Source organism: Amblyomma mixtum, chromosome 9 (genome assembly GCF_055824585.1).
Source record: "Amblyomma mixtum isolate Tamu chromosome 9, ASM5582458v1, whole genome shotgun sequence".
Lineage (NCBI taxonomy): Eukaryota > Metazoa > Arthropoda > Arachnida > Ixodida > Ixodidae > Amblyomma > Amblyomma mixtum.
This window is the reverse complement of record NC_143020.1, coordinates 51653322-51725410: the sequence shown is the minus strand read 5'-3', so window position 1 is coordinate 51725410 and position 72089 is coordinate 51653322. Positions and strand designations below refer to the sequence as shown.

Here is a 72089-nt window from a genome sequence, read left to right as displayed (position 1 = left end):
GCTCTTTATTTGGGCTGACTTGCGCCCGCAAAAGAACTGAATAAGTCGGCGGCGGCGTAAGCAACAATATCAAAAGTGATTTCTTCACAGCCGATTGATGAATATATAATCAGGTCACCATGAAATCGAAAAACGTAACAGGATTTAATTAACGACATTTCGGCTGGTGGACCCGACTTTTTCTAGTGTAGAAAAGTATTCTAAACACGCAGCCTTTAAATCACGCGCGAGGTACAGGAATAGCTTGACGAACAAATGCAAATAATAAGAAGGGCTGGGGGGAGGAGGAAAAAGGCGAGAAAGAAAAACGAAAATCAGTGACAACTTGAAAAGGGCGATGCTTTAACGTGGAAACAGCTGGTCGTAAGGAGGGAACGATAGATAATAAAAAGAGGGAGGGGAAGAAAAAATTTTTCCCCACAACCTCTTGGCTTTCTTAGGAAGAAAGGGGAGTGACTCTCGAGGTGTCGCTCCCCTTTCTTCCTTTTAAAGTTATGACTGAGCACTATCGTTCCGCACGCCGGCGCTACCCGGTTCTTATGAAGAGACTGGGAAAAGCTGGCGAACGAACTCTCCCGAGGCTCTTTACAAACACCCTGCTGTGCCCGGTGGTCCTCAAGCACTTTAATCCTTCTTTTGATGGCCGCTGCTCATTCTGTGGGGAGGTGGCCGACACCTTCCACATGGTTTGGGCATGCTGGAAAAACCCTTCTCTCCCCCCCCCATAACCCTCTCCCCTACCTGAGAGGACTGGGAGGCGGCCCTGCTCAGCTGCCAGGAACTATCGGCCCAACAGGACCTGGCTTGGAGGACCTGCGCAGCGGTCATGACCAATGGGATGCCGGAATGAGGGACTCCGCCTTGTAATGTAAGGGCGAGACCCACTAGGGGCCTGTCCTCGAGCACTTCTCTGCAAATGTACCAAATGAGTGCCTTTTACCACCACCGCCACTAAGAAATGCACTCTCGGCCTCTACTTCGACGCTGTGCGCTAGCTCCATAAGGCTGTCGCTGCGTCATCTTCGTCATTACAATTTATTTAAATAGGAGGGAGGTGGCTCTGGAGCTGCTGAAGATATTGTGTACTGTTTTTGCATATGGCTGCTCTGCTACCTGGTTCCGCAATGTCTGTGTCACTACTTTGGTTTTGATTCAGTCAAATCCTTTATCCTTTTTTTATTTTATGAGGGCTATGTAAGGTTTTATGATATTTTGACATTTCTCCAATACCAGATTTACAGTGTTTGGTGTTGGTTTATGGGGTTTAACGTCCGAAAGTGACTGAGGCTATCAGGGATGCCATAGCGGAGGGCTCCGGATAATTTCACTACCTGGGGTTCTTCAACGTGCACCCTCATCGCTCAGTATTCGGGCCTCTAGCATCCACCTCGACTGACCTGGATCTCAACCGAGATCGATCCCTCCTCCTTTGGGTCAGTAGCCGAGCGCCATAAACACTGAGCCACCGCGGCAGATTGATATTTAAGGTGTAAATGTGATCTGGTTTTGAGTACAGGTTAGGAAAGCCTGCCCGATCTTTGGCTGATTTAATTCGAGGTTTCGCGAATATTATTAAAAAATCTGCTTCCAAATACCCTGTCGGAAGCAGACATTAAGAAGATCTGTCTGTGATTTTCCAAGCTCTTGAAGAAAGAGCTGCAGACACACAGATTTGGCTGCTTTCTGTTCATCAAAGCTTGAATTATACTCGCGGCGATTTATGATTATTTGTTATCATTAACAACTAATAATATTGCTGTTGTCTCCAAGGAATAAATGGCCTGTAACGAATGGAGGAATGGGTCGAGACACAGGCAGTGACTGGCAGATGGTGAAAAAAAAAAGTTGGAAAAGTGCTTATTGCCTTTTTAAAATTAATGAAATTTAGGTTCCAGTGATATCGGCTACTGAAAATGGGAGGAGGGCTGTTAAAGAAGAGTTTTAGTAGGTTTAATTACGGCTGAAAATTGTTCACGAGCAGAGAATGCTATTACTGTAGCGCTGAGCGCTCTTGCTTTTTCCTCCTTCGCAAAGGCGACAATCTATGCTGCTCAAGTGACCGACTGCAAAGACTGCGAAAAAAAAAAGGAAACTTGCGTGCTAAGCAGTAGAGACACCATAGTGGCTTTCAAGAATCTTTATATCTACACGCGAAAGATGGTTCAGTCGTTTAAGATTAAAACGCTGGAATTAAATACGTGCGCATCCCTAGCATTGCACCGATCCACGACTTGTTGGTTTTAGAGGAAGCAAAATCATTGTCTAGTTCGTTTCCCGAGAACAAATTTTTCTTTTTGATGTAGAAAGTTTTATAGCGCGAACAAAGACACGGACAAGAGAGACAAAAACACACAAAAGCACTTTTGTGTGTGTTTCGTTTCTCTTGCCGGTGTCTTTGTTTGCCCTATACACCCTTCTACGTCAAGATGAACTACCAACTCACTCACCAGGACGTTTTCATGAAATTTTTCTTGTGTGAGTGCAAAAACGTATTAAAAAGTGATTGATATATTAACACTTGATGTCATGAAATTACAACAAGCTCTTTGAGCGCTCTCTGTATTGCCTGCTGTTTTCTTTTTCATTTTATATATCTCCGCTTGCGCTGTATGCTTCGTGATGATTATTTATCAGCAAATGGAAGGAGCGGTAACTGTACCACATCTCGGTTGGCACCTCAACTGCGTCGAGAGCGAAGGGAGGAAGGTGGGTTTGAAACAATAAAGAGAGAAAGAGGCACCTTAGTGGAGAGCTCCGAAATGATTTAGACCGCCTTAGGATCGTTAACCTGCAATGACATTGCACAGCACATGGACCTGTTTTCAGCTTCTCCTCCATCAAAATGCAGCCTTGCGCCCGGGCTCAAAACCGGGTTTTTAGGCTCAGTAACCGAGTGCTCTGATCACTGATGCGGGTCTACACCGTAGGGCTCTGCACTTGATGCTGAAGCATGGGGACAGAGGAGAAAGCAGATATGGTCACAGGGGGTGCTGTTTTCATCTTCTCACTCCTTGCTTTCCAGTACTGACTTGTATGCATGTATAATTCGTAGGCGAGCAGTGTGCCAGATAATGTGCAATACAGTTTCTGTACAGAATATTTCCGTCTTATGGTTGTGTACATAGAAGACAGGTTGACTTACAGATGAAACAAAACTCAGAAATGAAAACTACCACTTCGAAACGGTTTTCTTTCAGGTGCAAGAAATTGCTGCTATAATAAAAGAGACGTTGATTATGAGGATTCATAACAGCATGTGGATAGACAACAGCACCAAGCATTTACTTATAAATGCGGTAAGAAAAAGAGAGCGGTTAGTTTCTTTTGAAGAACATTTTCTTTCATTCAGTTATTTACTACTCTTCCCTTTCACCTAACCGCATGTCAATTCTGATTGCATGGCTGCATGTACACTTCCGTTTCGCCTAATTGCGCCTGACTGCAATTAATTACTCACGATTGTAAGTTTCCTTTCAATTTGCTTGAGTGTTTCAGTGGTTACGTCTTGTTATATCTGCAGTCAATGCACTTCTAGTAAAAAAGCATTTCAGGTTTTTACCAAAAGATTTGTTAAAGTTTTGAACAGTCGTCTATGAAGCGCGTAAACTAGCTAACGGTGGAAGTAGTGGTTAGGGGTGACTTTTGGCAGAATATTTGCCAGGATATTGGCGCATGCCTGTTTCTGGCTTTTGTCAGATTATTGGCCTGGCTATTGGCACCTGCCTGTTTGTGTAGTATGCTCTTGAAATACGTCGTTATATGTGCTAAGCGGTTTGGCCTTTCTCAAGCTACAACCTCCCGCATTTTTCAGTTGGCATGTTTGTGACATATAATACCACGAAATTTTTACCTGAAATTATCGACATTATTGACATGATGAGACAAATACTGCCCGGAGACCACTGTGAATCTTACGCCGAACCTGATGCTGAGCGCGAGGACTAACATAAATCCTAACTTATAGCCGAACGTTTTCGAGGAAATCAGATATCTTGCGTCCTAATGTAATCTATTAGAGAAATGAAATGAATGTGGCCTCAGAGAAGCTTCATTTTTGAAACAGCACAACAAAGACGGGACGTGGAAATGGAGGGGTAAAGACAAACAGGCGCTGACTAACAACTGGGTTTATTGAAAAAAACACAAATATATAGACAGAGTTTAGGAAAGATTAATCGTCACCATAGTCAACTCATGCCACATGTGAAGCCAGATACCCAATCTCCCCTTCGGAAAGGGCGACCGATGGGCAACTAATGCACGTTGCGCCCTTCTCACGTAAAGAAAAGCTTCAATAACTTCTCGCGTCATCTTATCACAATGGCGGAACACGATATTGGTGTTCTTATAGTCGGGGGTACATTTGCATTTCTTGCAACGGAATGCACTTTTAGCGAGAGGGTCTCCTTCTGATTTTCTTTTTTCGTAATCTTTTTCGTGTTGACGTTTGCACTTTCTGCAGTGGACCGCCACGTGTGACAGGGGGTCTTTTTCTCTGGTGTTCTCATGTTCAACGAGTCGCTTGTTGATGCATCTTCCTGTTTGGCCACACGAGAAGGGAATTTGGTATACTACCCCTACCTCGCAAGGTACATAAGGGGAAACATGGCGCACCTGACAAGCCCTTTTGTTTCCCTCCTGCCTCTGCCTTACCTGTTTGCACATCCTGCCTAATTTCTTCGGGGCAGAAAACACGACGTCAACGCCATATCTGCTATATTGTTAGTCAGCGCCTGTTTGTCTTTACCCCTCAGTTTCCACGTCCCGTCTTTGTTGCGCTGTTTCAAAAATGAATACATACCAACTTGCCCTAATTTCTGCTTTACTCAGAGAAGCTCCCTTTTCATGTCCATTAGACAACTAGGTCCCCACTGACTTCATTTCTCGTCGGTTTTCAGCAAAATGACACTTTCAAAATGTATGGTGGTACTTGTTACATTGCGCGTGCGGAATGCGATAGCATTACATTTTTTGTTTGCAACTTCTCCTTGAGCCTCCGGACAAAGGGCTCGAGGGAAGAAAAGAAGGGGAGGAATATGACGTTTGTCAAGTCATGAGACCTAATGAGGGCAGAAAAGTATCCACCAATCACCGACTTTTAAGTCATAACGCAACGCCGGCTGGAACACGCAGCGAATTTGATGGCAGACCATAACGCGAATTTTTAGTGACGAGACTTCTAATGCTATTGCATAAATTTATTAAAACGGCCGAGGCTGGAAGATGCGTAAGCGTATAAATAGAGCCATCGGAAAGCAATCAGTTTTCGAAGAACATCGATTCATCCAAGTAGCTCACTTCACGCTCTCATCGTGCTTTTGACTATCGCCGAGTGTTTCAGCTTATTCTTCTTATTGTTTTTTACAAACGTGAAGACGACGACTCGAGAAGCTAGGAGGAGGGAAACGAGGAATAATTAGCACATGATGGTTTTTCGTAGGGTAGCGTCTTCCAGCTGGCAGCTGCCTCTCTGTGTGTGCATTTGTGTAAAGCTATAACCTACGGGCGTTGCAGCATTCCATCCCTTCATTAAGCAGTTTCAAATGTTCATAGACATTAATGCTGTGCCGTGAGCATGCAACAAGTGAGATGAGGGAAGCGACAAAATTCGGAGGCTTCATCTCACCTGCTACTAAGTTGGGAGGGCCAGCTAGGTGAACGAACGGCGAGCTAACATCGAAAAAGTGCAAGGAAATGTTATGACACTAGAAGAAGGTAGAGGCACTTATGGCGCTACTGAGCGCTCCAAAACATATTTGTCTGATGCATTGGGTCGTAAAGCACTGCGGAGAAGTGAAGAAGAGAGAGAGATTTTAGTGAATACGGGATGAGGAGCCGCGGGTGGTGCAGTTATTGTAAACTCGGCTTGCTTATGGACACGGCGCCGTGAATATGGAATGCCGGAGTGAAACTATTTATAACCGTAAACTACCGGTTTCGGTCTGTGCGATGTCATGACATCCAAACAGGGAGTTTCCGCCTTTGGTATAAATGTTGATGACACCATACCTAAAACAACGAAACACATCGGACGCCGCGGAAGGTTTCGGCTCTCCATTAGATACGATAGATTACGCTTGGCCGTTTTGCAGCACTGCTATCCAAGATACTTTCATAATAGAAGAATGTATACGTATAGTAAAGCCCAGAGGCTACACCTGCCTCAAGGTGATTTGAAATGCAACTCTAATAAAGGCGTTTTTTCTGTTTTCTAGGTAAGGGAGGTGGACGCAAGAATCGGCTACTCGGACAGCTTGTTCAACATGACGGTTCTTCAAAGTAGCTACGATTTTGTGAGTGAGCTTACTGTTACTTTGCCGGCGCATCATTTGCGGGATGAACGCATTTGATATATCACTACCGTCCAGCGACACGCTTGGCAGTCTTGAATGCATAGGAGACATCGCATATTTTCTTTAAATGCGTCCACCCATTGTTTTGGTAATGATGGCTCTAAACGCGCTGTTTTAACGCCAGAGTGCTAAGGAGGCCTGTGTCACCCAAAAGCCGGCGTCATCAATGGCATCCCCTCCCGGTATTGGCGTCCGTTTTCGGCGCCGGCATCGCTAACCATGAGCGAAAAACCGACGAAGAATGCGCAGAAAAGAAGCGTAGGTGGCCAATTTTGTCACATGGCCTCTGGCGTCATGTCAACCTGCCCAACAGAGTGTGCGTAAGCTGCCCATCGACGCAGGTGGCAGTTAAAGTAACGATTCTTCGCGAGGGGTCGCTTGGCAGGGGCGACCTAGGTCGCACAAGCCATAGCGGAGGTCGCACCTGCCATCGCATGGCAGTGGCACATCGCTAAACTACTGCACCACTGCGCCGTGACTGGTATGGGAACTCCCAGGGATGTAGAATGTAAAGCAGAGAATGACTAGCTTCGCATGTATGGGCGCTAACCAGTTAACGCTGTCGCGTCATATCTTAGGGCGGATCTTAAGTGACCCCTCTAATTTTTCATGAACTTTTTGTTGGGATGGTAGTAAAACCCAGTGAACCAACTTGTATATCTCAAGCTGTTGAGGCAACCTGAGGTGTGTCTCTAAGCGAACGCAGCAGCCTGAAGCCGATGACTCCCCGGAACACAGTTACGAACGGCGATGTCGTCGTGGGCTCAAGCGTTTTAAGAAACGAGTGACTGCTTGCAGAGAGCCATGCATGTTTTTCCTGGCAACAGGGCTCAACTTGCACAGAAACTTCGGGACCAGTATCTATGTGATGCCCAAGACCCCCGTGGACCTGGATACTCTTATGCAGGCAAAGAGAACACGGAGCTGGATCAACCTTTCAAGCTCCATAATCTGCGGCCGGCACTTGCCAAAATGAAACGGGGCACTGCGCCAAGAAGGGATAAGGTCACCGTGAAGCTTTTAATGAACCTTCCCGAATTGGCATACCAGTCGCTCCTCGACGACATCAATGGAATTGGGCGAAGGGACACCCCCCTGCCAATCGACTGGAAAACGGCTGTGGTCACTTTTATTCCTAAAGCAGGCAAACCAGTTGACAGAGGTAACCTCCGCCCCATCTCTCGCACCTTTTGTGTGGGCAAACTAATGGAGACGATGGTGCGGAATCGGTTATCTGCATATCTTGAACACAAATATGTCTTTGCTAGCACCATGTTCGGATTCCGCCCACACAGATCCGCACAGGATGTCCTCCTGCAATTAAATTGGGAAGTCCTTGACCCCCTCGAATGCAGCCAAAACGACCGGGTAGCACTCGCCTTGGATCTTGAAGGGGAATTTGACAATGTAACACATGAGATCATACATTTCGAGACATATGCCAATTTCTAATAGATCGTCAATGTTACATCCGCATCCAAGATGGAGAGCATGGTCCCTACCTACTCGGCACGCGGGGAAACCCCCAAGGCGCGATACTTTCCCCGCTGCTCTTCAATCTGGCTATAATGGACCGGCCGGCCCAGCTGAGTGGTGTCGCCGGCCTGCAGCACGCCCTGTACGCCGATGACATCACTCGGTGGGCCACGCAAGGCAGCACAGGAGACATTGAAACCAGCCTGCAAACAGCGGCGACGATAGTAGACCGCTACGCCCGCTGCTGCGGTCTGCAATGTTCCCCTCAAAAATAGGAATTGGTGCACCTCCGCCCCTCACAAAAGTGCACAACTAAAATATCTCTTTCTCTTGAGAGTGGTCCCAACTGCGAAAGTAATGAGATACGGGTACTCGGACTCTACATCCACAAACACAGGCGGTCAGACACTACATTGGCCAAACTCCGTAAGGTGGGGGACCAGGTGGGCCGCATGGTCCGCCGGGTTCCCAACAAACACGGTAGGTTACAAAGCAAGGATGCCTTGCAGCTGGCAAACGCCTTCGTAACGAGTAGAATTCTCTGCTAGACTCCTTATCTCCACCTACGGAAACAAGAGGAGGATGCCCTTGAGGTCATCCTTCGCAAAATTGTTAAACATGCACTTGACCTCCGCATCACTACTTTAAACAGCCGGCTTATGGCTCTAGGGGCGGGGAATACTTTCCGGGAGCTCCCGGAGGCGCACCTTACAAACCAGTACACGCGCTTGTCGCTAACGGAGTCGGGTCACCGCCTTCTTGCTTGACTCTATATCTAACACACCACTCCCATGGAAGACAGGTTTGAAATCCCAGAACTGTGGAGACGTGCCCTCCACGTGCTGCCTCTTCGAGCCAACATGTCACACGAATACCATAATGGTCGGCACTTGGCACGAGCGGAAGCCCTAGCCCGACATTATGGCAACACAACAGGTGTATACTACGTGGACGCCTCCGGCCCTCACCATGGAGGATGGAACATGGCCGCGGTAGTACACAACAGCAACACAGTTAACGGCCTCACGTTGAGAGCCCGCAGTGCACCACAAGCAGAAGAGGTCGCGATTGCTCTCGCGGCCTCACTTTCCGATTCAAAATACATAATCACCGACTCGCGAGGGGCCTGTCGGAACGTCGAACAAGGCTGCACTCCCTTCCTAGTTTATCGAATCTACCAAAATTGCATACGGGATACGGACCCCGCACACCGTTTCCTTATATGGGCCCCTGCTCATCAGGGGTCGGCAGGAAAGGAGGCAGCAGACGCAGCCGCCCGCGCGCTCTCTCACCGGGCTGTTTTCTCTTCCCCACCCGATCAGGAACCTCATTTTAATCCGGTCTATATGTTCAAATAATTACAACTTATTATCAAGATAGTCATTGCATTTACCCTTGCCCATGTAAAAGCCTCAAGAAGGGGGATGAGCGGCTCCTTCTCCGCCTTCTCACCAATACATTGCTGCTCCTGGCCGCACTAAAACATTTTGGCCTCTCCTTTAGCGGCAGCTGCCCGCGATGTAGTGCGGTGTCTTCGGACACCTATCACATGGTGTGGGCCTGCCCCTCCAACTCGGCCATTCCCCCCATCCCTAACCCAACCCGGGAGGACTGGGAGGCGACCCTGCTCGGCTTACAGTCCCAACAAGCCTTAGTCGGGCGCGCCCGGGCGGCGGCCACCGCCACTTGGGTCCCAAACTAGGGACCTTCACCTAGTGTTTGTAAAGATCGGTCCCTTACGGGTTGATCCATACATACCTCCTGTCCCTTCTAAATAAATATTTTCACCACCACCACCCCCATTCAGCCTTTACACTTCACTAAGAGCGACAATTTTCTTCGTGATTTTGGCGGCGTGCAGCACATGCATAAAATGGGCGCATTTTCAACTTCGGGTTTTCAGTTGTATTCCTGAGAAACTTCTTAAGAACATTGTCTGATGCATATCAGGCCGCTGTTGCTGATGGTTTCGAGGATCTTCGTCGGTTTGAAATTGTTTAGCCTTAATTACTTTTTAAATAATCCCTAGCACCACATGCCACGAAACTATAATCTACTAGCAGATGGGCTAAAGTGATGATCTTAGCTGCCCTTCCGGTTTCAGTTCATGGTCGGCCGCTGCCGTATACATGAGTGCAGACCTCTGAATTCTCCTTGAAAGGGCGCACAGCTGCCACGTGGTACATTTTGGAAGTTAATAATAATAATAATAATAATAATAATAATAATAATAATAATAATAATAATAATAATAATAATAATAATGATAATAATAATAATAATAATAATAATAATAATAGGTCAACAGGAGCAGGCAACACTGTTAATCTTGGAGGTGCCCGCACAGCATGGCGCGCAATAAATTTTATGCAAACGCGAAACAAAGTTGCTCGTGCACACGTTAACAAAGCAGTCCACATACGACCGCGGGCCCTGGTCGAGTGTATATGTTTCTTTTTTTTGCAGAGAAAATGATCTTCAAGGCTGCACAAAGCATTGTTAGAAAAGTGAAAAACAATTTCGCCTTAAAAGTGTCGCGTTATTGCGGTTCCAATTCGTCACGAGACCGGAGAGGTTAACCATCTGCGCTCTCAATTTAGAGAAATGTCAGAATTTGATAGTTATGTTTGCAAGAATGTTTAGAACCTCTTGACTCTTAAGGTGTACCGGGAATATAAGTTATTGTCATTTTTGCTCCGTGGCAGATTCCTGACCTTCCACTCAAGTCATCTTTTCTGCAAGTGTATGAGACTTTCCGAGCTAACAAAGAGAAACAGCGTTGGAAGAAATTCTGGGGAGAAACGGAGGATGATACTCCGTGAGTAGGAAAACGTTTTTTTTTTAATGAGTGTGGATTATCACGTATGCCCTCTTATATTAGGCCACTGGCATAGGTCAACTTCCTACTCCCATTGAGCTGGAGTGGCTTGCTGCCCGGCATGCGTTTTGATTTCTATGACGACGCAATGTTCTGGTATTGCATAATATATAAAGTTTAACGTCCTGAGTGAGTCATGGGCTCAAGAGACGTCGTAACAGAGGGCTTTGGAATAACTATTGTAGCGGCCTTTATTAGCACGAGATGACTGGTTGTTAAGGCCGGCTAGAGCGGGCAAGGGCAGGTCCGGTCCCAGAACAGTTGGTGCTTTTGCCGCGCGTCGGTTCTGGTTAGTTGGTTGGTTGGCCTCAAGGGTTCTGCTGCTTCAGCTGCCGATCGTCTTCTTTTCGCCTCGCGCCGCGCATCGGTTCCGTTGCTCCGACTGCTAAGCGTCTTCCTCTTTACATTTGCCCCCCGAGGAAGAAAATAGCCATCCTGGCGATTTAGGGGGTCAACAAGACGCAGGGGTCGTAATATGGCTTCAAACGCGAAACGTGAACGGTCTCGCGCCCACGTCGTCGGATATCGGGTGATGGCGTCACGGGCTCAACGATGTAAGTGACGGGAATAGTGCGCTCAAGGACACGGTAGGGTCCGTGGTAGTTTGGCAGCAACTTGGTAGAGAGACCTTGTGCAGCAGAAGGAACACGGAGCCAAACAAGGGATTGCTGCTGAAAAGTGTCTGTGCCATGGGAGTGGTCGAAGCGGTATTTCTGGCGCCCTTGGTCGTCAGACGTGAATGACCGGGCGAGCTGGCGGCACTCTTCAGCGTGTCTGGAGGCTTCAGATACGGTTGTGGATTCCGACGAATCAGGATGGTACGGAAGAATAGTGTCGAGCGGCGAGGATGGTTCACGGCCGTATAGAAGGAAGAATGGTGAGAAACCAGTAGTGCTCTGCGTAGCGGTGTTGTAGGCATATGTGACGAAGGGGAGGACGACGTCCCAGTTAGAATGGTCTGCCGCCATGTACATTGACAACATGTCACGTAATGTTCAATTGAAACGTTCTGTCAAGCCGTTCGTCTGGGGATGATAGGCAGTAGTGGTGTGGCGAGTAATGTTGCATTGCTGCAGAAGAGGTGAAACTACGTCCGACAGAAACACCCGCCCACGGTCGCTCAACAGTTCACGCGGGGCTCCGTGGCGGAGTATGAAATGGTGCAAGAGGAAGGCTGCAACATCCCGGGCCGTAGCAGCTGGGAGGGCGGCTGTTTCGGCGTAGCGTGTCAGGTGGTCTACAGCCACGATGACCCAGCGGTTTCCTGCAGCAGTGTAGGGAAGTGGTCCATACAGGTCAATTCCAACTCGGTCAAATGGCCTGGATGGGCAAGGCAAAGGCTGGATAGGGCCAGTCGAATGGTGATGACCGAGCTTGCGGCGCTGGAAATCGGGGCAGGAACGGACGAATTTTCGTACGTAGTTATACATGCCACGCCAGTAATAGCGGAGGCGAAGCCGGTTCTAGGTCTTAAAAGCACCGCCGTGACGAGCTTGCGGGTCGCTATGAAAGGCTGCGCATATTTCTGAGCGTAAATGTCCAGGGATCACTAGGAGCCATTTGCAGCCATCAGAGAGATAATTTCGGCGGTACAAAATCCCATCATGAATAGTGAAGTGGGCAGCCTGACGGCGGATTGTGCGCGGTACCGGCACGACAGAACGGTCTGAAAGATAGCGTACAAGAGAAGTGATCCAAGGGTCCTTGGACTGCTCGTTGGGCATATCGTCCAATGACAAGGAGGCGCAGTCGATGGCGGGAGGAGAGGCACTTTCATTGGCTAGGGGTGAACGAGACAAAGCGTCGGCGTCGTTATGCATCCTGCCAGAGCGATAGATCACACGAATATCGTACTCTTGAAGGCGTAAGGCCCATCGGGCGAGGCGCCCATTTGGGTCTTTTAGGGAGGACAGCCAACATAGAGAATGGTGGTCCGTGACGACCGCGAAAGTCCGGCCGTACACGTAAGGCCGAAATTTCCCGATTGCCCAAACGATCGCCAAACACTCTTCTTCAATGACTGAGTAGTTTTGCTCTGGCTTCGTCAGGGTGCGACTCGCGTATGCAACAACATACTCCGCATACCCCGGTTTGCGTTGAGCAAGAACAGCACCGATACCAGCGCCACTGGCATCTGTCTGGATTTCAGTTGGAGCAGCAGGGTCAAAGTGGCGCAGTAAGAGCGGAGAGGTAAATAGACGACGCAACGTGATGAACGCTTCGTCACAGGCAGGACTCCAGCTTGATGGGTCGCTACTGCCACGAAGAAGGGCAGTCAGAGGTGCGATGATAGAAGCGAAATTTCAGATAAAGCGTCGGAATTAAGAACATGAGCCGATGAAGCTGCGAAGTTCCTTCATCGTAGAGGGCTTCGGAAACTCAGAGACAGCACGAAGCTTTGCTGGGTCAGGAAGGACACCTTGTTTCGACACGACGTGGCCCAAAATCGTCAACTGACGAGCAGCGAAGCGACATTTCTTTAAATTGAGTTGAAGCCCGGCTGCCGCGAGGCATCGCAGAACTTGCTCCAGGCGAACGAGGTGCGTCTGGAAATCTGGGGAGAAAACAACGATATCGTCCAAGTAACATAAGCATGTTTTCCATTTCAGGCAGCGCAGTATCGTGTCCATCATCCGCTCAAAAGTGGCAGGGGCATTGCATAGTCCGAAGGGCATGACGTTGAATTCATACAGCCCGTCAGGCGTCACAAAGGCTGTCTTGGAGCGGTCAGCGTCGGCCATCGGGACTTGCCAATAACCCGAGCGTAGATCTAAAGAAGAAAAGAATTCAGCTCCCTGCAAGCAGTCAAGTGCGTCATCAATGCGGGGCAGCGGATAGACGTCTTTGCGGGTGATTTTGTTCAGGCGCCGGTAGTCAACGAAAACGCGGATAGAGCCATCTTTTTCGGTGACAAGGACGACGGGGGAATCCCAAGAACTGTGCGATGGTTGTATGACGCCCCTCTGTAGCATGTCATTTACCTGGGCGTCGATACCTGGCGTTCGGTGGCCGAGACGCGAAATGGGCGTTGGCGCAGCGGCGAATGGGCGCCAGTGTCGATCCGATGGGTAACAGCTGAGGTGCGGCCCAAACGGTGGTGGGAGAAGTCAAACGCTGACCGAAACTTATTTAGCAGGGCCGCAAGCTGGGTCTTCTGCGGTGGCGAAAGATTCGCGTCGATTGGGCGCGCGAAGACGACTTCGGTAGCGGGATCGGGAGACGGTGGGGAAGAAGTAAGTGAAGACACTTGCACGCGGCAGGGGTCATCCTCATAAGGGTTCCAGGCGACGATGGAGGCGAAAGGCTGGACATGTCCCAGGCATTCACCGCGAAGAGTAGAGGGGCACAGGAATGGATTCGACAGGGGCAAGGCGCTGCAGCCGGCTGAGACGGTAAGTACGGCGAATGGCAGGGGTAGACAGTGGCGAGAAGCGAAGGAGTCGGACGGGATGAAGATGACAGGGCCGTTGGATGCAGAGTCGAAATGAACAGAGATGAGCACAGCAGAGCACGGCGGGATCATGACGTCATCAGCCACAGTCAACTTGGAGCACGGGTTAGTGGAGGCGTCCACCGAGGCGTCGCCGAAGGGAAGAAGGGCGACTTCGGAACGACTGCAGTCGATGACAGCTTCATGTTGGGAGAGAAAGTCCCAGCCTAAGATGACGTCGTGTGACGGCGATGCGAAGACGATGAATTCAACAACGTACAGAACGTCCTGAATAGTAACTCGAGCAGTATAGGCCCCCAAAGGCGCGATAATTTGTGAATTAGCGGCGCGAAGCATGAAACCAGATAGCGGAGTCATGACTTTTCGTAACTGGCGGCACAATTTTGCACTGAGTACAGATACAGCAGCACCGGCGTCAACAAGCGCGAAAGCATCGGTGCCCTCCACAGAAACGGTGATCAGATCTGCGGGAGAAAGTCAAGATCTTGAGCCTGGCGACGAGGACGCAGGTCTTTCCTCCGGAACAGCGGGCACTAGTTTTCCGAAGGGGAAGAGGGACGACGGCGCATCGGGGAAACCGAGTGGCGACGCGGAGATGGAGAACGGCGGCGAATAGAGAGGCTGTAATCGGAGGAAGCAGTGGTCTCAGAAGGTGAAGTGCGGTGAAAAGTCTGGGGAGGGGCGTAGGCGTAACCTCGAGGGTCGGTATCCGCAGCAGGGGACAAAACGTAGCGGCGGCAGTGACGCATCACGTGGCCAGGAATGCCGCAGGCATAACAAATGGGTAGGTTGTCCGGTGTCTGCCATGGACGGAAACGTGGCGGTGGTGGCCGGGCAGGACGAAATGGGGTCGACTGCGGTGGATGTTAGTACGAAACGAACGTGTCTGGGCGGGGGCGCCTCACTGCTTCGGCGTAGGTTAGTGGCGCAGCGACGGGAGGCTGGGAGGAAACCAGTGTCAGGGCCTCAGACACTGGCTCCCGGATCACATGCTGAAGTGTCGGAGTTAGGGTAGATGGACCCGAAATAGTAGGAAGAAGCGAAAGCTGCCGCGCAAACTCCTCACGGACAAACTGCTTGATCTGGAGCAGTAGCGAGCTGTCCTCTGTCGTCATGCTGAGGCTAGTAACTGTGTCTGTCTGTGCAGAGGGCTGCCGAGTGAAAACGCGCTGTCGGCGGAGCTCGTCGTAGCTTTGGCAGTGGTCGAATATATCGGAGACAGATGTGACGTTTTTGCGCCCACAAGCATATTGAAAGCGTCGTCTTCGATTCCTTTCAGGGCGTGTTTAACTTTACCGGCCTCCGCCATGGACGCATTGACGCGCTTGCAGAGATTGACGACATCTTCTATGTAGCTGGTGTATGATTCACCACTCTGCTGGGCGCGAACGCGAAGACGCTGCTCGGTGCGAAGTTTGCGTACTGCCGGACGGCCGAAGATGTCGGTGAAGCTGGTTTTAAATTCGGTCCAGGTGGTGAAGTCCGATTCGTGGTTTTGGAACCAAAGGTGGGCGACGCCGGTTAGGTAGAAGATGACGTTGGTGAGTTTCATAGTGTCGTCCCAACGGTTATGAACGCTCACCCTGTCGTAAGAGGACAACCAATCCTCCACGTCGTGATCGTCCGTGCCGCTGAAGACGGCAGGGTCGCGCTGGCGGAGCGCACCATGGCAAGCAAGGGTGCCGGCGAAGAGCTGGCTGGCTGGTTGGTGTTGGCAGGCATGGGGGTAGTGATGGTACAGTTACGTAGCTCCAGGACGGAATCCCGCAGCCTCCACGAAGATGTAGCGGCCTTTATTGGCAAGGGATGACTGGTTGTTAAGGCCGGTTAGAGCGGGCAAGGGCAGGTCCGGTCCTAGAACAGTTGGTGCTTTTGCCGCGCGTCGATTCTGCTGCTTCAGCTGCCGATCGTCTTCTTTTCGCCTCGCGCCGCGCCGCGTCAGGCACCACACGGGTGCCTGGCGTTTCCCGTCAGTCGAAACATGACTCTGCCTTTTGTGGCTTAATGCGCGTCACGGCTCTGAGCAGCGAAGTGCCCCAAGTACGGAGCCAGCGTCGCTGGTTCCTCAATGGGTAATATTTTCAGCTCACAATGAAGATTATGTTACAACACATATCGGGGCCAATGTATTTACACATCAGAAAAATTTTCACAACCCACTCCAAGCAGCCACGTGTTGGAGAGATATTGCTGGCCTTTCACTGTGATTCAGATTGTCGACTGAACTACGAAACTTATTGAGCTAGAAGCGCTAGAAGCTTAGGTTTGCTTTTTGACCATTGAAGTAAACAGCCCACCAGAAAAAAAACCGGCGAGAAAAGCAAAATGCACCATCAATATTGAATTAGGATTGTGGACTGTAATGGCTCAATAAGAAGTCTAGATACCACGTCACACACATGACCATAAAACTGACCAAAGTGTGCACGTGAGCCCGATGTGTAACATCTATGATTTCAAAAATGCAGTGAAATGTTACGCCAGTTCACGACACAACTCTGGCGCCAGTGATCTGGTAGCAGAAACTCAGGATAGCACATTACTGGCTACATACCGACTTCTTGTTCGAACAATTTTTTCGTGCGTCTGTCCATACAATGTCGAAAGTTGCAAACATACACTGAGAAAATGCATCGCCACAACAGAGACAGAATCTACGATTCATTAGTGTGCAACTGGAAGCGTGATTGGCCGACCACTGTTCCGTGTTTCGTTAGTGTCAATGCGGTGGCATCAGTAGCTTCGTCACCATAAAATGCGTCGTCGGTCGCACAATTCACAGCCTCGATCTTTCAGCAGACCGAATGCGACAGTTATCTGTTTCGATGTATCTTCAACGCTTCCGTGTCCCCAATGGTACACTACTGAAGTAATTCATCTGATAACTAGCTAGATCACCCCAGCTTAAATGTGCTTGTGTGTATACAGAATCGTGGGTGTCCGCAAAAACACGAATGAGAGAATGACAAAACTTGATATAAAGACATAAACAGCTTCATATAGTCGCGCAGTGGTGACTGCAGTCCGGCGAGCAGGAAAATAGAGAGAATGGCTTGTAAACAAAACTTTATTGGGGTTGACTTGCGGCGCCGTAGCAACAGGAGATGAAGTTTAGCAGAGTGGTTTGTTGGGCGAGTTGGTTTGCCATATTGAAATATACCTGCGCTTAAAAGACACGGACTGAAAGATAGAGACACACACACATAGAGACACACACACACACAGAGTGTAAGTCCAGCGCTATGTGTGTGTGTCTCTATCTTTCAGTCCGTGTCTTTTAAGCGCAGGTATATTTCAATACAACAGGAGAGTTTGGCGATCTTCGAACAGAACCCTGCCGCTCTCGGCGGTGCTTAATATAAAGCTGATAGCGAAGTGCGAGAAAAGTGTGCAAGGTTGCTAGAACATTCTGGAACAACGCAGAATCTTGGATCACGAACAAAATGGGCGCGCCGGCAGCTCCGAAGAATGAACAAACAGTACAAAGATTTGCAGCATTGCATCCCTCTCAAAGAAGCATCGACCCGGTGCTTTAAGACAGAAGGCGACTACAAAGAAATAAAAGAGATTGTGCAAAAATAAACACCAAGTGTGGAAACAGCGTCCCTTAGAGAGCATAATAGGGCTTTAGACAGAAGACATGGGCAACTTTTGGTCGTTCGCGGCGTCGCAGGGATGCAGTCATTTCGTCAGGGACTACTCATAGTCCAGTTCACCTAACCGACGAACTTTGTACGGGCCGAAATAGCGGCGCAAAAGCTTTTCACTCAATCTGCGGCGGCGAATGGGCGTTCAAATCCAGGCTTGGTCTCCTGGCTAGTATTTTCTGTTGCGTCTTCATAAGTTGTAGCGTTTGGCGTCGGTCCGCTGCTGGACATAGATCCGTAATCGGGCAAGTCTTCGAGCTTCTTCTGCGCATTGAAGGTAGGCGGCGACATCGACTTTATCTTCTGCGGTCACGTTGGGCAGCATGGCGTCTAGCCTGGTCGTGGCCTTCCTGCCATGGACGGGTCTAAGAGTCGTCATCTGGTTGGTCTCCTGCACTGTGGTGTTGAAGGCGAAGACGATGTAAGGCAGAATCATATCTCAGGTCTTGTGTTCTGTATCGTCATACATTGCGAGCATATAGGCGATGATTTAGTTCAGGCTCTCGGACAGTCTGTGGGACTGCGGATGGTATGCAGTTGTCCTCCGGTGGCTGGTTTGGCTGTAACGCAGGATGGCTTGCGTCAGTTCCGCCGTGATGCTGTTCCTCTGTCCGTGATGAGCTCATCGGTGGCGCCGTATCGCAAAAGAATGCACTCCATGAGAAGTTTCTTGCCTTCTGCTGCTGTTCCGCTCGTGGGGCCTTTTCCTCGGCGTAGCAGGTCCGGTAGCCGGTCGCTATGATGATCAACTTATTTCCAGACGTTGACATCGGGAAGGGGTGAAGAAAGTTCATATAGATCTGCTGAAACAGCTTGAGGGGTGTGTAAGGGATCGGTAGCGTTCGCGGGGGTCATTGGAACGCGGCTGTGGGCACTCAAAGCGGAGCGTCTCCTTTCTTGGAACGCGGCCGCTCGCGAACGCGCCGGGAAGTACGGGTGTCCACCCGCCCCGCGGAACCGATTCGCGCACGTTCTGGCACGAATGTGTATTTGTGTTTGTTTTTATTTTTATTTTGTGGTGGAGAGAACGTTCTACTCCGCACATGCTGGCACGACCGTGCATTTGTTTTTCTGGAAAGGGTGTACCCTACGGTAGTTGGAGGGCTGACCATGCTCTCGATTAGCCAATGATATGAAGAATGTAGAATGATTAGGTGCTACGAAATGTGGGCCGGGCCTTTAGGGCTTTAAAACCGGGCCCCGGAGTGGGAAGCGGGGTTCTGCGCTAAGGTGAGATGCTACGCATCTTCGGCAACGCCGAGTAGGGGCCTCCCCTAGTATTAGCCAGATCCACCTTTTGGTTGTTTGTCCTTTGCTGTTCTAATTTGTCTCTAGTGCCTTAACTTGTATCTATTGTAAATATTGTACATAAAATTTGAAGTGTTCGCCTTACCCCTGCGTCTCAACTGAACACAAGACCGTCTCTGACTGGCACCCCTGGTGTGAAGAGCTTCAGTCTTCGAGTTGAAACCAACCCGTCTCTGGCGGTGCACCTGTGGTGCAAGAAGAGGAAGAAGAACCTGAAATTTACTGGCGCAGTCGACAGGATCCTGCGGCCATCAGAAGACGGCGCAGGAAGAAGATTGAACGCAGGGAGAAAGGCGACGGTCAGGCAAGAGCAGCGTTCGAGAAAGGACCTGCGGAGAGACAGCGGCAAGGACGCAAGGGCCACGGCAGTAGTCGAGCGACGCGAGACTGCGTCCGATCAAGGAAGCAGCGCGTCGAGAACTCGACGGTCACCGGCGGGTCGCAGCAAGTGACGACAGCGGGCACAGGCCCAGCGGCGTGCGGCAGCTCATCACAGCGTGCGGTGAAAGTGGCGGTGGACTCCGACACCACGAAGCTGGCAATGCGGATCGACGCATCGAAACCGTGAGTTTCCTTGGTCGCATTGTTCACGTCCCTGTGTTCGAGCCGGTAGGACAGTTGAGGAGTACAGACGGCGGTATGGAGGGCTCTCCATGCCGGCCCTCACTCGATGTGAGGTACCAGGTTGAGTTAGCGAAGGCGCGCTTAGCGTACTTTCAGGCTGAACTTGCGAAAGTGAATGGAGGAAAGGCGCCGCTGTGCGAGGAGAAACCTCAGGATGTTAAGTGCGTCTTGGAGGAATTAGAAGCAAAGCGCCAGCAGCTAGCGCTGGAGCTCGCTGAGCTCAAGGAGTCTAGGAAAGCTAGAGGACTAGCGAGGGACAACTACTCCGATTCCCGAGGGGAGAGGCCACCTGTGCTGGAAGGTAAAGCCTTATGCTTGTGAAGCACAGGTCAAGAAAACAGCCAAGCAGAAGTAAAAAGTGAGCCCGATTTCTGCGAAGCTGGAGTCGCAGTTCAAGAAAGCAGCCTGATGGAACGCAGCGTCGCGGTGTTAGAGGCGGTGAACGCGCACCCCGACGATCCAACTGCACAGGTTAGCTCTACCCCAAATGACACCAGGGACGCGGACGCGAGCTCGGGAATAAACACTCAGTCTCAAGCGGGCTGCGAAAAAGAGCAGTCGGTTCAGCGTGAAACGACCAGCGACGACAGACGTCAGACTGGCGAGCTAGGGATAGGAGGAGGTCAAACGTTGCCGCAACGGCACACTGTGCCAGGCATGTGGCATGAAGCGCCTCGTAGCACTATTGATGGCAAAGTCCTTTCATTTGAGGACAGGGAAATTCGTGGCGACTTGCCACAAGGCAAATTAGGATTAAGTGGCTGCGAAAGAGCGCAGGTAGCCTCAGAGTTATATGATGCCACGAAATCGGCAAGCGCCTATAATACAGGGAGCGTAAATTTCATTGCATGCCCGTGCAGGAACGGGGCAAATGGCTCCAAGCGAGGCGAAGCAACAGGAGGCAGGGGCGTGGCTTTCAAATTGAAAGTCGGTTCGAGGAACAGTACGCTCCGGGCTGCGGTATGTCAAATTAGATGTAGCAAAGCCGGCCGCACTGTTATAGTTAGACTGGACAAGGCTAATGTTCCTTACGCAGTACGCTGTTCGTACTGGTGCGCCGGAGAGAGCGTTCCCTTAGGGGCGTCGCATGGTCAAAGATTTGGACTTATCGAGGATCAGGACGTTGTTTTCGATCCTGGAGGGCAGCATTTTTGAATTCTTGCCCCGTTGTGGCACCAGCCTAATGAGCCGAGTGGCAGTTAGGCGTTGTGTTGAGACGCGTAGTGGCTCGAACGCACACAAGAACGCTCGGTGCGACTAAGGAGGCTCATGTGGCCACTTACGGACGTCGTGCGAGTGCTACTGAACGCTCTAGTTGCGAGTGTCGGTGTGTGTGTCGAGCAGGACGCGGGTGTGCATGCTGGTGAACTGGGTGCAACGCACCAACTTGGACGCTGTGTTACGGCGCACGGCAGGCATGCCACTGTATGTATTTAAGTGTGCATTTTGCGTGATGTTGTGTTGGTGCCCGTGTGCATTTTGTTGTTTTTGGTTTTGTTGGTGCAACTGGTCGCAGCGCGACAGCTTGGACTTCGGTGAATGCGCTGGTTTTACATATGTGAAACGCGCATTTGAATGTGTACGTTTTGTTTGTTATGTCACCCGAAGGGTAGTTTCGTGTCAGACACCGATCCCTTTTGGTTTGTAATTCTAAAAGTGCCATTTGAGCCCTTTGTAGAATCTTGGGAAGGGCGTGTAAGGGATCGGTAGCGTTCGCGGGGGTCATTGGAACGCGGCTGGGGGCACTCAAAGCGGAGCGTCTCCTTTCTTGGAACGCGGCCGCTCGCGAACGCGCCGGGAAGTACGGGTGTCCACCCGCCCCGCGGAACCGATTCGCGCACGTTCTGGCACGAATGTGTATTTGTGTTTGTTTTTATTTTTATTTTGTGGTGGAGAGAACGTTCTACTCCGCACATGCTGGCACGACCGTGCATTTGTTTTTCTGGAAAGGGTGTACCCTACGGTAGTTGGAGGGCTGACCATGCTCTCGATTAGCCAATGATATGAAGAATGTAGAATGATTAGGTGCTACGAAATGTGGGCCGGGCCTTTAGGGCTTTAAAACCGGGCCCCGGAGTGGGAAGCGGGGTTCTGCGCTAAGGTGAGATGCTACGCATCTTCGGCAACGCCGAGTAGGGGCCTCCCCTAGTATTAGCCAGATCCACCTTTTGGTTGTTTGTCCATTGCTGTTTTAATTTGTCTCTAGTGCCTTAACTTGTATCTATTGTAAATATTGTACATAAAATTTGAAGTGTTCGCCTTACCCTTGCGTCTCAACTGAACACAAGACCGTCTCTGACGGGCACCCCTGGTGTGAAGAGCTTCAGTCTTCGAGTTGAAACCAACCCGTCTCTGGCGGTGCACCTGTGGTGCAAGAAGAGGAAGAAGAGCCTGAAATTTACTGGGTGTTTAAGCAGTTCAGAAATCCTGCTGGTCGGGTGGGAGGGGTCTTGCGTCACTGACGATCTCGCCAGGTTTTCACATAATGTGCGACCTCGGCAGACACTCGGGGCATGTAATACTTGGATTGAATGCGGCGGAGGCTGCGAGAAAACCTGAGATGTCAAGCTGTCGGCTCGTCATGTGAAGCCTGAAGAACTTCTCCCCACAAATTTGCAGGTACAACAGGGAGGTAAGCTGTTTTGTTCACTGCAAAGTTCTTCACGAGGATATCATTCTGTACACAGAACGAAGACAATCTTCGCTTGAAGGAACAAAACCTTGCCTTCCAAGTACTCGATGAGGCATTTAAGGTCGAGGTCCGAGTGCTGCTGCTGTGCAAAAGAGCTGGAGCTGATGGGTTTCGGGAAGGCGTCCTCATTGTCGTCCAGCGGCGGTGCATCTACAGGGGCTCGTGACAGGCATTCGGCATCAGAGTGCTTGCGTCTCTACTTGCAAACGACGGGGACGTCAAACTCCTGGAGGCGCAGGCTTCATCGAGCGAGACGGCCGGAGGGGTCCTTCAAACTGGCAAGCCATCACAGTGCGTGGTCATCGCTGACCATCTTGAAGGGTCGTCCGTACAGATAGGGGCGGAATTTCGACGTAGCCCAGATAATGCCAAGGCACTCCTTCTCAGTTGTCGAATAATTATCCTCGGCTTTGGACAGGGAACGGCTAGCGTATGCCGTTCTCCAGTACCATATACCTACTCCAGTACGTCAGTTTCTTGGAAGAGGACAGCACCTAGACCCACGCTCCTTGAGACGGTATGAATTTCAGTCTCAGCGCTTTCATCAAATTGCACGAGGATCGTTGGGGGACTGTAAACAACGCTGAAGTTCCTTGAAGGCGTGGACTTGCGGCGTTTGTAATTTAAATGGCACGTCTGCCTTTGTCAGGTGCATCAGAGGTTCGGCGATGCGCGAAAAGTTCTTGACAAATTGTAGGTAATACTCACACAGATCCAGGAATCTGCGCACAGCTTTCTTATCGGCAGGCGGTGGAAATAGCGTTATAGCAGCTGTTTTCTGCGGGTCTGGGCGTACCCCCTCAATGCTTACGATGTGGCCTAGAAACAGTAGGTCTTCATAAGCAGAGTGGCACTTCTCTGCTCTCAAGTTTAGGCCGGACCACTTGATTGCGTCTGGTACTGTTCGAAGCCTTTTTAGGTGCTCATCAAAGTTAGAGTCGAGGACAACGATGACATCTAAATATACCAGATAAATTTGCCACTTCAGATTTACTAGCACTGTATCCATTACCTCTGAAACGTCGCTGAAGCAGAACAGACCAAATGGTATCACCTTGAACTCGAAGAGGTCATCCGGAGTGATGAATGCGGTCTTCTCGTGATTTCTTTCATCTTTCATTGACCCCAATAGGCCAGTAGTCGGTTTTGAGGTCCACCGCTGAGAAATACTTGACGTTGCAGAGGCGATCCAGTCTGCCATTGATGCGGGGAAGGAGGTAGACGTCCTTTTTTGTTATGTTGTTCAAGCGGCGCTAAACAACGCAGAATCGGAGTGCGCCGTCCTTCTTTCTCATTAGAACAACCGGTTCCTTCCAGGGGCTTTTTGAAGACTCTATGACGTCGTCGCGAAGCATTTTTTCGACTTGGTCCCGGATGGCTTGTCGTTCTCGCGGGGGCAGATGGTAGGGGCTTTGGCGGAGAGGTCGGGCATGCTGGTCGGGTATAATGCGATGCTTGGCAATCGGCGTTTGTCGGACCTTGGCGATGATGAGAAACACTTGCTGTACCTTCGAAGGAGACTGCGGATCTGGTCTTGTCTATTCCGGGGCATGGCTTGGTTGATGTCGAAAGTGGGCGTGTTCTCTTGGTCAGGCGAATCTTTGGTGGAAGGGTCGGAGAGGGCGAAGTCTAGTAGATCAGATGTTTCGTCGAAGAAAGCAATGGTCGTTCCTCTGTTAACGTGCCAGTATTCTCCGCTGAAGTTAGACAGCAGTACTTCGGCTTGGCCTTTGTAGAAATGTGCGATGGCTCTTGCGATGCCGATTCCTCTGTAGAAAGCAATTGCATGTTCCCCGCGATGACGAATTCAGTTTTATTCACTTCCGTGGTGTCTATGGTGATGATGACGCTTGAGCGGGGTGGGACGCTCACTTGTTCCTCTAGGACACTAAGCGCGACTTGATGTTCCGGAGTCCTGATCGAAGGCATGGTCTCGTCCGTCGAAAGCGTGATCAGCTTAGCTCGCAGGTCCATGATCGCGTGATGCTCATTAAGGAAATACATACCCAAGATCACTCCATGGGAAAATTTCCGTAGCACAACGAACGTCACGGGATAGGTATGTCCCTTCACATTCACTCGCGCTGTGCATCGTCTTGATGGCTTAATGAGGTGGCTCCTGCGGTGCGAATTTTTGGGCTGTTCCAAGCGATCGTTACGTTCTTCAGCTGCGCAGCGAATTTTCCATTCATCACCGATTAATCGGTTTCTGCGTCGACCAGAGCGGCAACTTTCCGCCCGTCGATAACTACTTCTAAATCGATGTCCTGGCTCTTTCGTTGCACGTCGTCCCCGTCGTCGGGTCACGTCTTTGTTGTGTGCGTGAATCGTGGGTAGAGCGTGTCGTCGAAGCTTTTCTGGGTGGCTGTGTAGTTTTGAAGCCGGTTCGCGTCGTGGTAGAGGTTATGGCATGCGGAGTCGGTGTCTCGGCGTCGTTGTATCTGCGAGTCGGCGTGTCGGCGTCGGCGCGTCGGCGGCGGCGTGTCGGCGGCTTCGTCTTCATGCGGTGTGGTTGTTGGAGGACCTTCGGCGTTTCGCTCGTGAGCAACCTCAGCTCCAGAGGTTGGTGTCTTTAGTTTCGCCTGCCGACGCTGGGAGACCTTCCTCTTACTGAGGCTCTGTAGCTGCGGCGTGGCGACGGGAAATGCAGGCTGACGGCGACGGTAAGCGCGAAAGGCGGTACTCGTCGCAGGTACTCGTCGATTTTTTCCTGACGTTGGCCGGAGCGTGGTCATGGTGTGTCAACGGCAAAGCCAGGAAGAACAACACAGCGGAACGGGCAGTGACGACGAATATGGCCGGCTTCACCGCAATAGAAGCACAGTGGGCAGTTGTCTGAAGTCCTCCAGGAGTCGCATTTCCTTAGCCTTCGGCGTCGTTCGTAAGCTGGGCGGCCGAAGGCAGGGGGGTGGCATTGGGGAACACCTGGTTAATATCGAAGAGGTGGCCTTAGGGTGCGTCTCTGCGGCTGAGGAATGCGTACTGCTGCAGCGTAGTTCAAGGCTTGAGCTTCAGCTGGAAACGATGATGACGGGGAGCTAAGCGCATGCGGCACTGCTTCGAGCACTATTTCTTCAAGGGTCGGTGCTTGAGGCTGGTTGGAAGATAGTAACAAGCGACGCAGCTCTTCCTGTATAATTTCACGGATGAGATCCCGCAGGTTGCCTCCAAATGCTGTGCCTTCCGAGAGGGTAGTCGAAGTCACTGGGAGCTGTCGAGGGAAATGGCGGGCAACGCGTTTCCAAGGTTTTTTCAATGGCGGCTGCTTCGCTTCAGCGATCACTTTCGGTGGATTGCCGGTCACACCACCGAATGATGCCTCTTCAGCGCCAGGCATCAAAATCGCCACCTTCTTGTGCTCCGTCCTGTCAGGATCGCCACGTCGAAAAGGCGCTTCATGTCTTCTATGTACGCGGTCATTGTTTCATTGGGGTGCGGAAATCATGATTGTAGAAGCAGCTGAGCTCTTTTCTGAGGACGCCAGTGAATGCCCTCAGGAACTCCCACTTGAATGATTCGCACGTCGCCAGAGAAGCTTGTGGCTTTCGAACCAAATTCTGGCTGGCCCTTCCAGAGCGAAGAAAACATGGCTTACTTTAATACGGTCATTCCAACTGTTGAAGGCGGCGACGCGGCCAAACTGTCTCACCCATTCTTCGGAATCCTCGGCAAGTGAACTGTTGAACGTGGGTGGCGGTCGGGGCTGGTGCAAAATAATGGGGGCTGGTGCCGTAGCCATGGAAGACGTCTGAATCGAAGACTCCTTCTTTGCTCGCTTACGGTCCGGCAGTAGTCCGTATTCAAGTGTACGCCTCTGGAGACGACGGCTGCTTCACACTCCGTCCTCGGTTGGGACGACTTCAGCGGCTTTTTCGTGATCTTCTTGGAGACGGCTCGGGGCGCTTTGGCGGCTTCCAGGGGGTGAGGGCGGCAGGGATATCTGTTAGCACCTCCACTAGATGTCACGTAGTGGTGATAGCCGTTCGGCGAGCAGGAAAACAGCGAGAATGACTTCTCAATAAAGCTTTTTACTTGGGTGGACTTGCGGCCGGAAAGAACTGAATGACTCGGCGATGGCGAAGCTACAGACGAGCTCGGCTGTCGTCGAACAGAATCCCGCCGCTCTAAGCAGGACTGAATTTAGAGGTGACAGCGAACTTTCGAGATACAGCGTGAAAAGTTATTAGAACCGTCGGGAACAACGTAGAAGCCGCTCTGCCTGGATGCGATCAATTGAGATAAGTCTGGTCGCTTCTTGGATCACGAACAAAAGATAAAGTGGCGCGCCGGTAGCTCTGAAGAATGAAGAAACAAAGACTACAATGATTTGCAGCAATATGCTATAGCACTGCCCATGCATTATGTAATTGAAGTCGCTGTGAAATAAAATGCTTATTTTTCAATCCACAGAAAAAAAACAAGTCATGCAAAACACAGTTCTCCACAAGGCGGGACTAAATTCCCTGCGGAACGAAGCGTTAAAACATTGTAAAGAATTTAGGACCTCAACTGATGAAGTGCTCTTAGTTGGCAGTTTTTTATTGTATGAAATTTTCGCCGTTATTAACAGAGTCTTATATGCGCTAACTCACAGGAACAGTATTGATTAACGTATAAAGGTCATTCTGTTGGGACGCAGTGTAAAACGGAAGGCGCATTTTCATATCTGTATACTTTTGATTTGCACTGAAAGCAACATTGTCAAATAATTGTTGATTGTAAAGTTCTCTTGAAATTTACGTTAAAGAAAATCTCAGAAAAGCAACACAACTTCAAAAAACAAGCAAAATTTACTTATTTGTTTCTGGCTTCCTGCAAGGGCGTCAGTTTGTTTCAAATAGTACAAAGATATCATTATCATGGGTCCAGCCGTTTATTTCTAAATAGTTTTTTACCTGTCTAAAAGCTTTCGATCAGACCCTGTCCAGATACTTTGACATGTTCGAACACGTTCTGGTCTACGCTGCCACATCCTACAGACATGTACATAGTTTTGGCAGGACAACATTGCACAGATTTATATATACTTATTTATCAAGTTATCCATAGTATAATCATAGGAGAAGTTGGTTGCTAAAATATGACAGAATAAGCTGAAATCTAAAAAGTCGCAGTTCTAAATGTTCTAAAAAGTACCTAAAGATTTCGCGCGTAAACAATTCTGGCAATGTAGTTGACATAATTATGTGAGAGTAAGGTACAACCGTCACCCACCGGCGTGTTTCGCACCGTTATTCTGAAGTGAAGAATTAATGTCATGGTTTTCTGATCAGGAGTTGAAATGGTATCATCATCAGCAGCAACAGCTGCAGCAGCTTACTGCAGCCACTGAAGAACAGATATCGACCATATTTATTCAGCAGATCCGATCCTGTGCCAGTTGCTCGCACCTTATCCCCACGAACTTCCTAATCTCATCCGCCACAATAACTTACTTCCACCCCCTGCTGCGATTACCTTCTTTTGGTATCTAGTTCGTTACCCCTAACGACCACCGCCGGCTATCTTTCCTTCGCATTACATGCCCTTGCAAAGGTCGTTTTTTCTTCTTGATTTCGACTAGGATGTAATAAACAAGGGTTTGTTCCCTAACCCTGTCCCCTTAAGGTCGTTTCACGTTACAATCTTTATTTTCTCTTCAATATCCCGATACGCTGTCTTCAATTTATGCGGAACGCTTTATATTAGCCTCCACCTTCCTGCCCATAGGCGAGTGCAAGTAAGACTAAGCAGTTTTATACATTTCTCTTGAGAGTTATTCGCAAACTATTGCTCCCGATCTGAGAGAACCTGCCAACAGCGCTCCACCATGTTCTTATTCTTCCAGTTTTTTCAGTCTCATCATCCCGTATCCCGTTCAGTGATCACTACCTGCCTGAGTATACGTGTTTTGTTACCACTTCCACGGCTCGCTACCAATGAAAAAGCGCTGTTCCCTTCCAATGGTCTTGAACATAATTTTGGTCTTTTGTATATTAATTTATTAACCACAACTTTGCTCTGCGTGTCAAAATCCTTTATCAAAGTTTGCAATTCATCCTCTGAGTGACTTAGCAACACACTCTCATGAGTGAATCAGAAATTACTGGACCAGTCTCCATTAACTCTTATCCCATGCTGTTCTCAACCCAGGCCTCTGATTACTTCTTGTAAACAGGCCATGAACAGCATGGCCGAGGTCATTTCTCCCTGGCTGACACTCTTCCTTATTGGAATTATAATGCTTTATTTATAAATTATTGCGGTGGTTGTGCAGATGCTATTGACATCTTGCAGAATTTTAACAGATGGCTCATCTACGCTTTCATTCCGTAATGCCAGCACGACTGCTGGCGTTTTGACTGAGAGAAATGCTTTCTCGTAACCTATGAAGACTATATATAGTGGTTCGTTATAATTATAGCATTTATCGATCCCCTGATCAATAGTGCATAGAGTGCTTAATGTGAATAGTGCATATTGTCCAGTAGCTTTCACGAAAGCCTGCCTCCTCAAGTCTATAGTTGTCCTGGCTCATCTAGCGATTACCTTGGTTTATACATACCTGGTAATAGACTGTAAGCTGATCGGTCTGTAATTTCTCCAATTCTCTGACGTTATCTTTCTTCCCGAGTAAGACGATTTGAGCGTTCTTCCAAGCTTCCGGTATATTCGAGGTCATCAGGTATTGCACATAGAAGGTGGCTAATTTTTCTAGAACAATTTCTCCTTCGTCCTTCAACCTTTCTGCTATTACCTTTTCACTATCAGCTGATTTCCTCTCTTTACATTACTACAAATGTTTTCTTCAGTTTCGCTTTGGTTACTGGCGGAATGACTCATTGAAATGCGCTTCTGCCTGGCTCACCAACGTCTTAAATACATTGACTACTGTATAGATCTGTGTAGAACACTGGGTACCTTAATCATCTTATCCATATTGCTGATTGCCGTCTTTGTTTCTTAACACACATCCGATTTTCTCTCTATGCCTAGTTTCCTCTTCACTGGTTTCAGGCTACCTCCATTCTTTTGAGCACGTTCGATTCTGTTCATATTATACTTCCTTCTCTCGGTTACCTTGCTCTTTTTGATTACCTTTGATAGCCTTGCCAGTTCTATTCTCTCTGTGGGGCTACAAGCTTTGAGGGTTCGGCGTTTCTTAATCAGGGCTTTCTTCACCTGACAAATATTGCCGGTTACCTATAACCATCTCAGCTCCTATATTCGGGCTAACTTTATGGAGCGTTCTTCCAAGCTCCCGGTATATTCGAGGTCATCAGGCATTGCACATAGAAGGTGGCTAGTTTTTCTAGAACAATTTCTCCTTCGTCCTTCAACCTTTCTGCTATTACCTTTTCACTATCAGCTGATTTCCTCTCTTTACATTAATACAAATGTTTTCTTCTGTTTCGCTTTGGTTACTGGCGGAATGACTCATTGAAATGCGCTTCTGCCTGGCTCACCAACGTCTTAAATACATTGACTACTGTATAGATCTGTGTAGAACACTGGGTACCTTAATCATCTTATCCATATTGCTGATCACACTGCCGTCTTTGTTTCTTAACACATATCCGATTTTCTCTCTATGCCTAGTTTCCTCTTCGCTGGTTTCAGGCTACCTCCATTCTTTTGAGCACGTTCGATTCTGTCCATATTATACTTCCTTCTCTCGGTTACCTTGTTCTTTTTGATTACCTTTGATAGCCTTGCCAGTTCTATTCTCTCTGTGGGGCTACAAGCTTTGAGGGTTCGGCGTTTCTTAATCAGGGCTTTCTTCACCTGACAAATATTGCCGGTTACCTGTAACCATCTCAGCTCCTACATTCGGCCTAACTTTATGGAGTGCGCAGCACCCCAAATTATCGCTGTTAGGTTATCTTTTGTTGCTTGAACTTTATGGTCGTCATCGTCCGCTCAAGCAGAGTATCCACTTTGCAATGATATTCTGAATTCCTCAACTTTTCCTCTTACTGCTAACTCGCTAATGGACTTCCACCTCACAAAATTTTTCCGTTCCTTCTTCAAGTATAGGCTAACTCAATACCTTATCCTCCTGTGTTCGCTACAATTCACCTCCTCAAGGACGTCCACATCTTGCACGATGCCAGGCTGTTCGCACAGTATGAATTTTGTTTCATTTTTAGACTCACCTTTGCGGATTTTACACCTCCGCTTCCCGTTATCACTATTCCGAAATAAGGTTATCAAGATCAGTGAATTATTGCTTTCAGCGGATTGTACTTTGAAATCTCCCTTGCTATTCCAAGAGGCTATGCCATTTTCGTCCACTGCCTGGTCTCCAGTCTGCTTCTTGCCTACCTTGTCATTGAAGTCGTCCATCAGTAGTGGAAAACCAACTCGCCCACTCCATTTCATTATGCCATTATTCAGTAGTGTGCTCTGTTATTACTTTACTCAGTGCTGATTCCACGTTTTCAGAGAAGATTTCGGCCAACTAGTCATCATGGCTGAATATAGGCGCTTAAGCTCTTACCACCTTCAGTTTGTACCTATTATTAGGCTAATTACGATACCTGCCACCCTTTCATTAATACTATCAAATTCCTCTATGGAGCCAGCTATGACCTGATGAATGAGAAATTGCACACCTTGTTCTCGTCTGTGCTCTAATCCACGGGAGCACTGTTCGTACGTGGCCGCCTCAACATTTCCTCCTAACATCACCAAGCCCTATGACACCCCATTCTATAACTGCTAGCTCCTCGAACAGCGCTGCTAGACTAGCCTGACTCGATAAGATTGCAGCGTTAAACGTTGCCATGTTGTGCTTTTAGCGGCCGCCTGTCAGGAGCCAGATTGTTAGCACTTTCTGCCGCGTCACAGGTTTAAACGCAACCTTGGTCAGTTGCTCCCCAGCTGTTGGGGACTCAGGGCCTAGGGTAAATTGGCGCACTCATATAAGAGTTTGTGGCCAAGTACTAAACCAGAGTGGCCAAATACTGTTTTGATGAGGGAGTGTGTTGTCCTTTCTTGTCACCGAGAGCAGGCCGCACCCCATGTCTGGTTATGCACTTTCACCGACAAGCGGATCTTCATCATCACCATCATCATCAGCCTGACTACGCCCACTGAAGGGCAAAGGCCTCTCCCATGTCTCTCCAATTAGCCCTGTCCTGTGCCATTTGCGGCCCCCCTATCGCCGCCAACGTCTTACTCTCATCCGCCCACCTAACTTTTTGCCGCCCCTTCTACGCTTGCCTTCTCTTGGAATCCACTCCATTACCTTTGAGGACTAGCGGTTATCCTGCCTTCGCATTACATGCCCTTCCCAAGCCCTTTTCTTCCCAGTGATTTTGACTAGGCTCACCTACTTTGCCCGCCTGCGATCTCTTAACGTTACACCTAACATTTTTAATTCCATAGCTCGCTGCGTTGTCCGTAATTCAAGCTGAACGCTGTTCGTTAGCCTCCGCGTTTCTGCCCCATAGGTGAGTACCGTTAAGATGCAGCTGTTCTATGCTTTTCTCTTGAGGGATATTGGTAAACTGCCATTCGTGGTCTGAGAGAACCTTCAACATGCGCTGTACCCCATCCTTATTCTTCTAGTTATTTTCCTGTCATGATCGGGATCAGCGGTCACTACCTGCCCTAAGTAGGCATAATCTCTTACTACTTATAGGACCTCGTTACCAAATGCGAACTGTTCTTTCTTTGCTAGGCTGTTGAACGTTACTTTGGTTTCCTGCATGTTAATTTTCAGACGCACCGTTCTGTTCTGCATGTCTAACTCATTGATTATGCTTTGCCGTTCATGTCCTGCAAATTGCGCGGCACCCGGATTCGAAACCAGGCGCCATGCGAGGCGGGTGCTGTCCCTTTGCACCATCACTGCATGCAGTGAATATTAGTAGATACGGTGTCAGTAAAATGTAGTAGTCATATCAGGTACCAGTGAATAACTTTTTTTTTTAAGTGAGTTGAAAATTTTTCGTGGTTTAAGTGCACTACTTGATTCCGCTCTCTACTGGTCGAGCGACACTTATGAATCACGACGACGTTGCTAAAAGAGGACGCCGCTCCGTGCGAAACTCGCTGTGAATCTTGTGACTTGAGATGAATTGTGCCTCGTGCAAAATCACTCCTCGATGTAGCGATCTGTCGCTTTCCGCCTCGTCTACGCAAATATCCTCTGAGCGCTGCATTACTGCGACTAAAAACGTTTTCCTAACGCTCAATCTTACTCACCGCTTCTCATTTATCAGCTATTTTCTCTGATCACCAAGATAACAGTCACGTAACATGACTTTTAATTTTTTAGCTGAAGATAGTGACAATAATGCTTTAAGGTACCAGTGAACTACCGAAACAACGCAACTAACAAAACAGTACCATGTACTTTTTTCCGCCATGCACTAACTCAGAAGGCGGCCACAAAGTGGTATTAAATTAACCACCACAATACCCGCAAGGGACTGCACCCTTGGCACGGACACTAATTTTTGAAGGGCGCGGTTTTGTCAACTGCGCGAAATGAGGACTCCTCCTAAAAATGAACTTGCGTTGCTGTCCCTTCCTTGTATTACACTGCGACTGTTTTATACAACTTGCAGCATCATGGAGAAAGCATTGTATATTCGGCTGAAGTGCTGGTGAGAGAGCCTAATCTGTTAGTTATGAGTCAATGCTCTGTCTAACTCAATGTTCATGCTTTGCAGTTCATCTCCCCGAATGACTTAGCAACGCGATGTGATCATTACTGAGGAATTTTCCATTAACTCTTATCCCCAACTTTTCCCATTCTAGACCCCAGGTTGTCTCCTGTAAACATGCGATGAACAGCACTGGCGAGATCGTGTCTCTCTGCCTGGCATCCTAACTTATTGAAATTTTATTGCTTACTTTATGAAGAAGTATGGTAGCTGTGCGGTTCTTATAGATATGATGCGGAACTTTCACATTACATTCTACACCCTGATTCCGCAATGCCTGCGCCGTGCAGATAGGCGCAGGGGAGAACCCGAGAATGAGGTCGGTCCTTTTATTCCCGGAGTCAGGTCTAACCCGAGCATGCCTCTCAATATGTATGTATCAGCAGCGCGAACACAACACAGGAAGAAGAAGGAGAATATAGTACTCCTTCTTCTTCCTGTGTTGTGTTCGCGCTGCTGATACATACGGATCGCAACCAACTAGCCCGGCAGATGGTGTTATTCAATGCCTCTCAAGCCAACCGCCGTTTAGTCGTTTCGAATAAGCGCCGATGCCGTGCGGTGCTAGGCACTACCAATATTATATTAGCGTTCTCCCAAAGTTCTGGTGCCCGCAAAGTCATAAGAGATTGCATATATATGGTGGACAGTTTTTCTAGCACAATCTCCCCTCGGCTACTCAACAAATCTTCTGTTACCTGATCCTCACCAGCTGCTTTCCCCTTCTTCATTGCTCCTAAGGATTTTACTTCCTCTTCCGTTACTGCCGGCATGTCCCATAGCTGTGCGCTACTGTCTCTCTCATTAGCGTTCTAATCACACTGACGACTGTATAGATTTGTGTAGAGCTGCTCGGCTCCTATAACTATCTTATTCATATTGTTAATGTCATTGCCCTGTTTGTCTCTTAGCGCACACATCTGGTTTTTAGCGATGCCTAGTTACTTCATCGCTTTTGGGCTATCCGTTCTTTAGAGTATGCTGGATTCTCTCCGGATAAAACTTCCTTATGCCTGCTACCTTGCAGTTATTTATGACACAAAACACAACACATAAACACTGCCCGAACTTTTCCCCTTCCTTTACTACTCCAGGCTTCTTTGGAAACTCTTTTAAGTGGTAGGTAAGGAAGCTGCGGAATATTGAAAGTTGCTGTCCAAAATATACTAAAAGGGTTGATCAAGCCTTAACTAGCGTGGAGAAATCTTGTATTTAAAGCTTGTGCTCCGCTCGCATCGAGTAGTTAGGACTCCCCGAGGAACTCAATGGGGTGCTTTTAGAATGAAAATTTTCATGGAGCTGTGAAATACTGAAAACACTCATAATGACGTACTAAATTCAAGTGTCCAGTGTTGTGCGATGATGTGCTTGCAGACACAGCACATCAAAGCCTCTTTGATTATTCGCGCAGCTTCAACAGTCATTGCAGGCTTTAGCTCTCCGAATTTGTTTACTGTCGTGAACCAGTCGTTATTGTGAATCATGTTTTCAATGTGACCCCAAACGTCTTGACATCACATATTTTTCCATAAAATTTGGTGACATAATTTTGACAGCCTCACCCTTGCAGGGCGGGGATGATGCGCCTGCATCGCTGTGTTTTTAAGGTTCTTGTTTTGGCAGCCTGAATATAAGATGCATTGAATATTATTCTGCGTAACTTTCCTCACTCGCACTATCGACTAGACATAGGCCTTTGTTTCGTTCAGTTTTGTCGGCGAAATGGCAGTACTGGCAGTTTACTGTGGGGCTGCACATGCTGGAGTCAATATGCCAAGAATGTGGCGTAAGCCTAAAGCCGGAAGCCTCATCTATTCGCTTGTGTCACCTTTTATCAATTCACGGTGGCATTGAACTGAGGTTTCGAAGACCAAGCTGACGTTTTCATCAGACGCAATCGGCGTCGTTGCCAGGTAGCTCTGTACGACGCCATTTAAATGAGAGAAGCTCGTATGAGTATGCAAGAGACGTTTCTATTATTGTAATTTACGTGAGAACATTGAGGGCCGAAATGGCGCTTCGTAGTTTTGGTTTCAAATGTGGCATGGCTTGCCTTTCGGCTTGGAGCTGTCTGATTTCGCTTTTGGAATAATGTATGCCTCTGTCCAAACCGAGCACAGCGAAATAATGTATAAATTATGCACAGTGGCAGCGGTTAGAATACTGTTAGAAAAATTTCTTGTAATAACTGTAATTTGATTTTAAGAAATGCTGGCCTGCGTCCGAGTGAGTGCCACAGCGTTGTAATATCCCCCGAACAATTTCCTGGTGCTAATGTGAGCTGAAATTAAGAAGGGTATCCTCTCGCGCCATTTTCGCAACTCAAGAAAGACGAGCACTCAAGACAATCGTTCCTCTCAGTTAGTTTAATGCTATTATCAGAGTAGATCTGCATAAAATAACTGCTTACGTAAGGCAAGTTTCGTAGAAGTGCACCCAGCTAAGCAAGCAACATATGTGCAAAGTGGAAGGCGTAATGAAAACGCAGCCCACGAATCGAGTTTGAACACAGTGGGACCAGCTCTTTATATATGGTTCGGAGCGTAACGATTCCCTTCAAACAAGGAACTAGAGGAACAAAGGCACTTGGTGTAGTAATAAAACAATATTGAAGTGATAGTTGGATTTTCGGTTTTGTTCTGTTTGTTACAGGTGGGTCATCAAATGGGATAAGGACCCAAAAGCTTTCTTTAAATCCTACAAACAACTTGGTAAGTTATATTCGCGTTCCTGAAGAATTGTCTGCTGCATGCGTGTAGTTTTTATAGTTTGTGCCAACCTAAGCACCTAAATAGCCTGGCAGCAGTGGCCATAAGTCTGTCTGTACCGGGCTATATATGTACCGTCTTTGCCAAATGTAACCGAGAAGCCATTCCGGCGGCCGGAGTGGGCTGGAAGCCGAGTGGAGGCGCTGCGGTGTAAACTGCGAGTGTACACAGCCTGACGTAAGCCTGCACCCTCGCCCAGTATGACAGCGCTCCGAAGGGGCGAAATTGCCCACTACACATGCTACCAGCTTACTTCTTGTCATCCAGCGAAAGAGCGTGGCAGCAGGCTTACGTTAGCCAGTTGACACGCGCAGCCGGGCCACACAGGTCAACTCGGTGTAAAGCACTGCCGTGAGGCCACTGCCTGTGCCGTCACAGGTGGTCGATTACTTTTGGCAAAGACGGCAAAAATAAAAACGTAAGTGGTGTGCGCAACATTGGAGAATGGCGCATGCTCTAGCAGTGACGGTGCAGTCGAGGATTCTCGCTTAATTTCAACGGCCAGGAGTTGTCTAACGCATTTACATCGCGCGAAGCTCTGGCGCATTTTGGTAATTCTCCCCCGTCAAAATAAGGCTGTTGCAGCCGGAATCGACCACATGGTGTCCATGAGATCAAGAAACGAATACAAAAGCCAGTGTGCCACCGATGCGCTGGCGGTGTTTTTCATCTTGCAAGCTCTCCTTATTTAATAGCAAGTAATACGTTTAGTTCGAATGCGTAGTGAGAAGAAAATACATATTTGGCATTAATAGTCGCTTAACGCGGTCATCGTAATGAGCATGCACCCCATATTTGTTTTAGACTTATACCGTAGCATTAAAACATTTTCGTATTTCTTTTTAACTTTTGAATTTAGTGCGCTGTGTTGGCGCCTATCATTTGCAGATTTTCCTGCCCAGTTGTTCCAAGCACCGCTCTATTCTTTTGGAGTTCCGCCGTAAGTGACTCTCGCACCTTACGCGCTTTCTTCAAAGGAGCATTTAAGAATAATCTGAACAGAACAATTACACTTTTTCGAATATCATTCAAGTGCAGTAGAAATTGCGCCATCTAGCATCATCATTTTGCCTAATATGAGACACAGTAAACACGAAGGGGTCTGGGCCAGGAACAACGAAAATAGCATTATTCTCATAAACATCTAGGTCTGCGAAATGGTTTGTTCTTTTTTTGTGTGACGGTTGGACACACATTTCTAAATAGCCATTGACAATAGAATTCTAGTTTGCCAAATTAACGTCCCGAAGTGACCGCCTGGCTTTAAAGCCACCGTAGTGGAGGATCGCGGATTAATTTAAACCACTTGGTGTTCATTCGCGTGTAATAATATCGCACAGCACATGAGCGCATTTTTGCGCTTCGATTCAGTTGAAACGCAGCTGCCGATACCGGCACTGAAGTCGAGTCATCCGGCTTAGTAGCAGAACGAACAAAGGAACTGAGCCACCACGATGAGTCGAAACCAGTTTTCAGACCGTTCAAATTGAACGCGAGGCTTGTACAGCAGTGCGTACGAAATCACTTAAATGCCTTTAAAAGAGGCACGATTATAGATGAATGCTGTAATAATTTTTGGGGTACCTTTAAATGTGCGCAGCAGTAAACGCTGAGCACAATCCTAACGAAGAGATTTCCAGATAGGCATAAAATCACTCATCTGGCGCATGCGCAAATTTTACATTGCACCCATCTACACCCTGATCCCGCAATGCATGCATGACTGCCGAAGTTTCCACTGGTTCCAATTGTTTCTCGTAATGAATTGAGGCTGTATGCAGGTGTTCGTTACATTCGGCGCATTTCTATAACACCGTATCGATGGTGCGAGTATGGTCTATTATCCACTATTGCTTACAAAAGCTGCCGCATTATTTGGCTGATTGAATTCTAAGGTTGTCCGGACTGTACTAGCTGTTACCTTTGTAAATACGTTGTAGTCAACTGATCGGTCTGCAATCAGTCAAATCCTTGACGTTACCTTTTTTATTGATAAGCATCATGTTAGCGTTTTTCCAAGCTTATAGTAGGCTTGAGGTCATAAGACATTGCATATTACAGGGTGGCTAGTTTTTCTGGCACAATCTCTCCTCCGTCCTACAACATATAGGCTGTTACTTGATTCTGATCAGCTGCTTTACCCCGTTGCATTGCTCCCATGGCTTTCTTTACTTCCTCTTTCGTTACTGCAGGATGTGCTATTGCTGTGCGCTACTGCCCCTCTCAGTACCGTTCTGATTAGATTGGCTGCTCTATAGATTTTTGTAGTACATTTAGGCTGCGTTATCGGTCGTATCTATATTGCTGACAACACTGCCCTCTTATACATGAAATTTTTGCAATGCCTAGTTTCCTCGTCACCGCTTTTAGGCTACCTGCATTTTTAAATCATGCCTGGTTATGTGCATAAAAAGTTTCTTATGTCTTATACCTTGAGCTCTTTATTAACTTTGATAGCTCTGCCGTTTATATTCAGTCTGTGAGGTTATACGCTTTCATGCTTTTTTAGTTCTAGGCACTAAACATGCAAACGAACTCTTGCTGAACCTGAAGAACTTGTGGAGGAAAAGAATGAAATGGATAGCAAATCCTGGACCTCACGCCTCATGTGAAAAAGTACGAAAATTGTGAGGACTAAAGATGCCTTAGATGGGGACAATATTCAGGGACAGCCAAGAAACGCTACTATTCAAGAAATTGGAATGGAGCAATGCTAGCAGGTCGTTAAAAGCGCTATTCGCATATGCCAAAAAGTTCACGTTCCATGAAAGAAAACAATGAACTGTAGATAATTAAATTTTGTGTCAACAAAATGCTCTCCTAAAAAACACGGGAGACCTGTTTATCAACCACATCTCTTGATTTCATGTGCGGATTGAAACCTCGATTTATAAGTTATAATTAACACGGAAGCATAATAAACTGCTTGCTGCTGCCGCCATTCGTCCTGTGAAAAACGGTATCTATTATAGCCCTTCTTTCTTTACACAAGGTGGGTAAAAGATCCATTTTCCGAACATATCGCTGCAGAGAAGCGGAGCTTCAAGCCAGAAGAATTTTGTACTAATTATATCACTAGTGGGTACGTGGCTCCACTGGTGATGAAATCCCGGACATCCCGTATGCTAGGCGGATGCTCGAATGACAGCATTGCAGTTTTGAATTCCTAAGGGCACTGTTGAGACTTATGGTAAGCGGCTTACTCACGTATGAAAAATTATATTAAACACAGGCCAGTTTTCTCAGGGACACTGAGGAGAAATTGAAGTTGAAGAAATTGAAGAATACCAGCTCCTGATTACAAAAACGCCACTCATACTGACAACTAAGCTCTTGTAACGTAGAAAAGAGCAAGAACCAAAATACAGGTATCGCCGCCAAAGGCCAAACTCGCAAGTACAAGCGTGATGACGTCATAGGACAAAACACTTTTACTTGATTTTAGCAACGCTAGGACACTAGAAGCCACGAATCACTCAATCGCAGCCAATGCATGCGGAAATCTCCTTGACGTCGCCAGATGGCGCCACGCAGCCGGCAGCTAGGCGCGCGCATGCAGTATCGGGACCAATCGCCGCCTGCTCCCCGGCTATAGGCGGGCTCCCGGTATTCCGCTAGCGGTAACAAGGTACACGGTATCGTTGACGACTTCGAGAATGGGATCCATTGTAACGCTGGCAAAACGCCGCTGCAAACGTAAACAAAGCGACGGTAGCGACGGCCGCAATGGCCGATAGATGCCTTCAACGGGCGGCCGGCGGTACCTTTCTTTTCGGCTGCTGCTAGGCCGCACTGCTGGCCGCCAGAAATCACGGAGTCTGCGTTACGTCATCTGCACGTCATGTTTCACGTCACTTAGTCCTGTGTCGTCATAAGAGGATCCCAAGTTTGAATCAGAGCGGCGGGAAAAACTTTTTAAACTTCGAATCCAAATTTCTTAAAAATAAATGCATCTTTCGCTGTCGCTGCCGGCCAAGCGACGACAAAACCATGAAATGCCGAACTATCGGATCTTGCTTTTAAAAAAATATTAATAGAGCTCTCCTCACAGTCCCTTTAAGCACTTTTTACCAACGGGGCCGTTTAAGATGAAAATGTCCCGCGAATTCCGTACTTACAATTAGTGTAATTTTGTGACATACATTTCAAAGTTCTTGGACTTAATGTCATCGAAATGCGTATATTATCCTGCAGGAATGTGGATATAAAAAAGCTCTCTCTGAACCGGAACTGCTTCGCATATAAAAAATGATAACATAAAAATCAAGTTATTAATGGCTGGTGTAGTAAATTTCACTTGGGCAAAGATTTTGAATCAGTTAGGCATGCTATATAAGTGAGCGAGCTTTAAGATAATCTAGTCAGAGGAAGGCTTTTCAATTCAACAATTATCTCACACATCGGCGAAGGTACAATAATATCAACGCCTTTATCTTCGAAATGAAAGAAATTGAATCTTAGCTGGAATAAGCATATAACAAACATATGTACTCCTTTCGTAAGCTTTGCTTCTTTAGGCATAAATTAAAAGCGGCGCCTTCCAATACTAAGCTTTTAGCCTACACATCCACCATCTCTCCGAAACTTGAGTACGCATGCACCGTCTGGGACCCTTACACAAAAAATATCAAGGCGTTTCAACTGATTCAGAGAAAATATCTGATTCATCTTTCCTAAATATCGTTCAACTTACTCTCCAAAGACTCTGATGGCACTACACATCATAAGACATTGGAAACACGCAGAAAAATTCAGAAATAGAACTTTATTTTCTCACTAAAAAATAACAAACTCTTCATGAGCCATGATTAATTTATTATGCCGATCACAACACGACTAACAATACATAGTCACACAGAATCATTAATACCGTAGAGCGCTAGCATCAATGCGTTAAAATGCTCATTATTTTTCCTCGCACAAAAACTCTGTGGAATGAACTCGCACCTGAGCTACCTAACCGTACCATTTCCACTGACAAAATTACTTATTCAGAGTTGCTGAGTATTTGCTTCTGGTTGTTCACAAAGTCCCATTAAACCGCCGCAGTGGCTCAGTGGTTACAGCTCTCGGCTGGTGACCAGAAAGACGCGGGTTATATGCCGGCCGCGGCGGTAGAATTTCGATGAAGCCGAAATTCTAGAAGTCCGTGTACTGTGCGATGTCAGTGGAGCTTAAAAAACCCCAGGTGGCCGAAATGCCCGCAGCCCTTCACTACGGCGTCCCTCATAGCCTGTGTCGCTTTGGGACGTTAAACCCCATAAACCAACCAGCTGTGCCCTATTACCCATTTTTTAGTTATCTGCGAATTAACTTGTTGGGTTCATTTTTATGTACTTTTTGCTCCTCCTGCTTAGACCGGTATTAGAGCCTGCAGTATTCTGTCAATAAATAAATAAATAAATAGGCGCAGCAGCACCACGAGACTCTGTTTCATCCAGTTTCTCTTCTTCACATATGTAAATCATAAAGTAATGTAGAGATCTATGTGGAGGTCGCCCAGGAGGCGACCGGGGCCACGTTTATTTGAGGGCTGCTGGAGAGGAGATAGCAGCGTCCGGCCGAGCCAGAGGCAGCAACTTTGTCCTTATCGGCATGTTGTCGCTGTCGGCCGCGCAGATCGCTCCAGTAAACATTCCGCATGCAGTTCACGTAATTAATTGTTGTTGGAGGCTGGAACCATTGTGATCATTGTGTGTTTTACAGGATCACAACTTTAGGCTCACCAGAAGGCGGCCGACCCTTGGACAAAAGAGCTGTCGCTAGATAAACTGAAACAGGCTGGGTTAAATCCGAGCAGATTAGTTATTTTATGAGGGCTCAAAGAACAGAACCATTGTTAAACCTGCTTCGTTCTCTTTGACTATTCGCATCTTGCTGAGGAAAACTAAACGAATTTCCTGCATATAGTTTTTAATCATCTCGTTTAGACGCCACATGTTTTTGCAAACATGATGGAAACCAACAGCTAGAGAAACCAAGGAGTATAGGGGATTTTTTTTAATTTGTCGAATGATAATTTATTAGAAAGCAGACAAAAAACAACCACATGCCGCCCGTGGGATTCGCACGCACGACCTACGAATTTCGCGTCCAATTCTTCGCTATTTCGGACGCGAAATTTTGGAGGTTGTGGGTTCGGATACCGCCGGCGGTATGCGGTTGTGTTTGCATATCTTGCAGATTCAGTACTAGGGACGGTATTAAGAAATTTGGGGCTATAAGGTGGCCACAGCTCGCAGAGCACAGGGTTGATTGAATAGATTTGGAATAGGATTTTATCGCCAGCTTGGCTTAGTTTTAGTGCGAGAGTACTATCCCGATGGAAAAACCTCGAGCCAGATCTTCCGATGCTAGTTTGCTTGCAGTGTTTGTGGGTTTGTTCCAAGTGAAATAAATAAATAAAGAGTGGCATGAACTGATCAGCTTCGCTGGCCACTCTGCGACCGCACTAGGTTATCGCCACAGCCGAACACGCCCCGTGTTAAACTGTTGTTGTTGTTGTCCTCTAAATAATGGCGCGTACCCACTGCGCGAGATTATCAAATCATATTTGTCGCATAAACAAGGTACTAAAGCAGTAAGCACTGCATTAAAAACATCGCCAAAGAAAAGCGGCTCTAGAGCATAAGCCACCGGCGTCCATTGGGTAAATTGGCACTTACGATCAAAACGTTGAAGTCGAGCATAACTGGCTGCCTGAGTCAGTGGACATCTTAGTCACGCATTGAGGTAAGTCTTTGTCAAAAGCAACCAGGCTCCATGGTTTGCTTCTCATTCGTATAACAGAGCCCTCACGTCTTCGCTAAAGATCAAAAAGTTCTTGGAAGGTGAGAACAGGGGTTCTCCTTACCATACAGAGATTTGGAGCTTGAGGGCTGATATAATAACTTTATTATACGAGTATGAAGAAAAACGTGCAGCCTGGTTACTTTTGACAAAGACGGCACGTGGTGGTGGTGTACACCACTGAAAACTGTGTTGTTGCACATTTCCTGCCTAATAACGCTAAACCGCTAGCCATTTCTGTGGTGTGCATGAAAGGTTTGTGGTTTTGTGAATGAAAGGTTTTTAAATACACGCCAGGCTTTTTGTGCCGGAAAACGTCGCTCAACGAATACGACCCAACATTGGAGATTTTGTGACTTTTCTAAAAAATGAGCACAGACAATATTAAGCTTTATTCACACTTCACCTGACTTATGAATTGTGGGCATTTTTTTTTAGATCCTTCAACTTCGGTGGCTTCGGCGTACTTTTTGCAGAGCAACTTCTGCTTGCTCTCCATACCACATGTAAGTGTGATAATACCTTTTGAGGGAAAGAAAAGCTAGTATATTATTGGAGCTTCTCAACTAATCACGTGAAAAGGACCAACACTTTGCTTTTAGTTCAAACGTTTGATCTACTTTTGCGTAATTCACGCGAATGCAGACTTACGCTGCTGAGGTTTGCAAGTTATAAGTGAGAAATAAATCTCGTGAAGTATGAGCCCTACCACCTGCTCAAAATACAAACAAAGTCGGGAAGATGCACTGTGAGGAAGAAACAAAAACCTGGATATTCCTGCCTACATGTTTGAGTCTTAATTAGGGGGTACAATCTGCGCGATTGAGGCACGTTCTAGCTTATACACGCACACAGTCACACCGACCATTCAAACAACTTAAGGCTCGTCGTGGTGTTAGTCCGATGTTCGCAAAAAAAATATTTTTCAGGAAGCTAGTTTTGTGGAAGAAGTCAATAGTAGTGAAAACAATATCCACTGATAAGAAGTAGAAATAAAAGCTAACACTAATTATTCAGCGTCGGGCGATCATAAAAGCAAGCTATATTTCTGAAGACATGTCCAACAAATGTACAAGTGGTTCGCCTAAATGCAAGGAATCACTTGAGCCGCTGAAGCACTTAAATAAGTCGTAGCCAAGTGCTGAACATGCACCGGGCATCATAATCTTCGATTGGGAAAAATGTCCACAGAATCCGCTATCGCAGACTTGTAGTTTTTGTTTTCTAGTTGTGGGCACATTTTTAAATGCATCTGATTTCGCTCTAAGCAAAGGTAATTAGGTACGTTTTAAATTGTCAACTTCACCGCGACGTTTACATAGCAAAAGTACTTGCAGGCCCAAAAAAATTTCTATCTTAATTTAGCGTGGCACTTCGATTTTGAGCACAAATGCCGTCCAAGGATATAAAAATTTCTACGTTAACATGCACTCACCTGTGCGGTATTAGCTCATTTTAACATGCCCCAATTGTAACTACTTGGCTGCACAAAGACTAGATGAACAAAAAGACCTGTAGTCACTGTAGTCGCTCTGGTTTGCTCCCGGACATGTTTTTTTTCTTCTTGTAACAGTTAGTTCTATAGGAAATCAAATTTTCGTTTATAGTTATTTTTTTTGGCATGCAAAGCTGAATATTTTCTTATTGTCTTGTGCGATAATATTTTTTTATTTGCTTAAGCCTGTTCCATAGGCGATATGCGCATGGTAATTTTTTATTTGGTTCTTTGTTGCGAATCGTATAGCGAAAGTCGGACGCGGCTGCATTGCTGGAACTGCGTTTTTCAGCAAGAAATTATCTGAGCTGTGAATTATAATGAAGAAAGCCTGCTCACTCTCCTTCTTTCACATTGGGATGGTAACAAAATGACGTGATCGTACACGGTGGGGAACAATCGCCACTACTGGAGGCCTGTTTATTCATTACGGCTTTAAAGTTACCATATTTTTTCAAAGGAGAGCTTGTGTTTTTCGGGCCAATATTACAATGACGTGGAATGGCGTAGCGATCTGGGAATTTTAAATCTTGGGCACTGAATTTCACCTAAAATGCCCACAGTTGTGTTAGTTTGAAGACCGCAACTTATTTTTTCGTTTCATGTCGAGTATTTGTCATGCATACAGCGGACATAGCAACGCGTGGCTCGCCACGGCCTCGTGAGGCCACCACCGAAGCCGGCTCAAACGAAGAGAGCTCGTAGAGGTGGAGCCTGATACGCGCCCTCTGCTGCAGCGGCGGGCCCCTGCTTAACACTGAAAGCTGCTTGTCTTCGCGTGAAGAGCGGGTTTAATCATTTCTTTGCGAATTTGATAGATGGATTTGTGGGGTGCAACTTAAGAAGCTGCACGTCGACTATGGGAGACGCTGTGGTGAATTACTGCGGAATATTTTTGGCCTCCCGAGGCACTTTAGGTTTTTTGTCGAATGAGGTCAATATCTGAGTTATGACGACGTTTGGTTCAGCCTTATTTTATTGTATGAGAGCCACGTGTGCAAGGTCAACGTAAACCTTACCATACGTGATCGGACTGTTATTTCTCACGCCTTCCTCGCGCACGACAAACGTTTCGGCATGTGCGTGCCTTGCTGCATGTGCTTGCTTTTGGTGTTGCTCTGGTTTTGCGTTGGAGGTTCTGTGGGCCTTTGTCAAGCTGTAAGAAACAGCTTTTTGCCTATAAATCCGCCAGAATCTTTCAGGGAAATAAATTGAATTGAAACCAAGGGCATAAGGAAGCCCGCTTGCAGGAGGCGGGTGTATGATAAGGTAAAGCCACTTAAAACGGTAACTTCGAAAAACAGTAAAAATATATGTTAACTCTGACACGTGGTGCAAGTACAGGCCCAATGCAAAATAACATGGATAACTTAAAGCCGATAGACGGCACTAAAAAGCGTGGCAACGTAGTGTGATTAGCTCAAAGAATTAGCATTACCCTTTACCCTCCATTACCCTTTATCCTTGGCATTACCTATCCTAGCATTACCCTTACCTAGCATTTACCTTACATTACCTAGCATTACCTTGCATTTATCCTAGCATTACCCTTTATCAGGCATGCTTGATTCGTGGCTTCATATTCATGCTGAAAACTCAACAGCGACCTTCAAAAAAATCCTGCCTCACGTGCAGAAACAGTGAGGTGTCGCTCATACAATCTAACCTATTTGGTTTCAGAAGAAGCGCTTCTCTATGTCTTTCTCTTCCGTTTGTTCCTGTTGGCTAATCTTCCTGTAACATTGGGCAATTAAACAAGCAAAAAGTTCTACTTGAATACCTTCTAAATCTGGTTCGCTGAAGTAGACCAGCGTGATCATCACAAGCACGGAAGTGTTTTAAACAGCGTTTGAGAAGCGCACTCATGTGTGTTTGTGATTATTCAAGGAGGCGAGAGAAATAATGTGTTAGTGACCTGTATGCATAGCTTGTCGCAACATCTAATATGATTCCTATGTGATAGCAATCGCCTCCCGCCTTTAGTTTCTTTGTAAATGCTACCCAGATTATGTGCGGTTTCTGTAGATTACTATTTGTCGACTTTCTTTATTTGGAAGTAAAAATAAGTTGTTGTGATGGAAAACTTTTAGGGGTGTCATAAAAACAGAATAAAGAAATGCACCTGTACCTCTCCCGCTTTTCAAAAAAAAATGTGCCATACATTCATACTCCCTTCTGCCCACACTGTTGGTTTGTTCTTCTCAAGTTCCCCGGAGAACCAGGAATAGACCCTGTGACTTGTTCACCAATGATACATACAGAAAGTGCGACACCAGTGCGAAGTGCTTTGCTGAGCAGTATAGGAACATGACGGAGCCTGTAAGTACCTTACAGAATTCGGGTTTTCTTGAACTGCACATTGAATACCTGATCTAGATATTTACCTCAAGTTTAAGCTTTTTTCATCAAAGGTGTTGACCACACTTGTTCAATGCAGGTATGGAAAGTGGGACTAGGGGTACTATGAGCGCAGTCTTCCAACAGTAGGGATTGCTGGATGCGCTCGGTCGTAAAAATACCTGTTTTCTTTCTTATAAACGGCGGGCTTCAGTTCTGGAATGTCTATGTGGTTGCACTAGGATATGACACAAATAGTGCACGTTCGTGAGAAATATGCATTCAGCTACGAGATTTACACGACACGCCAGTGCAAGTTAGTTTCTATTTCGCTTGCCTTGGACTACGCTTAGCACTTTGTTTACTATATGCAATCTTCCAAACCTAAAAAAAAAGCTATTGCTTATTGGCATCGAAGACTGGAAAAAGAAAGTGCCTAGCTTGTAACACATTGTTTAGCGCCGTTAACCATCGTATCAAGCGAGCAGAGCAACATGCCATTGATGCGTTGGAAATCGCTCCTACGTGAAATATCGTGAGGAGCGAGAAAAGAACGATATTTTTCATTATATTTTGCGCTTTGTACCCACAGGAACTGTACATTTTAAAGAAGGGTGTTCAGGAGCAGGTTTCGGTCCAGAAAGTAAATGCTCATTAAAATCTGCCTGGTAACCACAACACGCATATTAAAAAAAGGTAGAAAGCTATAAAGAATGCCAGCACCAGAAAACAAAATTATCCTGCTCACGCTAACATATAATCATCACCGAAGGAATTATGTAAAACGCATTTGACTAATGCTGCTGCTCCCTAAAGTTCTCTCTTCGGCCTCACCTTACCACTTGTTAGTCATTCTGGTTAGCTTTGTGGAGAGACCGCGTGTACCTGACAGGTGTTCGTTACGAAGGTCCAGGCCCGGACCATCAAGTATTTCATTATTGATTAATTTATTCATAGAATGCCGATGCCAGAGCGGGAGCAGTCAGGGCGTTTAAAAAATTAATAATAATGCACAAAAAACGCAAAATAACTTACCTGCAGCACAGAAACAAGCTTGAATCAGCAGAAAGAAATCGATGTCTAAAAATAAAAATTTTGTTGCTCAGAAGGCAGAACACTGTTTATCATTGAAGTACTTTCAGTGTTTAAAGCGTTTGCTTTTATGATGCTAACAGATTGAACGAATCCATTGGGCATTTTGTGCCGCTCTCTTATTGTTCGGAAGAAAAAAAATGTATCTATTGTCTTATGATTCTTGGGAAGCTTTGACTATTTAATTTTTATTTTGCAGCGCTTACGTGTGGACATTTTAGTACTCTTCTCTGAGCGTGCTCTGTAAAGGTGCGGCATATACGGCATATTTGTCCCGGGAATTTCTAGTTGAATGCTAGACTCCCCAGCAGCACTTTTATGTAGTCCCAACTGCACTGCGCCTCCGTATGGCTTCATTATGGCTTCATCTGCATGAAGCAGGAGTGTAACAGGACTACCCACAAACAAAACCCGCTCAAAATTTTATTTGTAAACTTTTAGCAAACGACCGCAGGTACAGCGCGAACAAGAGCTTCAACCGCGCGTAGGCCTGATAAACATAAGGAGTCTCATTGTGGAACATCTTGGTGCAAACAAGTGAAGCAGACTGTGTTCATTTCGGGTGTTTAACCCGCATAGACTCTCTATCAACAGCGCTCATGCGATGTTTCTTCTGTTTGCGCTGTTTGCGTTTCAATATGTATCACTAACCTACCCTTTTAGATATTTTTATGAACTTTATCTCTCTTGTTTCCGCAACACCAGTTGCAGTGTACTCATCGCTGACTCCGATATGCCTTCCACATGCAATACTTCTCAAATCATACTTTACTTTCTCTAGTCTACCCCCCCCCCCCCCGAGCGCTCGCCTAAACTCAGTGGAGCTGAAAAAACAGCTGAGTCTAGCCGATCAGGTCAGCGGCCTTCTGGTGCATTGATCTGACTCAGACAGAGCTGCGGTGACTAAGAGAGTGCCTTCGGTAAAAAGACTAAGAATCTAACAGTGAACAACGCATAACGCGTTTTTCTTCTTTTTGCTTGCACTAAATGTGGGTTCCAGACCAATTTCTTAAGCACTTCCTCACGAAGAAGCCAAGAAGAAGACGAGAGCAAAACTTGTACCCATATAAAGTGAACCTTTCAGTTCCCGCATGCGAGGTTTATGCTCAAATGACTAGGCCACCACTTTGGTGAGGCATTGTTAAGGATTCTTGAAACTTATTGCGGTTGAGCTTCATATTGAATACTGTTAGTTGGGCCACATTAAATACTAGTCATTCTGTCTTCAGGTAGCCTTATGGGCCAGTAGACTAGTTGTGGCATCTCTGCAAAAAGTAGCCAGAGAACAGTAGAACGGTATTAAGGCGGAAGCCTTTAATGCCTCATCGTTGTAAGCAGGAGTTGTCGACAGAAATGTCACGCTTTTCAATTGGTCGAAATGGTCGTGACGTCACAGTGCGCGAAATTCAAACGGGGCCAATTGTACTTTGGCTAGTAACCATGCAACCAATAAAGGGATCGTATAGCGATGCTTGAAGTTGGAGTGAGTTTGGTTAATTGCTTAATTGTCCAATTAGCCTAATTAACCTTTCTAGTCAGGCCAGATAAATAAATAAAACCGAGTAGGAAATTGGTCGAGCTCGGGAAACGAACCCTGGTCTTCGGAGTGCGAGACGAGCATGCTAACCACTCCACCACGCCAGCTCGATGGTTTGGAATGAACAAAGCCGCGTCTAGTGAATACGGTGTCCCATCTTCCTTCCTTCTCGTTACGGCGAGGTCTAGGTGTCCACCTACATATGCGAGAAAGATACATTTCCTTTCCTCAAAAACCAATTTACCGGCGAGCAAGGCGCAGAACTGAACGGACGATGGCGTTCTATGGACTCCCTGCAGCGTTGCAAGACGCTGTCGCGTTCCACTCTTAGAGGCGATGCTTAACATCTTAACCACACATCAGTGACACAAGCAGCAACCCCGCGCTTATTTAAGGCTTTCGCCTCACCGCACTTTAGGTCAACAAAGTGCCCCCCTGAATTTTTTACGTCTCAGCCGCACAGTGGAGTCATTGTGGCAGCATTAAACGCCAAAGCACTTGGGTATCGTGTTCTTTCATTTGTCTGCACTATTCTCCCTCATTTTAACAGTGACTCAGTAACAACTTGGTCAAATCGCAGCCTTAATAATAAAGGGTCTCTAAAGGCGGGGGCAAATTTTCTCCTTACCGTTTACACATTTACAGCCTAATGGTCGCCTACAGTACTCCACTACATAGAAAACAAAGAGATCCCGTTGCCTGGTGACTTTTCGTCCTGTTTTTAACAAGTTAATGCGTTCTGGGTGATATATTTATTTGAGCAATTAAATATTTGCCCGGTTTTTAGTGCTCTTATATTTTGCTCAATATTTTCCCCCTCTAATGAAGATGTCTATAATTATCAGACATTCAATTGGATAAAGTGTGTTCGTTAAGGATAAAAATACAATATATCTGAACTTTTTGGATAGCATCGTCTGAGAGCCAACCATTCTACGAACCTCGAATTCTTTCCGGCTCCCAAATAAAAAAATGTTTCCGACAACTCTTCGATCTCGGGAGTGTTCATGTCATTGGCATTTCCTGTGTGCTGCGTAGGCTGAAGACTTGTTTTAAGAACGATGTCTTCGATCATCTCTAAACCGATAAAGCTCCGGTACCGTCCATGCACTCTTGTCTTCATCTTTGAATTAGAGACTAATGAATATTCCAGGACATGACTCGAGGGCAACAACTCAGTTTTCGGTGAATGATACTTGCTTCTAAACTTTCTGGCTGCCTTGTGTTGTGGTTTCGAGGCTTTCTTTCGTGCTCAGAGCGCAGTACTGTGATTCATAACCTCGTCGGCGAAACTGCGTGTATAGAGGCACTCGGTCTCGTGGTCATCGTCATTGGAGTAGGCATCATTATCTGAGGAAGCCGTGCACCGAGCCGCAATAACGCAATGCTCCACTTTTCTTGCTACTTTGCTTGCGTTAAACGAACATGGCATTCATTTCTAGAACGAAACAACTAACAAAGCTGGGCTCAGTAATTTTTAGCGTCCTACATGTACAGCGCAAGTTTTCTTTGCCCAGTAACTCTAACAGTTTATTGTATAAAATTACGGAGGCACTTCAGACTGCTGACATACTTTAAATTCGAAAGTATTATTTTTAATTTTTCTTTGCAATGTATACCATTTTTCCTCATTTTTTTTTTCCTTTCTGATAGTACACCTACTCATCAGGATACTATCGTAAGGCAATGCATACACTAGGTTCACCTTCCTTGGCCAAGAAACAACGCGGTTTTGCTACATACGGATTGCCGGCTAAGCTCGCAGTCTGGAAGTACTCGGTTCAACACGGCGCGCTTTCGCAAGAATTTTTATTTTTCTTTGATACCATGGTGACGACATAACGAATTGTTGGGACCGCTGCTGCTGGTCAACGCAGAAACCGGAGTTCATTGCTGATGTGCAATCAGAATTTAATGCCTTCGCACTAAAAGGTCGCACCCTGCAATGCAGGTTTAAGAACCTCTAAGCGTAACGCATGCCAGGGTTGTGCAGCGCAAGTTCTGTGTTTTGCGTTGCATTCGATAATAAAGAGCCCTCTGTCTTCTATAGACGGACTGATCACATTTAGCCTATCAATATATTGTGACTCCGCAAGAAAAGCAAACAATATATCCACATTGGTTTTAAAACACCTCCACGCATGATGTCGGAGGAGAAGTGAGAGTAAATGTCGGCTGTTTAGAGAACTACCACACGCAACAGGTAATGCATTTGCCTCTTCGTACATTCTGGTAAGGCTCAGTCGGTCTTGAGAACAAGAAGTTCTTAATTAAAACGATCATAAAGAATTGCTAATTGAAATTAACATTGCATATGAGGATATATTTTTTTTCGCCGAAGTTTAAGCATGTATTTTTGTAAAGTTCGTCGCCGTCAACGAGCCAATCCGGGGAAGCATTAATGCCATAAATTATTGTTGCCTTCAAGCATCAAACGTAGCTAATGTTTGCCCTAATCAACATAGGTTATTCGAACCTTGTCTCTTCCACATAGGCAATTTATCTACAAAAAATACAGAATAGTTCATGGTGCTTTTATATTTTCAATTCACGTCGCATTTCTGAATGCCATTCGATATTATTTTCTTGAAATAACGCGAACAAAAGACGATTTTGGAGCCCATTCCCCAAGAATACAGCGTGTAAGGCACCAGCGTGACTTGAAGCCGCAAAACTTGAAGTTGCTACCGAAACAAAAACAGCGAGCTTAAAGGAAGTTGATCCAAAATTCTGTGCGGTGGAATGGTAGAAGGAAAGCGCTCCTTTTGCTTCACAATTGAAGAATTGATGTTTCTTTAAAGCTATAATGAAAGAGATTTTCTGTTTCAGGTTTACAGAAATTTATCGTTCGCTGCTATAGAAAGGCATATGAAGGAAAGCAACTACAACACTATCGACGACATGTACAAGGTAAGTTCAGTGAAAATTTTTACATTTAATTGAATTTTGCTGAAGATAATGCCCGTCTAAAAATTGAACAGCAGGCTTCTAAAATATGTACTTTTCACAACGTGTCGCTCAAGGTAAACAGCGAAGTATTAACTTTTCTATTATTCGGCTTGATTTGACGCTTCCTAGGTATTATGCAACAATAAGATGGTTAGAATCGTTTTCTCAGGTTTCACCTGATGCTCGCAACGATCACACAAACCGCATATATTATTAACACATATACCAGATTAACATTGTGAACTCCAGTTTCATCTGATTCTTGCGCACCGATCAGATTTCGTAAAATTTCGGTTCAACCTAAATGCAGCACACTAATGAACTTGCAATAAAGTCCAGTTTGCCTGTGGAGAAAAGTAGAAGCGTCGGCAATGAATGAGCGATTTTCTTGTACTGTTTAAGAGCGCTATTTTCTGAAATCAGTTCAAGATTTTAACCCTCTTTCTTCTTTTGTTGCTTGCGGTATGACACCATTTGTACAGAACGTCGATGAGTTAGTTATCTATCGAAGGGAGAGGGTCCGAACACATGTAATAAAGGTACCCTTCATTGACATCACTGTATCATAGGCTAACCACTCTTTCCCTCTGCACGCATTTTAGCGATGTCCTGCGGAGAAGACTGTCGGAAGTCTGAAATAGTCACTCTGGTAGCAAATGGGTTTCCATTGTGTAACCAAAGGCAGTCACGCCTCGCATACAATTTGAAATATTGTGTTCCACAAGGTTAAGTGCGCGATGAAAAAAAAAAGTGAATTAGTGAACCAACCGTTTGCGCAAGGTACCATTTCTGGGTAATCTGTGAATGTAATAGCAATATTAAGCTTGAATTTTTTGTGCCGTGAACAAAAACGTCCCCAAAGAGCAAATAATTTTTGTCTTGAAAACCGGAAACACCAAAAATATGAAGCTTCTTGAATAACCCCGTGTATACCTGAATTTTGGTTGAACAAATAACTCTTCAATATTGCCCCCCCAAATCTACAAAATAGGATACACAAAAGGGGACTACAGGTATCGTAGATCGGAAAACTGCGTCTGCAATCTTCTTTAGCTATCGAATTTGCGCTATATTCGATGGCTATGCAACACAGCTCAGGGCTGTCAAAACGCTTGAGCAGTCTATTGCTCTTGGAATGCAGTCCGTGCGTAGAGGAGCCATGAAGCTGCGACACCAGGGTAAAGAAGCAAAGCAGTAATTGAAAGCGATGTGTCTGTGTCTCACAAATAGCTTCAAGTGGAATGAGAGCTACGAATGCGAAGTAGGACTTTTACACAGCATTTTCCTCACGCAGACACGGTAGAGCCACATAGCTATTTAATGAGATTTATCCGGACTGCGGCGCGAAGAGATGACCGGAAATGACGGAAATTCTTTCTAATGCGCTGAGAGGCCGGCTATTAGAAAGAGCGAACCCTGAAAATGGTCAGTGAAGATTTGTTGAAAAATCAATTTCCCAAGTTAGAGGACTCGTTGCATATGCACTTTCGCCTTGAGGAGCGGTGGAAGTGAAATAGTGTATGCCAAAATCAAGGTTGACCACAGTTCAGTTTATATTTGGCCGTCTTACGGGACTCCCGAGCATGGTCAGACACCCTTGTACGCAGTAAAAACGCGCCATTTTAAATGCTGAATATTCTTTACGCGCAACTTTTGCCAAAATAACATTTCGTTGCCTTCCAATCTCTCTTACCTAATAAGCTTTAGAAGAAAATGCACAATTCTGGACCAAAAAAGGCCATTTTAAGTTATCTGTGCGCTTAATTTCTTAACCAAAACGCTGTATCCTGGTTGGGGGAATAGAAAGCAAGAACTTAAACTTAGGGGAGCACCTATAGCGCCTTTTGAAGACCAAACCACCTACCCAAGCTTGACGATTGGAAGTAGACAGCGATACTGGGCGCGTCCGTTTTCGCACATTTCAATGTACGCATCACAAAAAAATTGCAAGGGTGTTTTGTTTTCCTTTTACTGAAGTGCAATGATTTCCAGCAAAGTAAAAAACTGGTGTCAAATTTTGTTCAGAGAGACATGCTTGACCAAGACATTGACTCACTGTTTACTAAGCTTGAATTAATCTTTGTTTTCTTCTGTAATGTATTTATTTTTCCCTCTTTAGTTATGCGACAGAAGTTCGATAATGAATTTCTTTTGAATATAATGAGGAAGAAAAGAGCGAGGAAAGTTTTGAGAACATGAATTGTCTTTGAGAAACTTTCCCAAATGTTACAAGGCAATTTTTTTCAGGAGCGGATTATGAGCCGCAGAGGACGCAACCTTTTTGTGAATGCCATACGAATGAGGGCAGTATTTACCTTATATTTACTAAATAGGTATTAACTAGCAGAGCCTGGTGATTAGGGGTAAGACGAACTCCTAGCGGCATACATGGTGATATCATAACAAAGACAACGATTTGTTCTATATAAGTGTTTTTTTTCTGCACAAAACAGTATTACTGTCCATTAGGTTTTCAAGAAGTTCAGTGTAATCGCAGCGTCCACTTGAGAAGTGCTTCAAAGCCTAATGAGCCCTGTTCAACCCGTCTACAAAGTTGTAAGGAGTCATGACACCTTTTCTTCCCCCGTCCCAAATGCTAAAGTGGCCAAAATTAGAAGAATCCTGTTTCTTCACCTGGCCAACCAGCAAAACAAAATGTAGGCTGGAGTAAAAATAGCGCAGAGTTGTTTAACAGGGCGCCATGGTCATTGCAACACTGACTGAGCGACGCTTCCTAGGTGCGGTTGCGTCGTGTTTGGCTTTACAGAACGACTTTCTTGGTTTTAGAAAGCTATGGCATCAGTACCTCACTCGCATTTATATATATATATATATATATATATATATATATATATATATATATATATATATATATATATATATATATATACATACATATATACAAGGGAAGGGGATTGACGGGCTCATTATGCATACGAGAGAAGCCAACAGCAACATATGCCAAGGAACACACGGGATTTTTTTTAGATTTATTTATTTTGTGGTGCTGATCACCCACGTTCATAAGCAGCGAAGCGAATGTTGTACGTCCAGCGTCCAGCTAATCAATTAGCTTGAAGCGATAACATAATCAGTAATGTTCTGAATTGATCAACACCACAAAATAAATAAATTAATTACAAATCCCCTGTAGCCCTCGGTTTCTGTAGCTGTTGGCTTCTCTCTCATATATATATATATATATATATATATATATATATATATATATATATATATATATATATATATATATATATATATATATATATATTTCTTTAAGTTACACCGCATATCTCAGCTTGATTCTTGAAATGCTTTGTTTGTTTTTCACCTCCCCATATCAAGAAATTTTTTCTAAATTGGCTGTCATTGCATACCGGTATGCGAAGCTCCAGGCTGCAGTGTTTGAAGGGGATTGAGATCCCCAGACACATCCGTCATAGTTCAAGCCTCCACCGATGTCGAAGGAATTCTCTCAGCTTGAGCGCATGGTGCGAATTAGTGGAGCAGCCCAGTCTGTTGTAAGTCAGAATCATTTAGCCTCTTCATCAGATGAGGTCCCCGGTAGACCACTGTTCTCAAGCGCCACGCAATGCCCGGAGACGATGTTTAGACCCGAAACTGCGGAGCACTGCCGTACTACTACTTATGAGAGACAACATGGACATGTACAGAAACGGCAGTAGAAAACCGTGTTTTATTGACGCGACGACAAACTTGTTCTTTTATTTGTGCTGGATGAAGATTAAACCGGGCATTTATTTGTCTCTGGAATCCATTCATTTTTTCACGTCCTGCTTTTCACCCGCGAAATCATCGATTATCAATCTAAAATAAAAAAAAATTAGAACCTGGCCATTACTTTACAAACACACCGGTGGTCCGCCGATACCTGTCGTAAGAAAGCGTTGCCCACGCCACCCATTTCCGACGTAAGATGTAGCAGTTCGAGTTCAGTTGCAACCTAATATTTGGGGAGGAATATCTTCTTATTTGAAGTCTTGTGCGAAGCACGGAAAGAATGACGGGTAGAGAAGTATGCGTAGACAATGATAGGAAAAAATCTGAATGGCGTAATACATTACTATAATAAAAGGAAAACAAACGAATTTTCGGATGAGCGTTGGAACGCGTCTCTCTGTATGCTGTTCTATGTAATCATTAAGCTTTGGTTACTAAAACAGTGTTCTCGATTTAAAAATAGCTCAACATTATGCCGTTGTCATGGAACAATTTTTTACACCATAACATTTAATCTCTAGAGAGTTTGCTTACTCCTGTAGGCTTTCTATACCAGACAGACAAGTGAAATCCTCGACCACCTTTTTCTCCCATTCTACTAATCGTGTTATTGCGAGTGGTGGCTTTTTGCAGCAGAATAATGCTTGCTCTTATTTCCTCCAGCTTTGACTCCAGAGCTATAAAGACTTGTTCGAGGGTATAAATTGTTACACTTGCTCCCATTTTCTGCAGTTTACTAAACGGGAAATGTAATTGAAGAACTTTACAGAATAGCATGTGATGCCCATATGGTTAAAGCTCTAAAATTCATTCTAGGAGTAGAATTGTTGAACTTTTGAACTTCTGAATTCCTTACGTGCCTTTCAGTTCATTCGTATCCAGATATAGTTCGATTTAGACTTTTTTAGCATTTGTAACTACAACCCAATTCACAAAAGCCATAGTTCAAATACACCTACAATATCTAAGAAAACTACCGCAACGGTAGCTACTACTACACATAGAGTCCACTAGGGAATTTCCATGTGACAAACCTGTACCCAGGCTAGTAGCAATACTGCAAAAGCTACTGGTAACTTCACTTCTCCATGCGATCTCCATAGATGACACTGAGAGTTTTTGTATTTTTTTCAGATCGTGACTGAAAGTTATGAGTCCAGTTATAAAACTTATTTGCTTAACAATGTGGACGAAAACATCGCAGACAATGGTGGCGTAAGTTTGGCTTTGAAGGTGAGGTTACTGATGTCTTATCAAATTTGTAGGAAAATATATGACGTCCTGTCAAAATATGCTCTTGAAGCATTCTTCGCTGCGGTATTTTTCAAAGCATTGTGTTGCAGTGCATGTGGAAAGCAAGGTATCCAGGAAATAGAATGAAGATTAATCAATTTTCCAAGCGCATTTCGAAAAGATCACTTTTTTTCAGCAAAAAGCAGATGCAACTCGCATTGAATACAATCTTTTCCATGTCGATTTAATAGTTATGCGATCTGGACTAGTGCTGCGGCGTTGATTGAAAGCAGGTGGGCCTGGTGCATTCAGTAATGTGACAAGAGGTAAGAGGCTACTCAATATGTGGCGTACATTTTCAATACTAATCTCTCCAAAGCAGATACTAAGCAGATACACGTCTGCTTTGGGGTGCGCTTTCCTGAAGTGATGCAGAAAACACTGCTTTCTACTCTTGTCTTGCGTCTTCGTTGGCTTGTACAGCTTATTTATGATCAGCGTATGGGAAGGCTGTACGAGCCTGCACCATCCCGTGGAAGCGGTATTCAGAGACCCAGAGGAAAGCACGCTTTTCAGTGCCATTCTACATGAAATTGGCGCAGTGAATAAAAGACAACCTCTAGCTTTCGACAGTTAAATGTTATTGGAGACTGTAGACACCTTTCAGTCTCAGCTTCTACCTGCGAGGATGATCGTGAAGCTTACAAATAACCCCAAAATGAACGTATTTGAACTGATGGGCGTACAAGTGTGAACGACTTGTGGTTAGAATTCAAAAGTACGGTTCATTAGTGTATCAACAAGTACGTGCCGCTTAAACATAAGAAGCTGAAAATGGCGTGTCCCTGGATAACACACGAGATCATACAGTTAAAACGTCGCGTGAAGCGCTTATCAAGGTCAAGCAATAATGTTGGTGGTGCCTTGCCGGCTCTTCGGGCTGAACTGCGTTCAAAAATAAAAACTTCACGGTACCACTTTTTTAATGTCAAGATGCACAATTTTCTAAAAACTGACCCCCAAAAGTTCTGGAGGCATCTGTCACAGAAAAACTACCCGGCTAACAAACTTCTCCTTAACAGCACAGTTGTTACCGACCCCCTCTGCTTAGCGACTGCCATCAATGAGCACTTTTCTTCTGTATTCCTGAGTAACAGCAACTCAGTCTCCGAATCTCGAACTAGTCATTTCAATCTGCCAGACCTAATTATTAACGAGCAGGGTATTGTTTCGGCTTTGTTGCAGTTGAACACAAAAAAATCCTCTGGACCAGACGATATCCATAACGCTTTTCTGTACAGATATGCTGAGTGGTGCGCTAAATACCTTTTCATTATTTTTACTGAAAGTCTCAGGACAGGAGAAATTCCAAACGATTGGAAAACAGCAAAGGTGATACCGATTCACAAATCAGGAGACAAGCTTTGCGTGAAGAATTACAGGCCAATTTCTTTGTTATGTACGTCCAGTAAGGTATTAGAACATTTTATTTTCAAGCACATGAGTTGATTCCTAGAGGTAAGCGGTTTTTTTATTGAAAGCCAGCACGGGTTTCGGCAAGGCTTGTCGACAGTGACGCAGCTTATTCATATCACAAATGAAATTATGATGTCACTAGACAATAATGGGCAGGTAGATTTAATTTTCATTGACTTCGAAAAAGCGTTTGACCGGGTATCGCATGGCAATCTTTTGTTAAAAATAAGGTGGTGGTTAAATAATCGGCAAGTAGTACAATGGTTAGATTCCTACCTTACACAGCGGCATCAGTTTGTTCAGATATCTGAATCTCACTCCACAAAAGCGCCGGTACTTTCAGGAGTTCCCCAGGGCTCAGTCCCTGGGCCGCTTCTCTTCCTTATTTATTTGAACGACCTGTCCTTCAACTCACGCATACGCTGTCGGTTTTTCGCCGACGACTGTGTTTATACCATAGTATCACATCAGTCGAAGACCAGACACTCATAACCGACTACTTAACAGCAGTTTCCAGCTGGTGTTGTACTTGGCAAATGGGTATAAACAGTTCAAAATGCGGAAAAATGACAGTAACACGAAAGAAACAACCGCTCCAATGCACATACAAAATCAATGGCCTTCCGATCAACTCAGTGACTCAGGTGAAATATCTTGGAGTAACCATGACATCCAACCTGAACTGGAGCGCACACATCCAGTCCATTGTCTCAGCAGCGTCCGAAAAACTTCGATTATTAAAGTACCGCCTAAAGCATTGCACGAGCAAAACTAAACTGACAGCATACACATCACTTGTGCGTCCAGTGCTCGAATACGCCGACGCTGTATGGGATCCGCACACAAAAACGGATATAAAAAATCTTGAAGGCGTCCAGAGGAAAGCACTCCGGTTTATTTATCACGCATATGGTCGGCAGGTCTCGGTATCTGATTTGGTCAACAGATCTGGGCTTCCCTCGTTTGAATCCCGTCGCAAGCAGCACCGACTAAAAATGTTGTTCAATATCATACATAATAAAACAAAACTGAATTTTCAGAGTTACATGCAATACAACACAACACGCCCCACCCGTAACAAACACGAAAGGACTATCTTGATGCCACGATGCCGAACAAAAGCATATTCTTGTTCCTTCTTTCCACGCACCATTTCAGAATGGAACCGACTGCCAAGCGATATCACCAACCTGGTATCTTCAGAATCTTTCTTGTCTGTTGTTTCGGCTCATGTATCGCAGTAGCGTGTCTAGTACACAGTGTATTTCGGTTTCCTTGTTTTTATTCTGTTCACTTATGGTGAATTCCAATGGCAGATCGGGATCAAGTTTTTCTGCTCGGTTTGGATCAGTCGTATTCCAATGGTAAAATGGGAGCGCGAGTTGTATGTTCCAATGGCAGATCGGGATCAGGCGTAAATCCCGGATCGCTCCGTGGAGCAGCGATTCTTGATCTGCCGAAATCGGCGGATTTCACCGGAACCTCGCGTGACGTTTTCTTTTCCGCCGCGTCTGCTTCCTGTCGCGACCGGCAGCAGCCGCTTCGTTCCTGTCGTCGCTACGTGGTGAGCCGGGCGAGCCGGGACAGACGGGCACTTTCCAGTCAACAGTGGACGGCAATGATCTTGCTTCGAGCCGTGCGGCACTAATTTTGCTTCATGGAAGTGACAGTTCCGACTCGGGCACTGAAAGCTCAGAGTCCAGCAGTGAAGATTCGTCTGAAACGGACAGCGAGTGTGAAGCTGCCGGCCTGTATATGCCTGCCGCCGGCGTCAGAAAAATGCGCTAATATTCTTTGTTCGCGTTCATAACAAGCCCTGGAGTAGAGGAATGTAAAAATGAATCATTTTTGAGGATCGTTGGCCAATACCGAGCTGCTGGTAGAAGTGATAACTGCGATACAAGCAAATTTCTTCCTGATGCCCAGTGCGGCTGGCCTGCTGTCTGCTAGCTCCGCTGTTGGAGGCGTCGCAGAAATCGATCATGTCTTTATTTTATTATGAGACGAGGAACACAGTAAAACGGTGACGCGAGTAGCACCTTTACTACAGCGCTGGCCAATTCCGAAGCGCCCTCAGCTGCGGCATCGATGAAAAACAGTTAGGCTTAGCGCCGACTACGGCAGCCAGGGAGAAACGTTGGCCGGGGGGCAGCGCAGTTCGTCGCTCGGCGTGTCCGCGGGCGGCGTCATTGCCGAAAGCTCGACTGTCTCGCTGATTGGTTCAGCGGATTGCGTCTCGCAGTCGCAAGGCTGGAAAATCGAGCAGCGGGCAACTTGCCTGCGCGTCGTCCGCCACTTCTTTCGTGAACTGTAGGGACAGGCTCACCGGCTCTCCGAAGACCGCGGCCGCATACTCGCGTGTTCACGGAGTGGACCATCCTGCACATACGCTTTGGTTTTACATTACGGCCTTCGTACTACCTCCTTTTTGTTTCGCCGAGACGGCGTCTGTCAATTAACGCGGAGATCGCGCCTCTCGCAACGCCTGTCCATGCTCCTGTCGCACTCGAACACGAAGCTAGCAGGGCGTCCGCTCCGGCGGCGCGCCTAGTTTCCGCGGTCGCCGCTGCGGCGCTGGCGTCGCGCTCCCGAGGGATCACTGGCATTCCAATCGCAAACTGGGAGGTGGCAAATCTACGCGCTCCGACGCGCTCCGTACGCGATCCGACGGAGCGGTCTCGATCTGCCATTGGAATTCAGCATTAGTCTGTTTGACGTCGGCTGATTTGCCTGTACTTTTTTTTCCTTCCCGTTGGTCTTATTGAATTTTTTCCCTCGTACTGTAATCGCCCTTTGTTGCTGTTATTTTGTTGTTACCACTTTGTAATTTTTTTTCTTTGTGCACTCCTGCCTTGACCGCCAAAGGGCAGTCGGCAGTATTTATGAAATAAATAAATAAATATTTCCTTTGTTAGTCTCCGAATTGGGCTAGACATCTGATTCATTTCAATGGTATACCCAAAATCAACGGGGGCACTTAAAGAACTACCGTGCGAGTAAAGCGAAAGTATTACAAGTATATTCGATAACTAATGTAATTTTATTTTATTTCTCTTGAAATTCTATTCCAAATCTAATTAACTTTATCTAATTCTATACAATTTATTTGTAGTTGGCACAGTTGTAAATACTTGTGCTGATTATTAACATTCACTATTTTATATTTTCCGGACTTTCATAACGTCCCACCATTTCTACTATTCGCGTCGCCGAAGCACAAGCTCTGCGCCGCCGTCGCCGAGAGTACCCTGCCGATCGCGCCGTCTAAGCACAAACTTGGCGCCGCCGCTGAGAGGAACCTGTTGTTCGCGCCGCCAAAGCAGACAGAGCTGCGCTCAAATTTCGCATAAGGGAGACTCGTAACCGTCCTTTGAATTTTTTATTGCGAAAGCAATACTGGTCGAGGTTTTCGCTCTTGGCCGTCGTCCCGGAGAATCCACCATTGACCTTTAGCGTGACCTATGTGTGACGTCATACCAGCTGTGGAAAAGCGCCCCCCCCCCCCCCCCCCCACCCTCCAACCCGGCTCGTCGCGATCATCCCAGCGAATCCTCCACGCGCCGCTGCCGTGGGGGAGGCGCTCGCTCTACGTGACGTCATGCCAGCTGTTGAAAAGCGGCCCCCCAACTCGGCTCGTCGCGGTCGTCCCAGCGAATCCTCCATGCCGCAGCTGCGCGGCGCTGCCGCGAGGGGCGCTCGCTGTACGTGATGTCATGCCAGCTGTGGAAAAGCGGGGCCCCAACTCGGCTCCAACGTTACTAGATTACTTCTTCAATTTGCAAACTCCGACGCCGCGGATGTCACCCTTGCCTGTACAGCTGAGCGGGGGCGCTCTCGTCGCTGTTTGACCGGCTTTCTCGGCAGAGTAGCCGCGCTGACCACGTCACCGAAGACTACAGCGAAGCGTTTTTGTGCCAGGCGTTCCTTTGTTGGGTTAAACTGCGCTACAAGTTGATCGCTGCTTCTCTGTGTCCTCGCCAGATTTATATAAGTGCGTTTGAGCGACGCAGCTGGTGCGGCGTTGGCTCCGGCTGCAACGCAACACAAGCGCAACAGCGTTGGGGCACCCGAGCTATGCGTCTGTGAGTCGGTGCGGCCGAGCTGTCGACCTGTCTGCTCTCAAACCAAGGCAAGATAAGCATTCTAAGTAATGTGCGACCGGAATTCACACTGGCCATCGCCAAGGCTGTAAACATTTTCTGGAGTGTGCTGGAAGAGCTACAGATGTGACGCCTTGCTCGCGTGGGTTGTGCTGAGCACGTGCCGGCATTCACTTGTCAGATACTCAACTTTTTTATCGCTACAAGAATGCACTTTTTTTCTAGCACGTCTCTTGCCTCTTGTAAAAGCACGCCTCTTGTAACTGTTTGGCCCATTAAAAGTGGCTCCCATTAAGATGTATAGGCTTCTTCCTATATGAATTGAATAAACTGCCTTCAATCTGACCTGTGCTATTACCGCCATTTTTCGCGTTTTATGATCTTAATAACGTCGAAGTTTCACGGTGGTAGTCCTGCATCTCCCTTTTAAAAATGCATAATTGACTGTCTTGCTTCAAACCGATGGTACTTTGCCTTAGGTTTAGATATTTTCGGCAACATGCGACTCATTTACGTGTCGTGGTTCGCCGTAAGCAGAGTCATTTAGTTTGTAGGGAAGTAAATGAAACAAAAAACTATACCCGACCAAGAAGCAGATCTCTCATCGCAATAGCTAATGATTCAGACATCCCGATCGTACCTCTGCCGCCCAGGACCGTTCGCGCAGCCACTGTAGTTGCTCATTGAGAATAATATCTGTGCCTGTCTTGGAGATATCTTCGTTAAACAGGAATTACCGGCATAAACGGGCGTTAAACACGGCACGCTCGTCTCATAGCGATAGTTCGTGTGACGAGAGACCGGCCGGAATGGGCCAACAGCGTCGAAAGCGCCACCTCACGAGAGGGAACCGATTGGGGCCACGTTAGTCCGCCGAACTGTAGCGGAGTTTGCAAACTGACCAGGTAATCTAGTAACGTTGCTCGGCTCGTCGCGATCGTCCCAGCGAATCCTCCATGCCGCAGCTGCGCGCCGCTGCCGCGAGGGGCGCTCGCTGTACGTGACGTCATGGCAGCTGTGGAAAAGCGGTCCCCCTCAACTCGGCTCGTCGCGATCGTCCCAGCGAATCCTCCACGCGCCGCTGCCGTGGGGGAGGCGTTCGCTCTACGTGACGTCATGCCAGCTATTGAAAAGCGGCCCCCCAACTCGGCTCGTCACGATCGCCCCAGCGAATCCTCCACGATATATCGGATGATGTGTATAAGGTGAAGCTGCAACGATGTGCTGCCGCTAAGAAGCGGCGGCGTGCGGAAGAAACGGATGAAGAGCGGGACCAACGTTTAGCTAAACGGCGCGCATATTATGCAGCCAGGCGAATGCGTTCAACATCTCTTGATCTGGGTGCTTGCTTTCGCAATCCACTATTCTTAACCAAGCTAAGCCTCTGCCAATTTTTGCACTGAAGGAAAGCACCTGACGTCCGACGCGGTGACTCAGTGGTTATGGTGCTCGGCTGCTGACCAGAAAGATGCGGGTTCGATCCCGGCCGCGGCTGTTTAATTTCGATGGAGGCGAAAATTCTAGAGGCCCGTGTGATGTGCGAAGCCAGTGCACGTTAGTGCACGTTAAAGAACCCCAGGTGGTCGAAATTTCCGGAGGCCTTCACTAGGGCGCCTCTCATAGCCCTAGTCGCTTGCGGATGTTGAGCCCCATCAACCAACCAAACCAACCATCAAATCGCTGCCACCGCATCCATATACACATAACAGGGCAGCAAGTGCATGCTGGAGGGTACTGCTAGCGCTACGGCTACTTTCACTGCCAGACGTGCATTTTATCGCTTTCTGTATTTTTTGTATGAAAAGAGTAGGTACATAGGGGGCGTTCAGTAAATTGTAGGGATCTCATACAAGCAAGAGCACGCATGCTGAATCCTGGAAAACATAAAAGAGTGATCTTAATTTGTTTCCCTTCCTCCAAATGATAATGCATTTCGCACGTGACTTTTCAAGTCCTCCAAATCCTGACGCGGAAACACGCCCATTTTTTATTGTTATATTTACACGAAATAGCACAGTAACTCTGCTGCTCTTGGTGCAGCACAGAGGAAGAATTAGAGCTATTTCAGACAGATGGGGTCCTATAACGCCCGGTGCCTTTGCACAGCCCTGAATATTTTTATTTCTTTTGTAAGCAAATGCGGCTGCTGGGAGTGATAATGTGATCCTACAAGCTTATGTTCGGCCGTAAAGCGCCATAACTACAAAGTCCGCGCGACAAGAAAAGCAAGGAAACATTTGTTGAGTGTGGAGTTAACCAGGGACGGATGTTAAATGACACTTCGCCCACACAAGGAGGGTTCGAGCCGGATCATTCTGAAGGCACAGCTAGCGTTCAGCCCTCTGCCTCAGCTCTTGCTCCGAGCGAAGGTAGGAGCAGTTACTTGCGAGCAAAAATGCCTATAACACGGTAAGCTGCATTACAAAACACTACCCTAACCCGCCGACCTCGGCACAACCCTTCGCCCAGGCGCAGCACCTGACAGCGGGCCCGCGGTGCCAGGCGCGCAGAGCAAGGACAACACACGCGCGACGGCGCATTTAATAGCGATCGCGGGCTTCACAGCCACCGCGGGGTACCCCGCGTACACAGAGAGTATAGGCCATATTCCTCGTCCTCGATCCGGAGCAGTGCATGACGCGCAGAGACCACGGTAGGCGGTGTTATTACCGTTCCTTTTCAACATCGCCATGATGCGCCTGCCCTGCCAACTGGCTCAGGTTGAGGGCATAAAACACGCGCTCTATGTAGACGATATTACAATCTGGACCACCGAGGGGAGCCTTGGGGAGATGGAGGACCGCTTTCAGCAGGCCTCCTCCATAGTCGATGCATATGCTGCCGACTGTGGTCTCCAATGTACTCCCGCCAAATTAGAGCTTCTACATAAAAGGACAAATCCCACGGACAACACGTCTCTGCACATATCTCTGTCGGGCGGTCCTATCAGATAAGTGGCAGAGCTCGGGATCATGGGTCTGTTCACCAATAGCAGGCTTAGGCCGGACTCTACTGCAGCGAAACTCAAGCGCATAGGTGAACAGGCAGGGCGCATGATCCACCGCATTTCCAACGAGCGAAGTGGTCTGCGTGGCAGGGACGCGCTACGGCTCGTCCATGCCTTTGTGACCAGACATATCCTCTCCGCTGCGCCGTACCTACGCACTACCAAACACGAAGACGAGCTCGTTGACGTCATCATCAGGGAGGCAAAAAAAGCGAGCACTGGACCTTCCGGTGGCTGCCTACAACGCCGAACTGAACGTTGGGGGTGGCAATCTCCTATCAGGAGTTTCTAGAGGCCCACCCAGTGAGCCATCATAAGCGGCTCTCGCAGACAGCTCCTGGGCGCCGCCTGCTAAGCCGCTTTCACATCCAACACACATGCATACCAGTAGAGACGGAGAACATCCCAGCGCTGTGGCGCCATATGCTCTGGGTCGCTCCGCTCCTGCGTAACATAGACACGACTTCACATGAAGGCAGACGACAAGCGCGGGTTCGCAGGCATGAGAGGCAATACGGATCTAAACCGGGAGTCTACTACGTGGTCATCACAGGGCCGTCACCCGCAGGATTCTACTCGGCTGTTGTAGGCCACCAGGGAATGAATGTCGATGGGCTATCTTTTCGGGCCCCAAATTCAACGCGAGCGCAGGAAGTTCCAATAGATCTCACTGCCGCCGATCCAAAATCGAGAACGGTTATCACAGGTCCTCTCCGGGCACGTGGACACTATCTTGCAGGGGAAATATTACCTCTTGCCTCCCAAATTCGCTTCAAATCCCCCTTGCCTCCCAATAAACGGTCATGTGCTATCTGGGACAAACTTTTCCTGGATGCATGGAAAGCGATATGTACGAATTGCAGAAATGTTTTTCAACAAACGCCTGATTTCACTAGCGCGAATAAACAAAAACAAATTTCCCCTGCAGATTTGTGCCTGCGGACAACACTCCAGTAACAAAGCTATGTGCTTTGTTTTCCGCTCCCGACATAAGGAAGTTCAATATGGAAAGAATCGAGCATCCTCTGAAGAACGAATGTAGCCTAATGGCGGTGAAGAGGAAACTAGAAACAAGCAAAAATCAAATATGTGCGTTCAAAACCATCGCCAATATGGATAATACCTTTAAAGTAGAAGAGCTGTACGCAAATCTGTAGAGCAACGAATTTAATCAGGACGTTAATGAAAGAGGCTGTAGCGCACATCCACAGTACTTCCCATCGGTACAAAAATAGGAAGTAAAGAAAGACAGGAGCAACGCAAGGGGGAAAGCAGCTGGTGAGAATAACGTAACATGAGATAATTTGAAGGGCGGTGGCGAGATTGTGCAATGCCTTATGAGCACGAGCGTACCCGAAGCTTAGAAGAATGCTTACATGATCAGAATTCATAAGAAAGGAGACGGCAATGACAAACTATTACATACTGAGTAGCCTACTGTCAGCTGCCTGTAAGATACTATTTACTAAGGTAATCGCTCATGAAGTAAAGACTACCTTAGACTTAAATCAACCAAATGATCAGGCAAGCTTTCGTAAAGACCACTCGACCATAGGCCACATTCAGCCAATCAATCAGGTGGTAAAGAAGTGAGCAAAACATAATCAACCCCTGTGTATAGCCTTCATAAATTAGAATAAACCGTATACCTCAATGAATACCTCAGGAGTCAAGCAGTCAGCACAGAATAAGGTTGTGGCTTGGTATATGTAAATATTCTGATAGATACTTATAACTGCCACTATAGTCTTCCATAAAGTCAGCCATGAAATTTCGATACGCAAAAGTGTCAGGCAGAGAGAGACGATCACGCCAATGCTGTTCGCCGCCTGTTGACTCGAGCATTCAGCGGCCTTCCCTGGGAACAGTTGGGGTTAGGGGGTGATGAAGAATGTCATAGTAATGTAAGATTAGGTGATTTAATTTCCTTGGCAAATCACTGTAAGGACGAATTTTAAAGCATGATTATTTAATTAGACAAACAGAAGAACAGTGTGTCTTAAAGTTAAAGTACAGAAAACCAATGTAATGGGAAAGCCTCGCAAGGAACAGCAGTTTACGATATGTAGTGAGGTCTTGGAAGTGGTAAGGAAATAAGTGCACTTAAGGCTGGCAGAGATCGCAGATCCGATCACGAGAGTGAATTCAACAGAAGAGTAAGAATGGGGTGTAGGGCATTTGGCAAGTCCGCTCGGATCATGAAGGCCAGTTTACCATTATGCCGCAGTAGAAAAGTGTGATAAAACTCTATCTTACAAGTCGGCACTGAGCCTTGAGGCGGAAATGGGAAGGCCTATGATTACAGTTCAGCTTAAATTGAACACGAGGGAGTGACGTATGCAAGCAAAAATATGTACGAGGTTAAGAGACAAGAAGAGGGCAGAATGGGTCAGGGAACGAACGCGGGTTAATGACATCATAGTCGAAATCATAGAGAAATATGCTTGGGCAGGGCATGTAACGCAATGGCCGATGGTAGCTGAAGGCAACAGAGTGGATTCCAAGATAAGACATGCGTAACACTGGGCGAGAGAAAGTTGAGTGACGGGATAACAATATGAAACCTGCGAGTATAAGGTGGCCTGCGTTGGCACACGACAGGGTTATTTTGGGGGGTACGGAAGACTTATTTGCCTTGCCGTGGGCGTAGTCATGCTGATTATGATGACAAAAGTGATAGCCGGAAAAGTTTTGCAGCAGTAAAACAATATAATATACAATGACACTATTTGTCCTTAGCTTAAAGGACTGGTTTTAAAATGCTTGCTTGTTTCTTTGTTGAATATCTACTGAAGATTACTTCAGGCACAGAGCTGTTTTCCTTACCTGCAGAAAAATAATTGATTTCTAGAAGCCAGAACCTCCTAGTCAGGAAAATTGCCCTTAATTTGTGCCCCGCGGCATTGTCCCGCTTAATAGTATTAAAACATTTCTGGTTAAATTTTTCTTCTGCTGATAATTGTATAAAAACATAAAATTTATGAGAACTCACTGCATAGAAACATACATTGAGTTGTACAGAACTGCCACATTCCTCGCAAACGCTTTCCCAAGAAGCTAATCCCAAAACACCTTATTCAAGGCCATTTCCAGTACTAGAAAAGAAAGAAAATATTTATGTCTTTAATTAAGAACACGCAAGCTGCGGTATGAATGTTTATTACGCCCCTCTTTGTTACCCGCAGTAGGCTACCACTCATCGCGCTTCGTGCATAAGCTCTCTGCCGCCAGCCTATAAACCCTGAGGCACACAAGCCGCTGCTAGTTCCTTTTGGCGTCGAGTTCTGTGACAGAATGATGTCACCGCATTGCCCAGGAGTTCGTTACCTCTCACGTATTCCTTTCATGGCACCTGCATGGATAAAGAAGTTGCCTAAAATGAAAGACAACAAGAGAAGCACGAGCTTTGCACACCACGTGCTTGAATGGGAATGACTCTTTAAAGCCGAGGAGGGGTTGGAGGACCAGGGCAAAGGAGGTTACATGGATCGACTCTATTTACGACTGCTTTGGGAAAAGGGGGCGCAGTAAACCTAAAAGAGAAATAGCAAAAAATAGCAATTGATGCGTTTTATGATGCACTATAATGAACGAGGTGGATGTAAACATATAACATAGAAAATGTCTCACACAAAGCCCAAGCTGCAGAAGACATGCTGTAATAATTAAAAAAAAGATGCAGCCATGCCAGAGTGCAAAACGTTGTGCGGTAGAATAACCTCTAGCAGGTTTGTGAGACATATATTATCCAATTATCACACAGATGTCAGAAAAACTTCTTACATTCTTACAAAATCATGCATTTGTCCTATAAATGCCGGAGAACATTGTGCAAGCTCTATGATATTTTGCATCAGAAAGCCTGGGGCGGTAACTGTGACGAAGATTCTTTCTTTACTAGGGTGACGCAATGCAATAAAGAAGCCTCTTACTCAGAATATATGTATCTTTTTTGCAGGCTTACCTAACGTATCTGGCGGAAGAATGCGGGGACAAGGATACTCGCCTAGTGGACTTTGAAGGACTTTCTGGGCCGGCATTGTTCTTTCTAACATATAGCATGGTTAGCTGTTTCACTTATCTTGGCTATAATACCAGTAGACAAAATATTAACTTGAAACTCAATCTTCTTATTTGCACAGGCAAACTGCCGTGTAATGACTGATGATGGTTTTCTTTCTTGGATGGGCTTACGTCATGTAACCCCGGAAATCTTCAAGTAAGTGATAGCCGCCGCAAAACGTCGACTTAAGGCCATAGCAAGGCAGTTGTCATAAAATGAAATCGCATTTTTTTTCGTAACTTCCAACCATGTTTTCAAAAACTATTGCAAGAAATGCAGTTTATCCTATGGAGGATAGTAGTGTACATTGCACCAGCGAATCTACCAAAGAAATATTGCCATAGCTTTCAATTATTTTGTTGTTTAATTTATTGTTATGATTGCTGCTATTCTGAAGTTGTGCCAATTGCGCAAGGCTGACATTTTTGTCGCTTAATTTGGCGCAATTATTTTATGCTTCGCAACGCAGACATTAAAAATATCGTATAGTTTCAGACAGCTTCCATTACATTTTGTTGTCATAACGCCATAAAAAAAAAACATTGATCTGTGCATGCTCCCGCTAGCGGTTGATCTACGTTAGGAAGAAGACTTTTCTTCAGGAGCCTACGTGTATCGTCCCTACGCTTCACATATTGGTGATGTAATGAACTGGTGAGCGATCGTAACCCACTATACACGTGGCTGCCTAATAAAAAAACATCGTTTCACCCAGAAAAGTGAGTATATCTTCCTCTGAAGGATAGATCTCAGAGCAAGAGCAAGAAGGCGCCCGTGTGCTGTGCAATGTCTGTGCACGTTGAAGACCCTGGGAGAGAAAGAAGAAAGAGAATGAGATGCCGCAGTAGAGGCCGGCGGAGTAATTTCGACCCCAAGTGGTCGAAATTACTCCGCAGACCTCCACTGCGGCATCTCATTCTCTTTCTTCTTTCTCTCCCACCTTCTTCCCTTCCCTTAAGGCGCGATTCAGGTATCCACCGAGATATGGGATACAGATCATAATCATCATCATCTTCATCATCAGCCTAACTACGCCCACTACAGGGCAAAGGCCTCTGCCATGTCTCCCCAATTAACCCTTTCTTTTGCCAGTTGAGGCTAACGTATCCCCGCTAACTTCTTAATCTCATCCACCCACCTTACATTCTGCCACCTCCTCCTACGTTTGCCTTCTCTTGGAATCCACTCCGTTACCCTTAAGAACCAGCGGCTATCTCGCCTTCGCATTACATGCTGTGACCAAGCACATTTCTTCCTCTTGATTTCAACTAAGATGTCATTAACCCGCGTTTGTTCTCTCACCCACTGCGCCCGCTTCCGATCTCTTAACGTTACACCTATCATTTTTATTTCCATAGCTCGCTGCGTTGTGCTTAACTTAAGCTGAACCCTCTTTGTTAGCCTATTTGTTCCCTTGCTAGGCTGTTGAACATTACTTAGGTTTCTACATGTTAATTTTTAGCCCCACCATTCCGCTCTGCCTGTCTTACCCATTGATTTTTGCTTTGCAGTCCATGTCCTGAGTGGCTTAGCAAAGCAATGTCATCAGCCAATCGGAAATTAGGTATTCTGCCATTAACTGTTATCCTCAGCTCTTCCCATTTCAGGCCCCGGAATACCTCCTGTAAGCAGGCGGTGAATAGCATAGGCGAGATCGTGTCTCCCTGCTTGACACCTTTCCCTATTGGAATTTTATTACTGACTTTACGGAGAACTATGGTAGCTGTGCAATCGTTATAAATATCTTCCAACATTTTCACATAACAATCTTCCACACCCTGATTCCGCATTGCATGCGTGACAGCTGAGGTTTCCACTGAGTGAAATGCATTCTGGTAATCAATGAAGGCTATATATAGGGGTTGGTTATATTTTGCGCATTTCTCTATCACCTGATTAGTAGTGTGAATATGGTCCATTGTGGAGTAACCTTTACAAAAGCCTGCCTGATCATTTGGTTGATTAAAGTATAAGGTGGACCTGATTCTATTAGCGATTACATTAGTACATACCTCCTAGGCAACACATTGTAGGGAGGCAGATACTGCGCCATATCCTTTCCTCACAAACCAAATTTTTTTCTCCCTTTCGCTGATTACCTTTGTTGGCAACCTGCAGCCGCGCGGGGTAGAGAGGAAAACATAGAACCGATTAAACCAGCCCACCACTTCCCCTCCATTTTCTCCCCCTACTGCTTTCCTGCTTTCTTCCATCGCCGCTCGGTTAGTTCTATCAGCTTTCTGTTCTGGCTGCTTTTAATCTGCGACCTTGTATAAACCTAATGCATGCGACGGCCCAGCATGGACTCCGTAAGATGACTCCCGGTTAGAAAGTGCCTAAGGTTGATGTTATTTCGAAATTAGCGGATAGGTACCCGCTATTACTGGCAGTGTCAGTTATCTTGAGCAAATAAGAGAG

The 72089-nt window shown here is 46.5% G+C and overlaps 1 long non-coding RNA gene across 1 annotated transcript; it reads left to right on the top strand.

Annotated features, from left to right (window-relative positions):
• Positions 1-35775: 35775 nt before the first annotated feature.
• LOC149328982 (uncharacterized) lies at positions 35776-71194 on the top strand. The gene is made up of 6 exons (XR_016285416.1): positions 35776-35795; positions 43080-43147; positions 46343-46455; positions 51932-52012; positions 56927-57025; positions 71183-71194. It is a non-coding gene; the product is annotated as an uncharacterized LOC149328982 (long non-coding RNA).
• The last annotated feature ends 895 nt before the right edge of the window (positions 71195-72089 follow it).